The 72,089-nt window shown below is 35.2% G+C and overlaps 1 protein-coding gene across 1 annotated transcript; it reads left to right on the top strand.

The window, feature by feature from the left end:
- The first annotated feature begins 39,488 nt into the window (after nt 1-39,488).
- On the top strand, nt 39,489-40,103 carry LOC149926241 (uncharacterized). The gene has a single exon (XM_090161921.1). The coding sequence runs from the start codon at nt 39,489-39,491 to the stop codon at nt 40,101-40,103; it is 615 nt and encodes a 204-aa protein (XP_090018047.1).
- The last annotated feature ends 31,986 nt before the right edge of the window (nt 40,104-72,089 follow it).

Below are 72,089 nucleotides of genomic sequence, written 5' to 3'. Positions count from 1 at the left end.
GTATCATAGAAAATGTTTTCTTATTGTTGTAGTCGGGCCAGGGCGGTCCAAGGCGCCGCCCCGGTGCTTTTTTAAAAGGTTTTTCCGTTTAGACAGGGCGCACTCTACCTCTTTTTTACAAATCTCCAGGGCGTTCTTTCTTCAATTTCGTACTAGTTCATTTATTAACCATATTAATTTTTAGTACCTTTTATCAATTTACAAATTAATCTTCACGTTTCCTACTTTACTACTACCCATTAGAGAGAAGAAAGTTAGTCTGAAGCCCATGATTCGTCGGTATTCGTACACCTTTTAACAGACACGATCACCCGACATGAAGTTCAGTCGACCAAGGATAGGAGTTTACTGGTTGCTTTACGTTCAACAAACAAGGACCAACCAAGCTCTCCCTTAATGGACACACGCGACAACAAAAAGTTTCCTCCAACGGCTAATTTTCAAAACGAAAACTGGGACTTTTCAAGTCCTAGATTCAATTCCGCCGAAAAGCAAAGTACTTCATTTGCATATCTAAGACCCGGGACAGCTACCGCTTTCCCTAATGTGCGGTAACTTCGTAGCGGTTGTACGAATGCACTACTTGATGTTTAATCGCACCCGTCAATTTGAACGCCTTCTTACGCACTTCATCTTATTGTCGAACGAGATGATCTGAGTTGGAGCTAAACGCTACTCCGAGATATACAACGGTATCAGTTCTAGCGATTTCCTTACTTGAGGGGGGGGGGCGTAAAAGGGGAAGTGGCGTTCGGAATCATGGGGACTTTTCTGGTTTTGCTTAACTAGTCATATATTACCACCCTACCAAAATTGAGCTCCCTCCTAATTTATTCAAGGTTCATGGTTTTTACACACAATCCCTATGTATATAGAGATTGTAGTGTATTAGTTTCACGTACAGTGTAGGCCGCCGCTGCCGCCGCCGTTCGTTCGATTGCTCTTGAATCGTTTGCGATATTGCGATATAAATTCAAACGATACGTCAATCGATTGGGGATAGAAAACCCTCGTCGCCATTGTTAATTATTTTGAAATCGACCGCCAAGAAATTGGTCATTTACCAATTTTAGTGGGAACCCACCCCCCCTCCATTTCTTTGCGCTTTATTACTCTCGGGTCGTTTGCGATACAAAATCAAACGAAACGTCAATCTATCGGGTATATCAAACTCTAGCGTCTATCGTTAAAAAGTTTAAAATCGATGAAGAAGAAGTTGGTCATTTGTACATTTTAATGGGACGCAATTCAAATTTCCCGCATCCCAGAAGCGAAACCAGATAGCTTTAAGAGGTTTCAAATAGATGTTAAAAAAATAAGTCAATTATCATGTTTTCGCTAATTCTTTTACTCACGTGTATTTAAATTTTTGGTTTGATATACACGGTGGTGGTAAAAGTGCTCCCATTAGGCTAACGAAAATTTTATTTAATTGCCTCACATATGTGGCAAAGAAATATTGGATAGGGTCACCGCCGCTACCAGTAGGATCGATTTGGGGCAGGAAGGGAAAGGGGGTACCACAAGGGAGGATCCCCTACCTGATTAAACCAGAAAAGCCCATTTTTAAAAAACCGTCTTCACCGAGATTCGAACTCACGACCATCCGCTTAACAGCTTTAAAAAGTCTCGCCTTTACTATCTACGCCATCGTCTAGCTCGAAAGACCTAATACTATCTTGACCGCGAAAATTTAAAAACATAATATTTTTAGCGATCGCGAAATTTTAAAAACCATATAATATTTTTGGTATTGATATGACCGCGAAAATTTAAATACCATATAATATTATAAACTGACCGCAAAAATTTAATAACCATATAATATTATTAGTATATCTTTACAAGTCACCCGTGGCCACTGGCCAGCCGGTAATGATAAGCCAAATTTCTAATAATAAAATGCATTAACATTGAAGCTCAAGTTAATTTAATGAAGAAAAATACGTAAATAGGTTAAATTAAATAGTGTTAAATAGAAAAATATATACTTAGGTTACATTAAATACAAAAAATATATTAAATAGAAAAATATATACATGCATACAACATTTTTCTTCGCGGCTTGGGCGTGGGGATTACACAGCGTGGGCTTCTGGCATTCAGAAGGTCGCGGTCATTAATTTAAAAACATTCTATAGTAAAAACAAAACGTTGGTACTATATTACAGTGTTGTGAAATTAAATTTAAAAGAAACCAATTGAACACTGTTAAACTTGATATCATAGGTCGGGGGGGGGGGGGGGGCTCTGGGCTTCAAAGATCGCCAATGCCGTAGGTAAGGCTGGGGCTTGCGAGCGCGGTCGCTCTCTTTTGTATATTAGAAAGCTGATCTATGCTTGATTGAGAGCCGGGAAATGAAATAATATTATCACCTTCTTGGCGAACTTGTTTCTTACATTTTGTTACATTACCCAAATGTCCAGGGTGATTCAGCACGGCATTGTAATGAATTTTTTCTTGCAATTGAACGGTCTGATAAGACCATGATTTTTTGCACAGGGTGAATGTTTTATTTGTTTGTGATTATAACTCTGTTGGGGACTCTCTAATGTGATATTTTATACAGGGTGAATGTTTAATGTCAGACTGTATTCTATAATGAGTACTTCCTACCGCAAATTTAGGTACAGGGTGAATGCTTTATTATGTTCGAGACTTTTTGGTACGAATTTTTATACAGGATGAATGTTTAATGTCGCGCTGTGATTTTTTTACACTTTCTGGTGTCAATTTTTATACAGGGTGAATGTTTTATGTTGAACTGTATGGTAAACCGCAAATTTAGGGACTCATGGTAACAAATATTATTAAACAATATATATAAATGTTTCATGAACAAATTAAATATTGTTACATGTGTGTGCCATTTGCTTCTGAAAATTTTTCTCTCAAATTTGGTTGGATTATAATTATTTCCCCGCTAGATGGCGCTGTTTTGCTATAACATTCTATATACCATTCGATTTGAAATTGAAAGGTTTATAACATAAACCAATTAAAAAAAGAGCTTTAACGAGCCATTGTGGAGCAATAGTCGAATAATAGGCGGTTTTATTAATTGCGCAGTAGTTTTAAAATGTTTTTCAATAGATGGCGCTGTTGCACTATAACACGCTATACCATTCGATAGGAAATGGCTTGATGTACAACTCTGATTTTAATCATAAAAATTATATCACCAACCGCTGAAGATAAATTCTGAGAAACACGAAAACAGACAAAATAGCGGCCATTTTTAGACATTATTATCTCATTCTATCGCGGAAAACCTTTTCCCTCAAAATTAGGACTTAATTGGCTACACACTTCCTCTGAAAGTTACTTATCGCAAATTATGTCCGAGACAAATGCTATTTTGACAGTACTAATTTTACATTTTTTTCCAAAATCAAATAGGAATAAAATTATTTATAAAGCCAATTATCTAATCCATAAACCTAAAGATAAAATACCGTAATATTTGTTTATAAATTTAATTTTTCAATCAAACAGTAATTAAATTATTTATAAAAACAATTATCTGCTCGATAAGCGAAGTGGTAAATTTTTGCGATAAAAAAAACACATTATATGCTTAACGATTATTTTTCCAAAATTAATTGTATTGAATTTTTTTTAAAACAATCATTTGTTCTTTAAACAAACGGTAAATATTGGGATAAAAACCGAGTAATATCTTTAACAATTATTTTTCTTCAATTAAATTCTAATGAAATTAGTTTCTAAAACAATTATCTATTCTCCAAACGAAACGGTTAATATTTAGATAAAAAAAACCGAATAATATCTTTAACGATTATCTTTTGTAATCAAATTGTAATGAAATTATTTAAAAAAAAAATAACCATTCCATTAGCATTTCGATAAAAATACGGTTAAAACTAAAATATTTGGCGATTAACTACAAATATCCGCAAATTTAACGGAAAACGGTCGAAAAATGCCGAGCACTAGTTAGGAGCGATCTGGCTAGTATAGTTGGTCCAGTTGATGTTCTTAGCATCATATCCAATATACTTCGATCTACGTTGACAAGATGGCCGATAGAAACCATAGTATATTAAAATGTCATAATAAATTATAATACAAATTAAATTTAAGAAACTGAAAATATCTTACATTTTGACCATCATATCTGTTACCTCATTTGAAGTTTTAGAGTGAGATGGTCTTCCAATTTGTGTTATGTTGCTCTCATCCAAACAATTGGAGCTTCCTAAGGCGGCAACTGATTCAAAATTACTGTTTTGTCTGGGTGAATCAATGAAGGACCTCAATTCTGATAGCAGAGACTTAGACTCTATATTAAAAATTAAATTAATTAAAATATACCAAAATTCAATATAACGTTTCGATAAATTTCCCTAGTTACCTTTGAGATAAGAAAATTCTTCTGAATTCTTAGAATTTTCTATCCGTAAAAGCCTGTATTTGACTCCTTATATTTGTCGCATTTGCACGGGTTAGTTCTGGAATTTGTGGCATCAGATTCTATGATTTCCTGCATCAAATTGGCTTGTTGGCTTTCTCTTAATAGTTTCTTCTACAAAATAATTTGAACCAGCTTAATATTTCCCAATTTTAAAACATTATTTTGAGATGCAAATACCTCATTTTTGTTGCTAGCTGCATCGTAACACTCCTTGTCAGGTATGTCAAGCCTACTTAAATTGTTACTTGAGATTTCAGTTCTCTTAATTTCCATTTCAGACCGTTTTCCTAAAATTAAAAAATTGAAAGTAAATGTATCTGAACTTTACACAGATATGAATCGTAGTTTTATTAAAAGCAGATTCCACGCCGCCAAAAACATATGTTTAATAAAACTAATTAAATCATAAAAATTGATATTCCAATACATCTATAAATATTAATGTGAAGCGGTAAAATGTTACTTTAGCCAAATTAACGTAAGCAAGCAAAGTGCCTGCGGATAATGTTAATTTCCAACGAATTTGTGTAAAATTTTTTTCTCTGATCCGAATTAAGTCTCATACTTTCTTCTAGGCTTAACACATTCCACATATCAGAATCACTCCATTTCAATACAAAGAAATAAAATATAGCCCAGTATATCCCTAAAATATGTAAATAAAATAGAGCATTAAAGTTCTGAGAGCTACATGCCTTCGTTTAATAGAGCATTAAAGTTCTGAGAGCTACCTGCCTTTGTTTAATAGAGCATTAATAGAGCATTAAAGTTCTGAGAGCTGCATGCCTTCGTTTTGTGTTCCCTTTGTGTTCATTTAGTGTTCTGGTGCTTTTTTAAGTTGGCGTTCCGCAGATGTCACGTTCTCTGTAAGTGCCACAGATGCGAAAAAAAGTGGACGGTCTTGTTCCACAGATGTTACAAAAAAGCACCCGAAAAACATGCGTATGAACGGAAAGCGTACACCAAGAGTACATTTGAAGTACACATAAGTACACGTGATAAACACGCAGTAATAATACGTTTTAGCGTTCTACAGGTGGCAGATGAGAAAATATCTCGATGCGTTCTTGCAGTCTTTAGGTGTTCTTTAAACGGATTTCAGGTGTCATGAAGATTTGCAGTGATATACTAGAAAGAGTAACAGTATATGTTACACTTCTTGTTTTAAAAATACACCTAAAAAATATTCAAAACTACTCGGGGAAATTCGGGAAATATCAGGTAAAACGGTTTTTGAAATATTATATGAACCCTGATTAATCAATAATAATGTAAGATTTTAGTCCAAAAACTGAAAAAAAATCTAAAGATCTAGCTTCAATATAAATTATTTTAAAAGGATCCTAAAGAATGGTTGGAAGAAGTGATTCTTTGTTAGTTCTATAACTTGCCCTTAAGAACAATCTATAGGATATAGAACCCCTTTTGCACTCTATCACCCTCTATACGATTTTATAGAGGTTTTATAAGAACCATTTGTAAGGGCATGAAAAAAGCTTTAAGTAATTTTGTTTATTAAAAACTAAAGAGCTTCCGTTTCTTAAATTATTGGTGCTGTTAAATACTTAGCCTTGAGTGGATAGTTCAATTGCTGCAAACTATTTTTAAAAGTTTTTTATCTAGAGGCATCTGGGTGAGAAATCTTAGAGTCTAAAGACATAAATATAGCTTTTGACAATTTTCTCGCTTTTATTTAGACACATTATAATGCGAGTTTCCCTTATTACGACGTACAAAAAAGCGATAGCCATAAATGGATTTCCCCGATCATAATAGCTGAGATAAAACTAAAAAATAGTCTTAGTAACCGCTATAAAAAATTTCCCACTGAAGTCAACAAAAATGCGTATACGAAACAAAGAAATAAATGTAGTAATTTAGTGAGACACGCTATAATTAGCTATTATAAAAATACTCTTGAACTGAATAGTAATAATAGTCGTGAGACATGGAAGTTAATAAACGATATAATGAAAAAAAAGAAAAAGCAACAGTCAACGGTGTCCAAAATAAGTGTCAACTCGTTCAATGATTGTTTTAACCCGGATTTAATTCCAACGAGTAATTATATGGTAAATGAGATTACTTCTAGTCGGGTAAACTTTGCGGGTTCGATGGGTCTATTACCAGCTGACGAAAAGGAAATCCTTGCTCTCTTTAACATTCTCAAATCTAATTCAGCACCGGGCTACGATGACCTCTCTCCAAAAATTATAAAATACATCGCGCACTATGTAGTCACCCCCCTGACCTATCTCATTAATCTCTCATTTGAGTCCGGTATTTACCCGTCTGGCTTAAAAAAAAGCACTGATCACTCCCATTTTTAAAAAGGGCGATAAGAGTAACCCATCGAACTATCGACCCTTATCTATACTATCTATTATCGCGAAGATCTTTGACAAGTGCTTTTACTCACGTATCCTAAGCTACTGCAAAAAATATAATCTAATCTCGAACAAGCAATTTTGCTTTCGGGAGAAATCTAGTGTCGAACCTGCCTTAGCCCGTGTTTACAAATCAATTGTTGACAGTCTTGATATGGGTAACTTCGCTATCGGTGTCTTCCTGGATCTCAGGAAGGCATTCGATACTGTGAATCATGAGCTCCTCTTATCTAAACTATACTCTCTAGGTATCCGTGGACTCCCCTATAGTTGGATTAAATCCTATCTTTCCGAAAGAACAAGCCAAACAAAGCACAATGGCCTGATCTCTGGCAGCCGTCCAATACTTTAAGGGGTCCCGCAGGGTTCAATTCTTTCCCCCATATTTTTCAACCTATTTAGCAATGACATCACTGAAATTGACGATTGCCTCACTCTTTTTGCGGATGGCACCCTGGTATTGGAAGGCGGCCGAGACTTGAACTATCTTATTAATGACATCAACCAAAAACTTAGAAAAGTGCATATCTGGCTGAAAAAGAACTTTCTAGACAGTTTCATGGTTTTTTCAAATATTAATAAAAACCGTACATACAATAATTATGTATTCCTTGGGCAAACCGCTTTAAAAGAAGTCACTACTTATAAATACTTAGGACTATGGTTTAATCCGCACCTTACCTGGTCAACGCACATAAATAACCTTGCTAACAAAATCTCATATAATATCTACCTAATTCGAAGAAATCGGAAAATACTAAATAAAAAAATTATAATCCAACATTATTATTCCCTGATATATTCACATTTATGCTTTGGTATTTAGATCTGGGGGAATACCTCCCAAGTCAATCTAAAGAAATTATTACTTATTCAAAAACGAGTTATTCGAATAATAGATAATCAATCCTATATAGCTCATTCATCGCCGATATTCGCAAAATATGACCTTCTTAAAATAGAAGAAGTCTATGACTATTTCTTACTAATATACATCTACAAATCCCTCAACACGTATTTCTATAACCCCTTAACTCAAAGCAAACTTGTCATTCACTTCCCTCGCAGAAAATACATCCTACATCTCCCATTCGCCAGGACGACCTTAAAAAATAACTCGTTTTTCTGATATGGTACGAATTTGTTTAATAACCTGAACCCTCCCACGGGTATTGGAATTGATCAATTCAAAACAATTACGCGAGCATTTGTCAAGACGTCATAAAACAAAAACAAAGCCAAAAAAGGGAAACTAAAATTTTGTTTCTTTACATCTATATATATATATATATATATATATATATATATATATATATATATATATATATATATATATATATATTTTTTTTTTATTTTTCCCCATCCTTCATCGTAACTTGTTGTATTCTTTTTTCCTCTTTTTATATAAACTTTTGTATTTTTTCTTTTAAACATGTAACATAGGTAGTTATTGTATAATTATTTTAAAAAAACTACAAAGCAAATTAAAACTTACGACTGTGTGTGGCATAAAAGTCGCTATGTCGACTTAGCCCTTACAAACTGTAAATAACCCAATTATTGTTCCAAAAAAAGTATTATTATTAAAAAAAATAAAAAGCCATTTTATAATGCGAGGCAAAAATGGTGTAATTTGATTACATATAACATCATATATTTTAGCAATAGAAATATAACAATTTGCCAAACTTAATAAGTTGCATACTTAAAAATTAGGTTTCACTTAAATAATGCCTTAAGAAAAGGCGTTTTGAAGGACAGATTATTTTACTTTTATATATTTAAGGTTAATTTTTATTGTTAAAAAGGAAGATATTCATGAGTCACGTAGAGGAAGAGGGAGCTACCTTACGTTCAACACGAATTGATTGATCGGTTCTGTAGAACTTTAAATTATGTAAGGTTTAAAATATTTTTGTCCATGGCTCGTTATACGGTTTTATTTACACACAGAGTTGTGTACAAATAATTTAAATTAAAATTCATGAGCTTTTTTTAATTAAATACTTTACCCCATTTTTTATGGCCAATATTTTGTACTTTGTCAAGATTTAAGGTACTCAGTTTTTTATACACATACTTTCTTTACACAGACGTTTGAACCAATCATTTTCTTTACAAATTATTTCGGGGTCATCCTAATTAGTTTCATGCCCCTAGTGTTCCAATTGGGTTTTGCAACACATTCTTTAATACAATTTTCGCGTTATTTTTTTCTTATTTTTAAGGTGCGCTTTGTTTGACCTGCGTAATTTTATCCTCTTGATAAACATAATTTACTTACAAATACAAAGAAAGTTAATAATTTACTACGTGAAAAATTGTTATATCTGGTAATACTCACATAATAGGCCCTTCTGATTTCTCCTATGTAAAATGTTGTCATAAAAACCGTACTTCTTTGTTTAAAAGCAAAGTTTAAGAAGTAGTCCGAAATGACTCCTCAAAAGTGTCCGATATCCAAATCAGCGCGTCGTGATTTAGTGAGGACATTCTTCCAGTGTTTAACAAAAAAGTATTGAGGTTCTATAGTGTGTTCCAAATTGCGATATCCGGGCATTGTTCTCAGAAACTATTACATATAGAGAATTGAAGTTAGCAGAACTTTCTTTGTAAATTTCGGAAAGATTGGAAACAATTTCGATGTTGCGTTTCGAAAAGAAACAAATTTTGTTACGATAAAAATAACAGTTAGTAGGAGTAAAATGCTATTTTCAGAAAATGTAATCCAAATGGTCAGTTCTAAAGAAGTATTAAAACAAATAAATTTATTAAAGGAAAATTACACCCTATTTTAATGTTAGGTTCCTTGAAAAGGCCGTTCAAATAGCAGTATACTAATATATTCGAAAAAAATTATAAATCATTCCTAATTTTAAAATAAATTATTTTCGAATCGGAAATAGGGAACTAGGCTAGCGCCATTTTTTTAAAGCGCTCGTAGCTTCATGCATGCTGACAGACGGAGAGAGAGACTTGTGAGAGAGGAATATTTTTTTAGTAGAAATTGATTTACGTGAGACGTAGATGATGGAAGAGCCGGGGTCGCTTGACCTCCACTAGTAGTGTCAGGTAAAGTTATTTATTATATCGCAGTCGGCTCCCTGAGCAGACGAACCTTCAAATGTATACAGCCAGAGACGTGCATGTCATACTTGTTGGAAATTAACGGCGCTCGAGTAAAGTTCGAACCAGAATACTTCCAGGCCGAATTAAATAATAGGCAAGTTGAACAAAATAATCGTTTAGAAATAAATTTGGATGTTGACGAAATTGGGTAGTTTCCATTATCATTAGCTGTCAGTCGTGTTTTTGACGCTCTGATTTCGTGTATTTTCCGCGTGTATTAAGCCGCCCGGTCTGGTATTTTTGCTATATTCAGGTTCACCAAGTTTCAAGCTATTTAACCTATTAATTGTTTTCGCGTTACTACCGTTATTTTTGGTTTGTTGCCTGTTTTTCGGTTTTCCGGATAGTCGGTTTTTTCGTTTTTAGGGCCGTTTTGGGTTTTGAAACTTTTAACTTTTACTTAGTGCGCGCGCTCTATTATTTTTTCAAATCGCGTGCTATGGCTACGGCTTCCTCGATGGTTGTGCCTAATCTCCGTTCGCGGCAAAGAGCTGTTGTTCTGGATTCATCCTTGCCTCCACTCCTACGTTCTCAATCTGCGATTTCTCAGAAGCAACTTTCTACCTCATCCTCAGAAATTTCTAAGACCTCTACTGGAGCGGCTGATGTTTTGAAGACATCAACTCGCTGTATCTTTATACCTTGTGGTGCTCCCATTGATGTCGACGATCCTGTACTCGTGTGCGAAGAATGTGGTCTATTGTTCCACATTTCGTGTATCGACGTATCTATTGACTTCTACGAATTTCTAGTCTGTGTTGAACGATTCCATTGGTTCTGTTCTACCTGCAATTCTCTGGCGGCGTCTCGTCTTCGCGACTCTTTCGAAATTAAGCTGCTTACTGATAAGATATCTGATGTTGTGAATGATACTCGGAAACAGGAGACCAGATTTGGGGACTTTTGTTTGTCTAATAAAGCAAAAGTGGATGACCTTAATGCTAAATTGGATAAATTGAATTTGGCATATCTTGAGTATCATTCTTGTCTTACTTCTCTTAAGATGAAATGCTCGGAACTGGAGAACAGCTGTCTTTTGTCCCATGAGTCATTATCTCGTGCTCATGATAATCTTCTTAGAGCTGTCACTGGCTACATGGAATCCACTCTCAAATCTATGGATTCTCTCACCATTAAGCTGAGCACTATTCCAGTAATGATAAATTCAAGTGTAAAGAACACGGAGACGTCCTTACTGAATTCTATTGGCACTAAATTGGACGGTACTCGCTCTCAGCTTTTGCCTGATGGCTCTATTTTTGCCACCAAAGAAGATCTTTCCCAAAATAATAGACGTTTCAATGTTATTCTCTTTGGCCTATACGAGGATCTTTCACAGGAGCAGGTATCTGATTTTCTGGCTGAGTTGTTGAGGGCTAGTAATGCTCCAAGGTCCACACGATTGCTCAGAAGAAATGTTTTCTTTCTTTGATCAAGCAGCGCCGTCAAGATCCGGATTTTACTCTATCAGCTCGAATAGATTTAACTCCTAAGCAGCTTGTGGAACATCGCAAAACCAAGGGTGTAAGTAGACGTGCTACAAACTACGATAATTTCTCTACGTTTGCGGATTGTGATTCGACGGTCTCCTTTCGGGCTCGTAACAATAACAATGACTCTCTACCATTGGTTTCACCACGTCCACCTTATCCTTACTCTACAATACTGGAACCTCGTGCTTTTCCTTCCTTTCCTTTTCCTCCTAGTGGAATTTATCGTCCAAAAACTTTTTGCCCCCGCGTCTTGGTTGTCAACCGTTACGCGGTCCAACATTAAATTTTGACCCCGCCAACGATCACCATCCCGCCAACGATCACCATCCCGCCAACGATCACCATCCCGCCAACGATCACCATCCCGCCAACGATCACCATCCCGCCAACGATCACCATCCCGCCAACGATCACCACCCCGCCAACGATCACCACCCCGCCAACGATCACCACCCCGCCAACGATCACGACCCCGCCAACGATCACGACCCCGCCAACGATTACCACCCCGCCTATGATTTACTCTCCGCTATTGACTAATGCTTCTTCTCGTCTGCTACCGCGCGGTGTGGTAATAGCTCACTTAAACATTCGATCTCTTCGTGCTCATCTCCTTTCTCTTCATCAACTATGATATCGATGTTCTTGGAATCACCGAAACTTGGTTGGATGACTCTATCCCCAATTTTGTTGTTAATATTCCTGGCTACTCTCTCTTTCGTCGCGATCGTCAAGGTAGACGAGGCGGTGGAGTTGCTCTCTACTATAAGGAATTTCTACATATGTCATCTGTTAATGAGAATGCCACTAACCTTGAGATACTTACTTGTAATCTATTCCGAAAGCATACTCTTTCGATCACTATCTCTATAGTGTATATACCTCCTGATGCTTCAGCAAATGACTTTGAAGAACTTGGTGTCGCTGTTGATCGAGCTATCTCTAGCCTGGATGGTGACCTTATTTTAATGGGGGACTTTAACTTAGATGTTTTGCAGCCTCTTAAGCTAAAAGGAAGACTCCTTAAGTCTGCCACGTCGGGACTTCAGCAACTTATCAAATCTCCGACCCGCATAACTTTGACCAGTGCCTCATTTATCGATCATATTTACGTCAGCCGCCCAGACAAAATTTTTCACAGCACCGTTGTTCGCCTCGGCTTATCGGATCATGATTTAATTTTATGTATTCGACGGGCTTTAAAACCTGTGAGCATTTCCAAAATAATTCAAATTCGGTCCTATCGCAATTTCGACGCGGATTCATTTTCCCATACTCTTACTCACTCATTATCCACTATATCCGACGGTTCGGTGGATGATTTGTGGATGTCTATTCTAAATTCCTTGACTAATACTTTGAATCATTTTGAGCCACCTATTTCTCGACGGTGTACTCTGAACAACCCTCCGTGCTTCAACTCAGAAATTCGCAAATTCTCGCATCACCGTGATCTTCACAGATCTCGACGCTCTGGCCCGAATGCTGTTTTTCACTAAGCTCAATATCGTTTTTATAGAAATGCGGTTAACACTCAACTACGGTCATCTAAGAGTTCTTATATCAAGCGCGAAGTCGCGCAATCTCAGGGTAATTCTCTTCTTCTGTGGAAAAATATTAAAAAACACCTCACTACTTCTCGGCCTTCTATTTCTCAATTAAAAGTTGCGGATTCCGTTCTTGACGACCCCTTTGAAATTGCGTGTGCGCTAATGAGCATTTTACTTCCATCAAACCCTGGCCGAGTGTTCTACCTTTATTGGATTCCAATCGAGATCTTTCTTTCAACTTTGAACCTGTATCGGTTCAGGAAGTATTTGAATTGTTAAAAAAGATTTCTCCCAATAAAGCGACTGGCTCTGATGGAATCCCATCTAAACTAATTCAAGGGGTGGCGATTATCTTGGTGGATCCTTTAACTAAATTGATCAATCTGAGTTTCTCTACCGGGAGTTTTCCCACTGACTGGAAGATTGCTCGTATCTGCCCCTTGTACAAGGGTAAAGGTGATAAATTCGACCCCAACATGTATCGGCAGCTCGCTATTTTATCGGCCGTCTCGAAAGTTCCAGAACACCTAGCCCAATCTCAAGTCGTGCAATACTTGACGGACAATAATTTACTGTATGCCCTTCAATCGGGGTTCCGTCCAAAACATTCTACAATAACTTGTGTCTTTAATCTTGTCGAAGATATTTTAAATGCTTTATCGAATGGCCTTTTTGTTAGTGTCGTCTTCCTTGATGTTGCTAAGGGCTTCGATTCTGAGGACCATAAAATATTATTATACAAATTGGAGCATCTCGGCTTTTCACCTCTCTCACTTGCGTGGTTCGAATCCTATATAACTGGCAGGAAGCAATTTGTTTCTGTTGATGGGCAGTCTTCGGATCAAGCGGATTCTACTGTGGGGGTTCCGCAGGACAGTGTTCTTGGCCCCTTGCTGTTTTCGCTACATATTAATGATATAGCGCAGGAGCTGGATCATAGTGTAGCGCATCTCTTTGCTGATGACGCCGCTACTCTTTCTATATCAAATACCCCGCATGATTTAATCCGAATAATAGATACTGATGTTTTGAATATGGATGGCGCTTATGGTGACTTGCACTTTTCACTCTAGAAGAACAAGTCGGTCTTTATGTTGTTTGGATTTCCCCATACTCTTTCGCATTTTCGGAATATTCAAGATTTACCTAAAAGTGGTGTTACGCGTGTTTCTTCTGTGAAATATATGGGAGTGTACCTTGATGAGGGGCTCACCTTTACCAACCACGTTGACTATGTCTCGAAAAAGGTTAATCAGCGTCTGTGGTGTATTCGTTCGCTAAAGCCATCCTTAAATGTTAAGTTATTGAACACACTTTTTAAATCGCTGAGGAATTAAGGGGCCTAATTGTTCAAAATGACTTAGAATCTGGTCTTGTTTGTTGTCAAACTATACGAAATTATTTTAATAGTACCATACTTATTTGTTAATACTCTAGTAGGTTGTCCATGTCTCTATAGGTGATAATAACCTATGTAATTAGTTCTCAATACTGCTCTATTAAGAACAACCGATGCGATGTCTTCATGGTTTATATAATACAATTTAAACTTTTACCAGTATCTTCAGACACTTCCGCAGAAGCTCTCCTAGCACTTCGTATAGTTTGACAACATAAAAGACTAGATTCTTAGTCATTTTGAACAATTAGGTCCCTTAATTCTTCTGCTTCAAAGCCGAGGCTAAGACAACGCGGCGCTACACAATTGTTGCAGTTACAGTGCCTTTATATATCGTCAACATCCAAATTTATTTCTAAACGATTATTTTATTCAAATTGCCTATTATTCTGGTTCGAACAAGTACGGTATTACTCGAACGCCGTTCATTTCCAACAAGTATCATGCACGTCTCTGGCTGTTTACATTTGAAGGTTCGTCTTCTCAGAGAGCCGACTGCGATATATAAAACTTTATCTGACACTACTAGCGGAGGTCAAGGTTATCATAAACGACAAGACACGTAGTTACACAGACCAGTGAGATAAAATTTCAAAGAAACAAGATGGTAGTGTATGGGAAAGACAAACAAGAGTAGCTCGATCTGGTAGAGCCCAATATCAGATACCGATATTTTGTATGTTGTATCGAAGTACTAAGCAAATACCCATTCGGTGTATCTACTTAGGATAAAAAGGACCTACGGTGGTGTAGGCATTGAAATCTATTTAAGTAACAGATCGACAGCTGAAGGTTGTACAGAAGGATCACAGTAATGAGTTTCTATGTTAAGAAATTCAAGGGAGTAAAAACGTAAAGGAATCAAGTTTTTCGCAACGTCTTGAAGTAAAATCCAGTATTATAGAATGATTCAGTCAAACATATCTTTATTTTACAGTTATACTTCGTGGTGGAAAGATAATTATTTTAATATATATATATATATATCAACGCCTTGGAAAGGAACGTGCTAACCCTCTAATAGAATGGTATGCATTCAAAGGTAGAGATAATATTGGTTCATTTGATACGAAAGGATTGAAGCAACAATTCAAAGGCTTCATGGAAGCGTACAAAAATATTCTTGAAGCGCTTAAAGCCTACGGAACAACACTCGATATATCACAACCAAAATTTATTAAAATGGAACGATTTGTCTGTTGTTTGCACATCCGTTATCTTTATTTTTATACCCCCGTACCGTAAGTTGTATACATACCGGGGGGTAGGGAAAAACGTAGATTGGCCAAGGAAGATCAACAGGAAAGAGAACCCCGCCAAACCCAACCACACGAAGGGACAGGAGAGGCGAAGCACAGGAGGGAAGTCGCCGGAGAAATTTATTAAGGAGAAAAAGTGATTATACAATGTTTGAATTTTTTACATGAGTTGAAATATTTAAAATACTAGGTTAGTTTAACAAAGTTATTAAATTATGAGATTATTTTATTTTTTGAATTATTATAAAGAATTTATTAAATTGATGAGATGATCTTGAAGAAAGAAGTGAAGAAGAGATAAGATGGCATAAAGTGATGACTGGGATGGTGAGGTGCGATGACGTCGTGAAACTGAAGAGTATTTGTTACCCCTGTGGCGCCATCTGGCGGGAAGTTTTATTTTTTTATATAAATTTTTTTGTTTAAATGCCCTCCGTAGAGGAACAAAATTTGTTTTTGATTATTTTTTTTGTATGCCATTTCATATTTTTTCATATACTGAATAAAAACCGAGCCACCGCATAACGGGTAAAATAACGAAAATCGATTTCTCCTAGTCACAAAAGTAAATAATAATTAGTAAACCTACCATAAGAATTAAATAGTAAAATTTTTAAAACTCAAGCCTATAAATATCTAAATATAAATCTAATAAATAAAATACACGCTTTAAAACCCATAATTAAAATAAATCTATAAGATCATTGTCATAAATATTGATTGTTTCGTTTGTTAAATGTTAAGTTTATGTTTTTCGTTTGGTGTATATCATTTGTGAATGTTACTAGAAATAAGGCTGTTTTTCATTTGTGTATCCCATAATCCTACCTTTAATAATTTCCCATAGTATAACTCAAGTTTAATCAAAAATCCCCAATTAATTAAAAAGCCTTCAATACACTTAATTAACCCCTAAGATACTTGGTATGTCATGCGTGATATGGTTAAAAAGCCCCAGAAAAATCCCAGAAGATGGATATAATTTAAAATTCTAGACATAAAAATTAAATGAAAAATCCCCTAAAAATATGAAAAGTTTATTTAAAAATCATAATTTCGAGAATCCATTCATTAGTGTTACCTTCCCCCCGATAGACAATCCGGCGCCCAGAAAAATGGAAAATCCACCCAGAAGGTCAGATTGCACCATGAGGCGACAATTCCAACAGGAAAGAGCGTCTGAATTTACCCCCCTTTCTCCACGCAAACTATGTGACGGCTGACCTGACCCCTGCAGTGTGGAAGGTCAGACTCAGCTCAGGAAAAATCCCTCAACTTAGTTGCCAAGGACGAAAAATAGAAAGTCATCCAAAAGGGGTAGAAACAGAGACCCCTCCGCTAAAAAATAGTGCCACCTTCCAAACCCCGGAGAAAATATAACCGTAAGTAAAATCCACTAAAAAAGCAAACACTTCTGACACCCCCCCCCCTAGACGGAAGAACAACAAAACCAGAGAACGCAAGAGAAATAGTAGATTTTAACAGAAAGAGTTCGAACATAATCAGAACTAGGAGAGAACCACCAACCCAGTCCGGGATCAGTCCGCGATGTCCCAATAAAAGATGCATAATGCACAAATTTAACGGTCAATCCAAAAGACGCGAAATGCCCATCGCGTTTAATTTTCGAATGAATCCCTAAATCAAGGAACATTTTACCCGTTATGAAAAAACTATCAGCAGATCGAGTCAACTAAAGGCACCCCTCCAAACCCACTTTCGTCGAAGTATCATCCCACTGGCAAAGGACATTCCTGGGTTCCGTTTCCTTCTTTATCGAGAAAAAAAGTCGTACACGTCGCTTTGCAGTAACCAGATATTCGAGACACCAAGAAAATGCGCCCGCGGAAAGTAGACAACATGCCCTGACTGCGAATCCGTAACGTTGAAAATTTCCTTAAAACCCCCCTCACTATTCCCTGAGACAGAAAACTACGTTTAAGCCTACACGCCAATCCCGGACAAGTTAAAATATGGAGTCTAGTGCCCCTAAAACCTTGTTAAATCGATACTCCCCAATGATTCCCTTCATTTCCAAGTTAGAGTGTTTTGTCAATTTCCTGTGCCGAGAACGAGAAAAGTCGAGAGTCCCGAACAATACCCCTTTATTCCGACCAGTAGAAAAACCAAGCCACCAACCCCTAACTGTATTTTAACCGGTTTTTTACCTCCTCCACGCCAGTCTTGATTTTACGTTACTCCCCCGATAAATTCTAAAATCTAAAGTAAATTTAAGCGCTTAACGCAAGTTTTTCTATCTTTCTTTATAATTTTTCTTTACCGCCCCAATTTTGAGTTCTAACCCTCACCATGGCTGCCAGGTATCCCGAGGATACGTCCGATTTACGTAAGAAATCCCATTTTTAGTTTATCTATAATATTGTTCATTTTTATGTTATTTTATATCTATCAATAAAGACGTTTCAATCAGAGTTTCATTGAGAATCCTAATCACTGTCCGATATTATCATCTTTCTTTTACTTATCATCAACGCGCTGCTACGTCGTAATATAACGATACGCGCGGAGCGAAGGGGTAATATATTGCGTTAAATATCGAAACGGTTTGCGAATTTTAGAGTTAGTGAGGTATGTGATGGTTTTTTTATTGTATTTATAAATATATATATCGAATGACGAGGAAGACGCTGACGACTTGAAGACGAATACGAGAGAGACATGGACAACTTGAAGAGAGTGTTGTAAGTAGTTTTTGTTATTTTTATTATTCCAGAACGACTAGGAAGACGAGGACGACTTGGTAATGAGGTTTGGTATGTTTTTATTTTTTATTTTTAATGACGACGTGAAAGACGTGGACTACTTGTGAAAGTCTCTTTTTTAGGATGACGAGGAAGTAGACGTCTTCAAGAGAGCGTATGGTAAGTGTTATTTTAGTATTCCAGGACGACGAGGAAGACGTGGATGTCATGAAGAGAAAATGAGGTAGGTGCTCTTTTTTGGACGACGTGGGAGACGTGGACGACCTGAAGAGGTATTGTTTTTATTTTTTTTTTATGGTGAGGAAGACGTGGACGACTTGAAGATAAATTATATTTTTTTTCGACGAGGAAGACGTAGACGACTTGAAGAGGAATTGGTTCGTTTTTTTTTTCATGATGAAGAAGACTTGGATGAATTAGGGGGGAATTGTTTTTTTTTTGTTTGTACAATAAATCAGGAAGCAAAATAAACTCTCTCGCCGAATTAAGATGGAATCTTTTTGCACGTTCTGGAAAAGAAGGTCGACAACTTCCGCCAACTCAAGGGACACGGATTCCGCATGTCTCCGGGCTTACTATATGCCACTTGTTTGGAAACTGTCCTGCAAGCCGTGTCCCTCAATTCCGAGTACAACTAATTATCATTTTGAAGAGACACTGGATGGGAAGCCGGCAATGTGTTTAAGAATACCAGCTCCACAGGCTTTGCTTGAACTGCGGAAATGTGGATGTGGATCTAGTACAAATCGTTGTTCAAAATTAAACTGTTCGTTTTTGAAAAATGGCTTACAATGTACCGATATGTGTTCCGTCAAATATAAACCATAGAGGAAAGTGTTATAGATCTAGTTTAAAAGTTTTATCATTTAAAAAAAATATGTTTATTGATGTTCAGATAAAATGGATTATTTTCATATTTTTCTGCAGTTATTACACTCACTTCACGTCACACCATAACGCCCCTTAGTTTTCACTAAAGAAAGTTCATATTTAAAAAAAAAAACAATCTAAAAAGGCGACGCACACCGCGCATTCTTTTTTGTAAACGTGTATTAAATAAAAGCATTTCGTGTATTAAATAAAAATATTATGGCCAATAAAATACTACGTCATAAACTTGTGTAATATAATTTTAATACAAAATGCGTAATAATAAATATAGCATCATAAAGTGGCAGAACTCTCAATATTGACTCAAAAATTCAGAAATACGACGCGCAATAATCTTTTGATTTTCGATTTTACACCAGGTGACCAGTGCTTAGTGTAAACTCACGTATTACACAACGTTTTATAGGAAATAGTACAAGTAATATTTTAATTCCAAGGCCCAAATTCGTATCACGACCCGTTGGAGCCGCAGAAGCCAAAATCCGGAAATAAATAAGATGCCAGCCACTTTTTGACTTGTTGCCCTCATTTGACAACTGGTCAACAAGAAAAATCGGATTCTCCGTATCAAGTCAATTTTGGCCAATAGTGCCCTGACTAAAACGATTTCACGCAATTTTTAATCGCGTAAAACTAAAAAATAACTACCAAACCAGAATCAACAATCGAGTTGCTTTTCTTATTCTTAGAATTTTGTCTCGGTTTAAAATTAGAGATTAAGTTAGCTAAATTTAGAAAATGTTATATTAATCGCAACGTTGTGAACTGACAACAACGCATTATTTAAATAATGAGGACTTATTGTGAAACCGCTAGAATTGTTTAAAAATAACATGAATCTTTACTACGACCGGCTCAGTATTTAATTAAACCCAGAAACGGTCATTTTGAAAAGACTTTTAATTATGTGTGCCTTTCTATCTTAAATTTCTCTGACTAAAACATTTGTGACGAATTACTCACAAAATATAAATTTTAACGTTATTGATTTATACGATATTGTCAGACTTTTCTAACTTGAACATTTTTAAGTTGTTATAAATTTGCTCACTTCACCGATAAAACACCACCGATGATTTTCTGCCAACCATTTGATTCGAGAACCACTACAGATCGTCAGATTTAAGAATGTTCATGGTTTTTGTGAACTCATATTTCTCAACCTTACAAATATATGTTGATGCTACATTTCTTACTCAATTAGACCTATAGAATACGCATACGTAACGTCAACACCTTATTGAAAGGTCGTTTTGCATTAGAAAAAACGCTTGTGTTATCTCCAGTTGATAAACACTTGTTTCGTTATTCATATTTTTGGGAGTCGCGTCATCACGCGATTTCACGGATTTGGGAGTCGCGCCATCACGGGATTTGACGGATTTGGCAGTCACGCCTTCACGTGATAAAACGAATCTGGGAGTCGCGCCATCACGCGATAAAACGAATCTGGGAGTCGCGCCATCATGGGATAAAACGAATCTGGGAGTCGCGCCATCACGGGATAAAACGAATCTGGAAGTCACTTCATCAGGCGATTCGACTGATCCGGGATTCACGCCATCACGGGATTTGACGGATTTGGGATAAAAGGAATATGGAAGTCGCGCCATCAAGCGATTCAACTTATACACAGCAGGCTACCCAATCATGCTAGGCGACTAGTTTCCCTGGACCCTCTCTGATAGGCTGAGCCGAAACTCAGTTTCCAAACCCATATCTGACTGAAGTCGGAGGTGGTGATAGAACCATTTGAACAGAGCTTACATCTCCCAGTGAACCACTGTTCTTATGGTTTACAAGACCCAGATCCCAACTCCCCGGCAAAGCCACTAGTTATTGCACCCACCGACCCGTTTTGAGCTCTCAACACGAAAAAGTACGGCCAGGTCGCCTTCTTCATATGCTGTCATCACAGCTCTTTTTCCAACCTGGACATTCGCTGGCGTTTTCAAATTCCGGAACCGAATGTACTTCGTCGCATCGTTGGTGCTATGCTGCGTGACCCCGGAGTCAAAATACCAAGCATTATCCGACGTTAAGTGGATAACCAAGCCGTTTGCCGCAAAGAGATCTCCGTTGCTGATGCTGCGGTCTTACGGTTGCATTAACTACCATCCTCATTCTTTGGGTACGGTCCGGCCTTGACGAAGTGACCCAGCTTAGAGCAATAAAAGATTTTCGGACCGTTGCGTTAGTTTCTATTTCTCCTGTCACCCTCGGTGACCGACGTCTTCGGAACGTGGTTGAAACCCCTTTTGACTCGTCCTTTCTAACTCGGGTTACACGGCGGATCATCAGTCTCTCCAGTTCAGTGACCGTCTGCTTTCCTTCGGGTAGGGTGTCTCACAGCATTCCAATTTCCCGAAACTCATCTTTTGGCAGGGATTCTAAGATACAAGCTATGGTAATTAAATTGCGGCTCGAGAATGTTAGGAACACCCGCGGACACAAGGGCACGTTTTAAAATGTCATTTACCGCACTGTGACGGGATAGCCGGCCCGAGCTCTTTTTGCAGCTTAACCCATTAGAATCAACGTCATACCCGCATACGCACGTGTGTGGGACACATAAATAAACATACAGTATTTTACCGTCATCTTTAACAGTTTTATATTTATCCGCAAATGTGCGTTGACTTAAAAGTATCTTAATTATACACTTTTTAAAAATAGTGTTTCATTTGTATATTAAGCTACTGCAAAGCGGCCTAATTGTGTACAGAAATGCTAGGTCATATTTTATCTAGAAAATATCATACAACGAGAAAATTCGTAAATTAAAGGTAGAATTGGTTAAATGTAATTGATAAAATTCATATAAAATGAACTTACAACACATCTGTTTACTTATAGGCAATTTCTCTATGAAATCCCTACAATAAACCGCAAAACATTGCAGTTGCATTAGGAAGAAACTAAGTTATTCACGTTTGTGGTTATTCAGATTGCAAATTGCGGTTGTGGTGATTTTTTCCTCGAGCTATAGCTTTAAATAAGAGTTGAAGTATAAAATTGATAATCTAGCTTTTGTAATGTTGGAAATCTCAAAGTAATCACAATTTTTAAACTGTGATATCGTGGGAATTTTTTTAATATCATCAAATAAGGTGGGGATTCCGAGTGGTTAGTACTTTCGCTTTGCTGCCAGAGGAGACATTATCGATCTTAGCTTGTGGCACTGGGGGAAAAACTTTGAACCACACCTGCGTTGACTTTGTAAGTTTTTCCGCTCTGCTGAAATGGAAAGCCGTTTTCCTCCGAGTTCTTCGGTTTCTTTGTACTATAATCACACCAATTTGATTTGTTAGAACCCTATTGCATTTTCAGATTGTTAAAAATTAAAAAATTTATTTTGTTTATTGCTTTTGATTATTATTCTAGAACTACGAGAAACAAGTTTATATAAAGGAATTTAGGATGGGTGGTCCATTCTTTAGCCAACAACCAGATCCTTTTCTAAACTATGGATATTCCAGAATATATTGTGGAACGGTGGAAGAAGATGCAATCTTGCCTTCTCCTCAATCACGAATGGATTTCGATTACACATTAATTAAAATTGATGATGCGGTATGTCATAGAAATAAATCATTTTAATTTTGGGAACAACACATTAACCATGTTTTAAAGCGCACTCAAAAAATAAGACGTTTTTACTAAGTATATTTAATGATAACAAATGGTTAAGCATTGACTCTTATGGGATTTTAAAAAAAAATTCATGAATTTCCAAAACAATTTGTGACATAAAAGACCATTGTTTGAATTACTCTGCCAATATTTTCATATTTTGACTACGAATTGACAAGGACAGCCTTTTTTCAACCGGGGAAAGATATACACGAATAACTTATATATCACACTCACATGGGAAGCCAGCAACACATATGTGGTTAAATGTGTAAATTTTCTGCCACACAATACTCTATTAAAGGTTAAATTAAAAAAACGATACTATTTCGTAGAAATAATTTATCCTTTTTCAAGAAAATTCTCTTTTTATTGATCATTGGGCAGGCATGGGTAAAATCGCGAGTAAATAGTTGCCTTTTGCTCTTGCTCAAGAGTAGGAGTAGAAAAAGTTCAAATTCGTACTCTTTCCCCATTTTAATTTCGCTGTTGAATACTCCCCGCGAAGAGTACATTTTTTACTTTATCGTCACTCGCCGAGTGAGACCTTTCGAAAGAGTACATTTCGTCAAGGTCATCGTTTTTACTCTTTTTGTTGGCGGGACATTCGAATTGCATATAGAAAGGTGTACTTTAAGAGGCCATGGTACTTCAGTATTTACTTTCTTCAGCAATATTTTCAATGCCACTTATTTATTTTTCTATTTGGACAATGAATTTTTATATTTGAATTTTCTACTTTACTGTCTGAATTTGCATTGGAAATTAATATTTAATAGATATTTTTTTTAATGAAATATGACTATGGAAGGGAAGGGGTTAAAGGTTGCATCTTGACATTTAGCTCAGGGGTGGTCTTCACATTTTTTACTCAAGCGTCATACAAACCGTATAAAAAGGGCCATGTGTTTTATGTTGTTGACATTTCGTTGTCTGCCTGTGGTTTATTCAGGATTATTTCAAATGTAATATGAATATGTATTCACTTTCTATTTTCGCGTTCTTGGAGAATTCCATTGACATATTTGTTTTTATATAGATTTACCATTTTTATCAGATGATTTAATAGCGTCCTATATATTCGAGTTGCTTTTTTAACCGTGTATCTCTATAATATTGTATGGGTTCACAGAAATTTTAGTAAATTTTAAACATTGTCAATTATTTCTGACTTACAGGTCTAGAATTTGTAGTTACCCCGCGTTCGTTGGACCGCGTTCGAGTGTTTAACTTAGATTCGGGAGAAGTCGACAATCTGACAACTGGTAAATTGGCATTCGATGAAACTTTCTTGGAGAAATTACAAAGGGGAACTTTTGGGAAGCGGCAAGTAGCCCATCATTTCACCTACGTAGGTAGTTAGCCCAAAAGTGACGGGACAGCTTCAAGCGCAATTTACGGGACCTGTAATTACTGCAGTCACACCTTTCAGGGCTCACATGGGAGCGAAATTAATTGGAGACGCCATCTAAAGTTAAGTAAGGTTTTATTATTGGTTTGTGGTTTTTATAACGTTTGGTTTTTGAACCTTTTTTACAATCTTGATATAGTTGATTCATAATATTGATCTGGTGCTTCCAACGGTGAACCAGCCTTTTTTCCAACTTAATTGGAGAAAAGGAAGCCCACAAGGAACCTGCCAGCCAGTCACCTCCAGAAGATTGGATTCCGGAGAGCCCTAGTGAACATGGTTGCCGTGACCGGAATACCATTGAACACAATTGAGAGCGAAAGTTTTCGCACTGCTAACCCTGTGTCGACGGTGTACTCTCAGCGCCAAATAATTAAGGATTTGGACTTCATTATCGAAAAAGAACTCCGACCACAACTTTAAGGATAAAGTTCCGAATCAACGAGTTACATTTTACCTCGGAACTAATTTTAAGAAAAATAATCGATGATATTCCGACGAAAAATATCCATTTGAAGTTTGGAGTAGCGGGAGAAGGGAGTCGGTGATTGGGGTGAGAACCAAATTTATCCACTCGCGCTTTAACTTTTAAAACATGGTTTTAGTTTTCGCCCATTTTCCGGGCAGTCACACCGGGGAAGCAATTTACCAAAAGTTGAAGGAGATTTTGGCTTATTTCGACATTCAGCCATGGCGGGTAAGATATTAATTTTCATATCTTTGGGCTGATAATATTAAACAAAAGATATTCCTTACGCATGTTTTCTTAGATTTCTTGTGTGTGCGCAGATAACGCAGCGAATATTTCCAAATCATTGCGTTTCGCCGGAGAATCTGCTCCGACTTTCGAGACACGAGGTACAGATTTGTCGGATGTGGACCTTAATTGCTCTTTGGTTCCACCGTCCACGTCACAGTCGTCCGAGGAATTAGAGAACGACTACGAAGAAAGTAATGTGGCAATCTATTGAACCAGTGAGGTGACGATGGTTTTTGAATGATTGTCTTTTTAGAACTCAATGGATCAAATGTTCATTCCTGACTGTCACACTTCGCCGGACTCTATCCGATTCCAAAAACTCGGACATCAGTTTTGACGAGGAATTTTTAGGGGCCGACATACCAGCTAACTGAAACGGAAAGAAGTCCGTGGCCCACTCGCTGCAATTCGTAGTGAACGGTGCCATAGACGCTGTAGCCAATGATCGCGCCAGAGCCATCATAAAAAAAATTGTGGATTAACTTTCTACAGTGGTCACCGAAGTGGTCCGAGGTTTTTCGACAAATCTGCGCGAAGGGGCAAGATTCGTAAGCCATTGGAGGTGTGAGATGGAATTAGACTTACATGGCTATAATACGCCTCCTGGACGTATTAGGCAGTTTTCAAAAATTTCCTTTGATCCCATTTTTAGTCAGCTGTTACTTTTAGCCTGACATGGTAAAGGCATTGGCTACCACCATCTTGTCGGCGCGTTTCGAAAAAGTCGCAACCAAAATTGCCTCTGCCGGAAGACAGCGACGTAATCCATATGGAGATTCTAAGGCTACTTAAGCCATTCAAAGAGGCCACGGATGTGTTCTAAACAAAAGGGCTAGTGGCAAACATGGTCATTGGCAAAGACCGAGCGAAAGAGTTAAGTAAAGAATACCGGTCGATGTTGGCTGAAGCCGACGTCTCGCAGCGTACTGGAAAATATATTCTTGGAAATATCCCCTTTTCAGCTAAGCTAAGAGTGTTCAGTAAATGCCAGCTTGCACTGCGTATGATGAACGCATGTTCTCCATTGCCGGTGCTATCCATAGCTACAGGAGGTGCCAGATCACTCTTCCTCGTATCGCCACTTTCTTAATGTATAGGGAGTACAGAGAACTACAGATAAATAGTTAGGATACTATCTTGAGTTATGTAAACTGTTTGCGTAGAAAGTAATCATAATGATAATTGAAATGTTAAGGTTTGGAAGGGCAACTTCCAAATTGTCACCCTACATTTAATGTTTCGCTTAAAATAAATCATTGTTTTAAGCCATTCAGGGGTTCAATAAAACCCCATTTCATTTCAAAATAAAGATTGTACTGATTGCTTATGTGGTTGCAATTTATTTTAGTTAGATAAAGCATTTTCATTAGCAAACCCAGGATTTACCTTATTCTGCCACACAACTCTGTCTAAGTTCTTTTTTAGACAAAGTAGGATATAGAAGGGGGAACAAATAGAAAAATAAACAAGTGGCATTGAAAATTAAGCTGAAAAAAAATTATTCAAGTACCATTGCCCCTTAAAGTACACTTATCTATATGCAATGGTGTGAATTAAAAATTTAGACAGTCAAAAGCCAAAAAACCAGTCATTAAAACTTGCAAATAAGTCGCAAGATGACTTCGGCCCCCAACCGGAGCTGTAATTAATTAATAAAATTTAATTGAATTGAATTGTTTAGGAAGATTTGTGAAAATACCTTATTCGGGTTTTTCTCACAAGAAATGGTACATCAACTTTGTGAGCTCACTAGAATTCTAATTTCGGCAATCGCTCAATTCTACACACCTTTTTTCTTTTGGATATCCAACTGATATATAAAAGAGAAATATATGGCAGCATCTGCACAATGAGTTATAAAGGACTAACTGAGTTCAAATAAACCACTTTCTCAGCATTTGATATCATCTCACAATCAAAGAAAAAAACGAATATACGGCGCTAGTCCAATGACATCTGCTAATCATTGTGTATCCATTCCATTGATGTCGTATGGACTAACTAACTTGAAATAAACTGGTCTCCAGCTACTGGATATCAAAGAAGTACATCACTTCTCCAACCAAGATAATATTTTTACAAGGTCTCTTTTATTCTCCGGTCCCCACAGTCCCATGGGTTACACAAATATACAGCACTAGTCCAATGACAGCTGCTTTACATTGTATAGCAATTCCAGTAATGTAGCAGCACGAAACCTTTGCTTAATTAGTAGATGAATATTTGGCAGTAATTGAACAGTTAATTATCGAGGAATGAATGATTTGAAATAAACTGCTATCTAGCCATTTGATACGAAGAATTATGCCACTACACCCATCAAGAAAATATTTTAACAAGATCTTTCATATTCTTCAGTCCCCACAGTCCCACGGGTAAGCAAAATATACGGCACTGGTCCAATGATATCTGCTTGGCATTGTTAAACCACTAATTTTACAGTACCACGGCCGTCTCGAGATATGCTTCGCGCTCATAGCGGCCCAGGCGATCGTACGAAAATCGCGTATGGGAAATTAGTTCAAAAACTCCTCACATCGTTTTCTGGCGCTAGTCTAGCCCCCCCCCCCATTGAGAAATTACGCAGCCATGTTATCGAATGGGAGGAACTGCGCGGAACTTTGGAATTTCAATTATTATCGCGTAATGTGTAATTTTTTGTAAAATATTTTTTTAGTAATATTTAAGTTAATTAATAATAAAAAAGGTAAACACCTCTTGAGATTTTTTAACGCAAAGTAAAGTTTTGAAAAACGTTATTAAACTTTGGACATTCTGGAGCCAGAAGTCGCCGTCGACGTTTTCTGTATATAAATGTAAACAGAAACACGTGGTTCTCCTTACAGCTGTATTTTTGCTATGTAGTAACTTCCAGAGGCCTTTGTTTTGTATTAATGTTTAAAAATTTATTTTAATTAAAGTAGTGAAATAAATGAATTTTAATTAACTAACTGTCACTTGGAAAATCACTATGAATGAAAATAGTGATGGAAACTTGGAAGGTATTTAAATCTGATAAATATAATAAACCAATGTGAATTTCCCACTGAATGATACACAACTAAAAATTTAGTAAACTAGAATTTACAACTTATGCACAAGTTCATTCACTTTCTCAAATTTTGCGGACAGAGTTTTGGTAATATTTGTGATAATTGGAAGTACAACCTTTCAACAAATTAAATCAGCAATTTCATTCGGTGATTATTATTCAAATCACATTGGATGTAAGGGCATAGAGCAATTTTGGCCACAAGTGGATTTCCATGTTTTTTAAAATGGCGGGTGAATCCCGGAGATAGGGTACAGCTCTCTCTATGAATGTTGTTACTATAGCCATTAACATGATAAAGCTTTGCTGCGGATACCTAAGGTTTCCTCTGTCGGGCAATTTTATCAATCCAACTAATGGTGAGTCAGAATTAGGCTGTGATACATTTTCAAGGCACAATTCGCAAAAATGTTTTTCCTCTAGGATTTGTACTTCATAACCAGCCAAGTATGCGATACTTGCTAGCCGTAAGGTGCATCTCTGTGTATCTGGGTACTCATAACTTCAGATGGTAACGTAACTTCATTGCCGTTAAAAATAGTTGAAAATCCATCGAGTCTAGTATCAATCATGGCTGATAGATCTGTGAAGCTGTCTTGGGGAACGTTAGATGTTTTAGGTTTTGTTAATGATATAGTGCCTCTCTTAAGGTAGGATTCCAAACTGAATATAGTTTCTCTTGCCATTTTCCTGAGAATGCTGAAAAACATTTCAATAGCATCGCTCGTTAAATTTCTTGGCAAGACAAACTGGAAACCAGATTTAAGGAGGTATGACACGCAAGATATTGTAGACAATGAAGTTATTCTAATAGATATTATAGATTCATATGTTTCCTTTGTCAATATTTTCTTTAATTTGCGAATCTTTAGACCTTGATAGTAATAACTTTCCTTAAAATGTCCCACTACAAACAAATCTTGCGTGATGCGTAAGCTTCATTGACCCCAAAATCTTTTCTAGATATGTTCTTAGTCCATAATTTGCATAAACTTTCATCAACTGGAAACTGATGAAATTATACATTGATATTCTTCTTAGATTCACAGAATGGAACACAACAAATTTTTGTGGTGGGCATTTTTGCAAATTAAAAATAGGCAATATTTTAAAACTAAAGTTTGAGAAATGTGAACTTAATTTAAAGAATAATAAAGGTATTTATTAAATAATATGAACAATATTGTGGTTATTTATTTAAAATTCTGATAAAAAAAATGCGAATACTGGTTTGAAAATTTTGAAAAACAAAAGAAACTTTGGTTAGGCTTAGCAATTAACTAATAAAACTCAATATAAGCATATTACTTTAATTAAATAAATGTTTTAAATGAAAACTTATTAGATAAAGATCAAATCATAAGATGTATATCCCAAACTTTCCAGAAGTTTTTGAAAAACAATGCAAAAAGGATTAACTAGTTGAATTTACCGCCATTGAAAACTATTAAATATCCCGCTAATTTTTTACATTTAAGGGGGGGGCTCAGACAGCGCTCCTAGTGTTAAAAGAAGGTATTCGCGGAAATACATAGGAGAGGAAATCTTTGCCTTTGCCGCTATGAGCGCGAAGCAGATCTCGAGACGGCCGTGACAGTACAAAAACGTTTTCTTTCTTGATTGTTACAACAGCATATAGTAAATGAATAATTAGTAGTGTTTGTGAAGTAAAATATTGTTGTCTAGTCAATGCAAGCTAAACAATTAATCAGTAACTCCTAGTCCTATAGATGATTAGTTGTAAACTTTCAACATAACTTCACCCTAAATGCATTATAAGAAACTACAATATACGGGGAAGGGGGCTCTTTCTACATTAAAAAACAAGTTGGCCAGCCAAAATATACCTCTCCTCGGAAGAATTGTCCCTAGTTGTATTAATTTATCGAGATGACCCTTAAAGATATATCTCCGCAATTCAAAGTTATTTACTGAAAACGTAATCCTGGTTCGATCCCACCCGGTATAAAATTTTAATTATAATAAAAATAATAGAGACGAGACAACCGAAATTAATTTATTCAGAATATTATAAACTAAGTAGGTACAACAGTGTATTAGACGTACTAAAACAATGCACAATTGAATTGAACCCACTTAACATTACAAGTTTATCGATTAATACGAAGCCAATTTCAATGAAAGAAATATCTACAGAGGGTATTTGTTATAAGTTTTCTCACTTACGCAATACTTGCCGCATCTTTAACGCTCATTTTATTTCAAAACTCGGCCACGATGAAGATAATCTGGGTAAAACCGATACCCTTTCTTAGTTCTTCTTTAGATAAACCCTCGTCCCCTGCCATCTAATATTCAAAATTTGCTAATTCTTATTTAAAAAACACTACACCAAATTCAATAACAGAAACCTCGTGGCATAAAACAATTCTTTAATAACAACAAAAAAACCGACTTTAAACCATTTCACACAAGGAACAATAATTTAATGCTAACAATACCGCCCAAACGCTCAACACAATTAACGAACTAAAATACAAAAGCCCAATCGACCAAATTTCGGAGCCAAAATTACCAATAGGAAAATATATAATAACAACCCAATCAATCAGGCTTCAGGGCAAAAATAATTTATAGAAAAATAAATAATAATAACCCAATCAGACTTTAGAGCAAAAATAATTCATTGGAAAATTTATAATAATAACCCAATCAATCAGACTTCAGAGCAAAAATAACAAATAGAAAAATATAAAATAACTCAATCGATCAGGCTTCAGAGCAAAAATAACCTATACAAATATTTAATATTAACCCAATCGATCAGCCTTAAAAACAAAAATACTTAATGAGGCGTCTTCAAAAGATCAACATCTTCAGAAGTGACCTTCCCAACCCTCGAGTCTACTCAACATTTCTCCGTAGGCAAAGTCTCCCTTCTCTCTTTTATTAATTGTTAACTCATCAAATTTGAAACACTGACGAAATAAATTGAATCCACCAACTGAGCCAATAAATTTACGAGCTTCTATATGAGTAAGCATAGAAAATACACGATCCCCTTTATCGGGTTGTAATTGCAACAAATCCCCGAAACCCAAAATTGAAATGCCACCGAACGGTTTTTCTTTACCAGTTATCTCACATAATCTTAAAAGGATATAAGCTAGCAAAGCCGAAGATACCATAGAAAACTCATCAATTATTAGAAGCTTCAAAAGGCCCAGTGTGTTCATCATTATCTACAAAGTGTCTGGACCTAATTTGTAATATTTCGCAGTTCTGCCACGTTGGACAGGTAGCATTAGCAAACGGTGCAGAGTAACTCCTCCTATGTTATTAGCAGCCAATCCAGTAGGAGCTACCAATGCCACACAAAGTTTAACTTGAAAGTGAGAGCATACAAATATGCAAAGACTTACATTTAAAATAAATTAATTACATTTATAATAATTTAATTACATTTATAATAATTTAATTACATTTATAATAATTTAATAACATTATAATAATTTAATTACATTATAATAACTTAATTACATTTATAATAATTACATTTATAATAATTAAATTACATTTATAATAATTTAATTACATTTATAATAATTTAATTACATTTATAATAATTTAATAACATTTATAATAGTTTAATTACATTTATAATAATTTAATAACATTTATAATATTTTTAAAAACATTTATAATAATTTAATTACATTATAATAATTTAATTACATTATAATAACTTAATTACATTTATAATAATTTAATTACATTCTAATAATTTAATTACATTATAATAATTTAATTACATTTATAATAATTACATTTATAATAATTACATTTATAATAATTTAATTACATATATACTTATTTAATAACATTTATAATAGTTTAATTACATTTATAATAATTTAATTACATTTATAATAATTTAATAACATTTATAATTTTTTAAAAACATTTATAATAATTTAATTACATTATAATAATTTAATTACATTATAATAACTTAATTACATTTATAATAATTACATTTATAATAATTAAATTACATTTATAATAATTTAATTACAAATAATATTTATTTAAAACATTCGTACTGACACGGATTGGATTCGAACATCCAAATGACGCTCAATTAAGAATTTTCACTCATATTAGATTCGAACCCGCCACATTAGGACGAAATTCAACGCCTATAACCACTACACCACAATTTACGACTATGAGTGCTTATTTTTATATAACATATTTTTTTACTAAAGACCAAGGGTTAAAATTCTCGATCTTATGCATCGCATATGGAGGCCATTTTATTTTATTTTTCATGGACCAAAGTCAGTAAAAGAGGCTAACACAACAAGGTTAAAATTCTGACCAAAACGCTACCGCCATCTGGTGAGACCTATTTATATTTATCTGGAAATATTCAATATTTTTAGAAAATTAATTAAAAATTTTCTATTTAAATTTAATAGAAATTATATACCAAAGGCACTCAATGAAACTATAATCGAAGTTCCTTTAAAAGTTTTACCACTATACAACAACCCCTTTTACCGGTACCCGCGTGGAAAAATTCCTATATTAAAAAAACAAAACGGCATCTCACCACCCAAATCGCCTACTTTTTCCCTTAACTTTCCCATAGCGTGAAGGCAACGTGTTTAATGGTAAAAGTCAAGGTACCTATATATAATTAATTCGTGTTTAATCGTGAAATATTCAAATTACCAAATATCAGATATAATAACTTTTTTTTAAATGACAAAGATCGCCAGTTTGAGCACCCCTGCTGTAGAGTAAATATCGGCGCCCTAAAACCAAAACCACGTAACTTTCTACATGAATTTTAAAAATATTCGTGGTTTGGTTTTAAGGCGACGAAATGGCTCTCCGTGACGGGTCCTCTCGCTTGATTTGTAATTTGTAAATTTTATTTGGTATTTTAAAGGTCTATTACCGACGTCATGCGCTTTTAAAAATTTCATTATGTTATCATAAATTATATTTGCATTGACCTACATTATTTAATATATTTATATTTTAAAAATGACGCGATTTAAAAAATTATATTACTAATCAAAATTTCAATGACGTCATTGTCAGCACTTTAATACTTATACTCTTTGTTACCATTGACACTAATAAATGTTCAAACTTCTACTGGTTGTAACGACCAATATTTGCCTAGCTGCTGTATTAAAATCGAAAACCTAAGGATATATTTGTTTATATTACAACATCTTTACCGCCGTTTTTAATAATCAAAGTATTATTTCAACGCGATGGATAAAGAAGAAACCAACAAACCATTCAAACAAAATTTTCATTTACGTAATGCTGCTAACACCAAAGAAATGATATTCTTCCCAACGAGTCCTATCAACCAACCCTCTGGTAGCGGATCAAGTAGTAAAGTTTTTCTTACCGGAATAAATAGTGAAGCTTCGGGTAGCAGTCAATCCTCGGCCAGCGCGTCCAGATCTCAATCCTCGGGCAGCGTGTCCGGTACTCAATCCTCAGCTACCGTGATGTCCGGAAATCAATCGTCGGCTACCGTGATGTCCGGAAATCAATCGTCGGCTACCGTGATGTCCGGAAATCAATCGTCGACTACCGTGATGTCCGGAAATCAATCGTCGGCTACCGTGATGTCCGGAACTCAATCGTCGGCTAGCGTGATGTCCGGAACTCAATCCTCGGCTACCGTGATGTCCGGAACTCAATCATCGGCTACCGTGATGTCCGGAAATCAATCGTCGGCTACCGTGATGTCCGGAAATCAATCGTCGGCTACCGTGATGTCCGGAAACCAATCGTCGGCTACCATGATATCCGGAACTCAATCCTCGGCTACAGTGCTCTCCGGAAGTCAATCCTCGGCTGCACGATCCTTTAATAACAAATCAAATAGCCAGCTTTCCCGACAGAAAATGCTCGTTTCCGCAGCCGATAAACCAATGTTCTATAACTCTTGAAAAGGAAACCGAATGATAGTTCATTCGCCGTCGATTGCAAACACCCCAAAACTTGTAAATGAAAACGAAATGGAAATTGACGAAAATTTTGAAAACGAGTTACTATCTAATGGAATAAACGAGTTTAGTGCGTATACAAGTCAAGTAAATAACCTTTTTAAAATTTTACTTTTTTTAATAATCAATCTCTTAGTTCATATGATTGTTTCAGCCTCAAGGAATTATCAACGTCGAGCAACCGGGCGTCAACAATAACTTCGTACCGGTTCTAAATCCGTGTCTAAAACCGAGTATAAATTTTATACCAAGTACTCGAAGACATGAAAATCAACTCTATAAAATATAACTGGATTTTGAGATGACATTGGATTTCATTGAATAAGCCTTCGACAAAACTGAAGTAAAAAACAATTACCTAGAAGTATCAACTGAAATACCCTAATTTTTTGTTTATTTTTTTAGTCGAATGAAGTTCGTAACGATCCACAGAGGCAAAGGATCACGCGGTTGCATCAATGATTCGCAGAGAGAGCTACCGCCGAAATAACATAATGGATAATTACGACAACGAGTTGAGATCGGCGGTAAACAGTTACGACTGGGAAATTGAACCTCGTGGGAAATATCTTTTTTCAGACGCTTTTGACTCAATTTTACGAACGTGCACTTCCTCCGAAGATATTTTGGTAATGTCATATTTTAATACATACCTTTTTCCGTAACTTACTCTAAATTTAGCACTCTTGTTCCAAGAACCAAAGAGGAATGAGCCACAGAAAAAAAAAAGACGCGCGACAAAGGATTATTGGCACTGAGACATATTATGTGAAAGAACAAAAAAATTATAGATATATTTTCTATGAAATAAAATTTCAACATTAAAATTTACTTTAATATTCAATTATTAACAATAATACCGACTATCCGACTAGAAACTACCCAAAAAAATTAATACGCTTAACCAAGAACATTATTTCTACCATAAGTAATATAAAAGTACGAAACTTACGAATTCCTGAATTCAGATTTCTCCTTGGGTTTAATTCACTCATAGCTATATAGCCTATGGTTGCCTCACACTGTATCTCAAAGAGGCTGCCCGGGGTTGGCGAAATATAAATATTTTGACGGATGATCTTTAGTAATTGCAAGTTGTACTACCGAAATTAGCAGAGTTATTATTTTACGATTGTTATTATCCCATATTTTGACTGCGGGAACTATTCTGTTCATAATCGGGTTTTAAGTATAGTCCAGTTGACTAAAAACCTTCAATTCGCCACAATAACACTGCTACACCGATTAAAAAACGCTGGTAACCAGAGATTAGACGCCTGAGTGTAGGCATACACTGCAAATATAATATTCACATTGAGATCACTTATGGATCACTGCTAGCGATCCAGTAGTGAGCCAGATGCGTGCCTGAGTGATCTAGAAGCTCAACTAGCATTTTCAAGTTGCGATCTTAAAGTGTGCTCTAGGAGAAATATCGAAATTCATATGATCTACTAGTGAATTTTTTTTCTGAGATCATGGAGCACTTTAAGATCACTTGTTCAGTAAATGGCACGCACAAGTGATACCAATGCGTATTGCTTTTATAGTTTCATAAACAAAGACATAATTAATGATAAAATATTTAATTATGTTGACTAAATTTGGTTTACCTACACAAAACGAAAAATTATGAACAATTAAACAATATTTTATAAAATTGAGTTAAATAACTGTGATTACATACAATTTTATAATTTCCTTAGTTTCAGTTTCATAATTTCAATTAGTCCAAAATAACTTTAATTTTGATGATTAAATTAAATTTAATTATAATAATGATTAAATGGAAATTAGTTATAATTATGATGAAAAACTGAATATGATGAAATTCAATTTGTACTCCCAACTCTCTCTCCACGGCTCTAAACCACTCTTAAACACGACATCGTCCACTGACGCAGGCGCATCTTTTTCCGACACTGTCATCATCGCTGCAAGCAATACTGAAACACTTCCGAAAACGATGGACGATCAACCGCCACCCTATCTTTTACCGCAACATTCACGCAATCTATCCGCCGATCACCCAAGTGATGTCATTACTACTACCCAAGTCGTCTCGGGTTCCGAAGCTGAATTCGAAGACGCCACTATGGACTTTCTAAGCGACCCGAACATCAAGGTAGTTCAACGCAAGCAACGCCCCTCCAAAACTCCACCCGAAGGAGTCCCTAAACGTGAACTATCTATGGACCCCCCGTCCAAAAAACCTAAAAAACGGCAGCAGCCCTCGAACTACTGCTATGACCCAGCTACTAACTCGTGGGCTGAGCTAAAAGGCCCTTTCAAACCTGTCTTCTCTTACGACGAGGTTCACCGTTTTGTCCACCGCGTCCTGAGCCACCCGGCTAAAGTCGCCCGCACCGTGTGTGCCGAGTATGCTACTGATCCCGCTACTATTCATACACTGTCCCGCCAAGTACTCGTTGTAGGATACACCGATCCTGCTGTCGTGGCCATTGGCAATAACGATTTACGCCGAAACGAACGAAACCGTTACTACCGACTATCTTCATCGATTCGAGATATTTTTCCTGATCTCTCGGATATAGATAACTCCCAGGAGATATAACCGGATTATTCACTATCGCACTAATATCTTTTATTCTATATACTTCTGATTATGTCTTATTTTTATTTTTTTTTGTACTCCTATAATTTTTGTAACCCTACAATAGCCTAATAAACTAGATATTTTGAAAACAAAAAAAAACCCGAAAAGATCTTAGGCGCTTTTAAGAAGAAATCGGTTGACCCCCCCTATAGCGATTAAGGTCTAATTTTTACACGGTTCTCGCATTGCTCGTCTAGATTCAGGGGCAGACGCCTCGTTTATGAGTTTAGAGCAATGGCGAGAACTTCAAGAATTATTAGGCAATAAAATAGATTTTCCCACTCAGGATGAGGTCGAATGTATCATATTAGGAGATGGTAAATATACGTTTACTAAGGGTTCGGCAGTAGTGTCATTTTCCATAAAAGGAAGACACTACGAACATGAATTTCTACTCGTACCATCCCTTCTATGTGATTTTATCCTGGGCCGTGATTTTTAACAAACAGTCTCCGCGGTCATAGATTTCGGTCGAGGTACGTGTACCCTCGGAAATCAGGAGGTTGTTTTTGACAAAAATAAAATGTAAACGGGACCGCCGCCTTTAGTTATAGAGGATATTAAAAAAGCGGTCAACCAAAGTCATCTGCCATACTCTCGACGTAAGGATTTAAAAGCCCTATTATTAAGATTCCCCGAAGTATTTTCTCGAAAAGAAGGAAAACGAGTCTGGTCTATCATGAAATACATACAGACGACGCACCACCCGTCGCTAGTTAACCATACAGGGTTAGTGAAGAAAAACGGCGTGAAATTGAAAAGCAAATTCAACAAATGTTGAAAGATCACGTCATAAAGCCCTCGACTAGCCTCTGGGCGTCTCCAGTCGTGTTAGTATATCAGAAAAACGGTAAAATTCGATTTTGTGTCGATTACCGCCAATTGAATAAGGTAACGAGAAAAGACCCGTATCCCCTTTCGCGAATCGAAGAAATGCTTTGTCGAATGAAAAAAGCGAAATTTATAACTGCATTAGATTTACGATCAGGTTATTGGCAAATCGTAATGCATATCGATAGCGCGCCGAAAACAGCTTTTATCACGAAGTCCGGTAAATACCAATTCAATGTAATGACGTTTGGGCTCACAAATGCACCATCGTCATTCCAGCGGTTGGTGGACGAACTATTCCGTGATTGCGCTCAGTTTGATATGTGTCTATCTGGATGACATTCTCGTAGTGTCCGATGATTGGGATCAACATCTTATTAATTTAGAATATGTATTAGCACAATTAAGAAATGCCGGTTTAACTTTAAAAATTGAAAAATGCGATTTTGCAAGAACCGAAGCTAAAATACTGGGACATATAGTTAACGAGACGTGAATCCATATAGACAAATCTAGATTCGAAGCCATCGAAAAATTTCCCGCACCTCGTAACGCGTTTTCTCGGTCTTACAGGCTGGCATTCACGTTTTATCCCAAACTACTCGATTTTGGCTGAGCCCTTGAATAAGCTAAAACGGAAAAATATTCCTTTCTGTTGGGGACCCGAGTAGCAACGCTCGTTTGAATCATTGAAAACGGCGATTTATCGCGCTGGCCCACTCTCGAATTATAGGTCAGGAAGTCCGTGCATATTGACTACGGACGCTTCTGACCTGGGAGGGGCCGCGATGCTAAGTCAGATTCAAGACGGCGTTGAGGTCCCGTTGGCGTACGCAAGCAGGCTTTTAAGCGCTGCCGAATTGCATTATACAACAATGGAAAAGGAATGTTAAGCTATTCATTGGGGCGTTAAAAAATTTCGATGTTTTTTGGAAAGTTTACCGTTTACTGTAGTGACGGATCACAAGTCACTACAGTGGTTATACAACGTAAAAGACCCGAATGCGCGCCTAGTAAGATGGGCTTTGTTTTTGCAGTCATTTCAATTTAAAATTGTTTATGAAAAAGTAGTAGAAAACGTAGTAGCTGACGGGTTGTCTCGCGCGCCGATCGGTCTGGCAGCCATGGAGCTTCGAAATGTCAATCTCAACAATCAGGGGGACAATGTTATATTGCCTCCCCCTCCCCACGCTATGTTCAATGTGTTTGACTTATCCGCCGTAAAAACCATGCAATTGGATAACGCGGAAACTAGGGAAATTATGGATAAGTTAGCAGAGGGATATGAGAAATTGGGAAGGCTTTTCGAAGTAGTAAATGGCATGATATACCGTAGGCCGTGGGGAACGTTACCCCGAAAAATGTATCTACCGCTACGTTTTCGAAAAGAAACTCCGGTTGTTACATGACCACCCAACGTCCGCGCATAGAGGACGAGATAAGACTCTGTCCAAGGTACGCTTTAGGTATTTCTGGCCCAAAATGAGGCAGGACGTGCAACATTATGTACGTGGCTGTCTTGTTTGTCAACAATATAAAAGAAGGAATCGAAAAACTCCAGGTTTAATGATGTCCACTGAAACAACGGGACACTGGGACATGGTAGGGGTCGATATTTTAGGGCCCTTACCGATGACTGTCCGACGTAACAGGTTCCTCATTGTTTTCGTGGACTATTTTACGAAATTGATGGAGTTGGTTCCGGTGAAACGTATCACAGCGGAAATATGCTGCGTTCACAAAGCTTATATTGCGTTGGGGTTGTCCAAGACGTATCTTTGGCGACCAGGGCCGACAGTTTATATGCACTCTATGGGACGGTACTTGTAATCTTTTGAAGGTCAAAAAGAAAACTACTAGCGGGTATCATCCCCAGAGCAATATAGTAGAGCGGTTGAATCGCGTAATTGGCGAAATGATTTCCATGTATGTCGGAAATGAACATCGACGATGGGATCAGTCCTTAGAATTCGCCATCAATTCTGCGCCGCAGGACACGACAGGCCGTTCTCCATTCTATCTGAATATGTGCCGTGAACCGCGCTTGCCCTGGAATTCCCTGGACAACGATGACGATCCCCCAGAAATCATTCACCACGAACGCTTCTTCAAGCAACTACATGATGACCTCGAAAGAACCAAGCTGTACATGAGAAGAGCACAGGAACACCAAAAGAAGTACTACGATCAACGACGTGAGGACATGGAGCTTCCGGTGGGTACCCTAGTGTGGCTGGAGACACATGATCTTTCCCAGGGCGCGACATATCATGCCGCGAAATTAAGTCCGAAATGGGAAGGGCCATATCGTGTCATCCGACAACTCACCCTACTCATGTACGAGTTGGAAGACGCCTTGACCAACGTCAGCCGAGGTTTAAAGCACATCAGTCAATTGAAACTATATTGGACAAATTTCGATGTAATAATTCCTGATGAGGCAGACTTCACCGTTGCAGATCCACAACCTTCTGGTTCCGCTCAATCCACTCATGAACGCAGAATGCAAGCAGGACACATTCGAGGTTGAAGAACCGATGACTGAACAGAATTACACCTGGGAACCGACTTCAACGCTCGAGGTCCCAACGATTCCAGAGGAATCGGACATCAGCGACGTTGCAGAAAGATCTTCAGTTTTTCGGACAGTGATTCTGACTCAGAGTCAGGGTCATCTTTGCCCGGAGACCCTGATGACCAATCACCAGAGGTCGACACTCCGCAGGGCGATGAAAGATGGTTAAAACCCCTGACTCTGGGTTGGATTCGGGAAACTGTGTCACCGAAAAACGGTAACGAAAAAGGGGCCGCTCTTGGATATTTATTATTATCCACCCCTGCATCCGAATTGCCGTCTACGGTCATTACCCGATGTTAAACGATACATAATAGCTAACCAAATAGTAAATGTAATTCCGTCTGATTTTACCTTCACCCGAGAGGCCGTATCACCACCTCCCTGGGAGGGGATACGTCAGGCCGGGATTAAACTATAATCAACATTAACCCCCGAATCTTTATTTCAGGGACTTTCCGTTACCCATGAGGTACTTATATATTGCCACGAGACGCATGACACAATGACTGAACTCGTGCCTGCTCTGATCGACTTAAGTTTTCCATTCAAGATCATAACCCCCACCCTAGCCGAGGAGTTGCATTATACCGAGTACGAAATAATTGCAGAAGAAGATCTCGAGAACTTTGACACACGTGCTACCCACTTCCCCAAGTGGCTAGTAAAAGGGAAGTTAAGGTCCTTGGAAATTTAAATCTTGTACAACAAGATAACGCTAGAAAACGTCCTTGTCGTCAAGGGCCGACGAGCCCTACTCGTCATAGGACCCTGGACTTTGAAGGCTGCGTCACTCCAGTATTGCCCGTGTTCTTTTTGTTTGGAACATAACGGTGGATTGCGTCATTATCCCAGACTGAGAACTCTCGAACCGCATAAAACCCTCCAAGGACGTTGGATCCTCAGCCATGCCGGCGTACTCCACATCGATACAACCACTGTTGACAATCTCAGTGCGGACGACCTCAGCGAAGCTATGGACTTGGGACAATTGACACCACCTCAGTCGAACGACAGAATTTCTGGCGACATAGATGAAAATGTCACTACAAGACTCCACAGAATCATCCAAAGGTAGCCCTAGCCGAATGCCGATCCCTCCGAAACTTCAGAACCCTCCTGAGGATCTGCAAACAAAAACTCACAAAACAGTGGCAAAACAACTCAAACAGTCAGTACGATCCACCACTGCAGGGAATATCACCGAAGGGAACCATTCATCGAACCACATACCTACCAATATTACTACTTCACGACGTGTAGCACCTTTATCAAACATCGCGCACATCTGCGGGGCATGCAATTGCCACCTCCTCGCGCACCCTCCTTGTGAACCTCGTCTTGGTGCCGCCGAATCTTAAAAAAACCGCAGTAATCGGCGACATGTTACAGGTGCAGGCAAAAAGGACATCGTGTTAACCGTTGCCCCCAGGCACCGAACAACCAAAACAAACGCCCCCGACAGTGAACTTTTTGACATACTCCAGTTACTATTATCTCCTGGTGAAACATTGTTTTCTCTTTTAGTCATATAAACATGTTTTTTGTTTTGGAGGGTGGATGAAACGGTCCAGGCGATCTCCACAAGATGTCGCCTGCGCCGTTGCAAAAGTCACCTCTCAAAAGTATATTTTCTTGTTTTGTTTTTTTAGCGCCGCTAATCACGTGACCCCCCTTCCTTTCATTTTTATAAAAGGCCTTGCGCCACGTTTAATTTCGATCTTCCCATAGTTTTTTACTGAGAAGATCAGTTAGTGATCAACGCTGTTATTTTCTTCAATTAAACAGTATTCTTGTGTAACATGACAATGTCATGGGAAACCCTTCAAGTTGAAGGTCTAGACTACATTGTAAGTACTATGTTTTAATATCTTTCAATAAAAATTAATTCAGTTCCATTAAATCCAATTGTCACTGAGTGCGTTATCCTAAGCAGAATTAAGGGTCGAACATAATTAATGTACAGGCATCTCTCCGGGGGGGGGCTTCGCCCCCCGGAAAAAGTCTATTGCCCCCCCCCCGGAGCTTCCCCTTTTTCCGACGCCACTGCCAGGCGTGCATGGAGTGCTACGGTCGCCACTGGATACCGGCACCCCCGGATGTCTGGGAATCCCCCCCGAACAAAATTTTCTGAAAGAAACACTGTTAATGTACACCGTGGTTACCGTTATTCCGATTAATTATTTGTAATTTAGAAAGATAACGGTTACAAAGCCTTGATTAGTAATGGGTTTAATTTTGACAAAATATGTATATTAGTTACCTGCAGATAACGTTGGTTAAGGATAACAACTATATCAATTTGGTTTATATCAAATTTAAAACACTAATATAAAATAAATTCGATATAAAATTGAATCAAAGGAATTTAAATGGAAACTTTGAATGTGAAATGTTTAACTACAGTTGGTTACGTTCATTATCCCTTACCCGTCATATTTTAAATCTTCATATGAACGAGAGTTCCATTTGTGTTTCTTGTAATCTTTGCCCGTATAGAACTAAAAGTTACGGTGCTTTTAAAGTTCACTGTAGTAGGAATCAGAATGTTATGAATGGGGCTGATATTAATGAGCCTAACAATACTTTTCACCATTTAGTGCCTGAGGTTGAGGTTGACGTTAGACCAAGCCCTGAATCAAGTATAGGTACATACATGGGGGAAAGAAAACGCCCCTGTAGCATTTTAGAGTCGGGCCGACGTCGGCTAGTGTCTTAAAACAGAGAGGTCGGCCTACTGTCGGGCCACCCCACTCTGAAAGGTCGAAATGTCCTAGTAGAAAAGTAGTCGGCCGACCGTCGATCGACAAAAAAATTCGACTCAGAAAGGACTATGGGGCGACTCAGAAAGGACTATGGGGCGACTCAGAAAGGACTATGGGGCGACTCAGAAAGGACTATGGGGCGACTCAGAAATGACTATGGGGCGACTCAGAAATGACTATAGGCCGACTCAGAAATGACTATGGGCCGACTCAGAAATGACTATGGGCCGACTCAGAAATGACTATGGGCCGACTCAGAAATGACTATGGGCCGACTCAGAAATGACTATGGGCCGACTCAGAAATGACTATGGGCCGACTCAGAAATGACTATGGGCCGACTCAGAAATGACTATGGGCCGACTCAGAAATGACTATGGGCCGACTCAGAAATGACTATGGGCCGACTCAGAAATGACTATGGGCCGACTCAGAAATGACTATGGGCCGACTCAGAAATGACCATGGGCCGACTCAGAAATGACTATGGGCCGACTCAGAAATGACTATGGGCCGACTCAGAAATGACTATGGGCCGACTTCACAAAGGCATATTTCCGACTCGGAAACGACGTTGTGCCGACGTCAAATTAAATCGCACTTTGGAACTACCACTTAATACCAATTTGATGCCTTAACAGTAATTTAGCTGAGATTGAATCGATAATAATTTTCAATTATTTTGTAAACAAAAATGAGCTATTTATATTAATAGAACTAATCCAAACAATAAACAAGACTGAAAATCTTTTGGTGAAGCACATAGAAATAATATAGTAGTGATATAGAAAAGAAACATTTTAATTAAGCTTATAGATTTTAATACGTAAATACAATTACAATTCAAATACTTTTAACAAATATCATTATCTTTTAATGTTGTAGTCTATGTTATTTATAAAACACATGACCTTATAATTGCCAAGGCCTAACCGCTCATGCAAAACATTGTTCCACAAAGCTATAATTAATTGATATAGATATATTATTGAAAAACTTACTTTGTTAGTTTCGATTTAATGTATTTCTCAAGATTTCAATGATTTTTCCATTAATTTTTAATAGAAATTTAAGCGCACAAGTCAACAATTACACCTCCCATCTCAAGCGAGTTCGCCAATAAACTTCTAACATGCTGCTAGTCCGGAGATGGCGCTACGAAAGTATCAACTGGCGCGTGCTTTTGAATTTTTTAAACTATGAAGCGTTTGAAAAACGTTTGTGCTCGTATCAATAGGCCTATTTATTAATACATTTTACATTTTTTAATCTATTTAGAGTATAATTAATCAATATCAATAAAAATAAGGAATTTATATTTTGAAATAATATCGTAAATCGCAAAATCCTGTAACACATGAAGTCTGTTTAGAGCAAAGACTGTATATACTTCGCTTACTAGACATGCGTCTCCATACAAAAAACCTGTTAACACTTTCGAAACACGGGAGAAGCCTTTGACCAGCCGTTAGAGGCGCCACTAGTAGCACTCTGACGCGGGGAAAATTTTGACCAGCCTCTGCTATCGTATGCAAGTTGAGCCATTGAACACGCCAGTCTATTTATATATAGTCTTTGGTTTAGAGTCGGGGTACCGTCGAAAAGTCGGTTTATAGCATTGAGTTGAAAATAAATAGAGGTACAACTAAATCTGGCTGGCGCGGGATCAATTTCGTTCCATAAAGAGACTTTATCAACTTTATCGTTCTAATTAGTTGTATTAACACAATTTTACCCAATTTTGGTCATTTAACCCAAATTTTATCATTTTACCTAATGTTAGACGATATTAGTTGGTTTAACACAATTTTATTCAATTTTATTTATTTTTTTCTGTTTTACTCAATTTTATCTTTTTATCCCATTTTAGACGCTATTAGTTGGTTTAACACGATTTTATCCAATTTTAAACATTTTATGTCATTTTACCCAATTTTTGTCGATTTCAAAAATAAAATATGACAATACCGTTATTAGGTTAAATTTGGCTAATATGAAATTCATTGCAATTTTATGAAGTTTACCAAAATTTTATGAATTTCACCCAAAATAGTTAAAATGTAGCCTTTTAGTTGATAATTGAATATTTTTTGATTTTTCGAAAAATATTCACAGTAATTACCCTGTGAAACCGAGAAAATGCCGTGCTTTTTTAAAATGTAGATTTTTTTCATTTTAAGTTGTCAAAAACATTTTCGGTTGCTATGGTAAAACGGAAGCGCAGCGTAACTTTTCCCTTGGTGAAAATTCATGTTACCCCAAGGTCTACATACCCCTCGAGTTTCATCAAAATCGGTGATTAACACCTCGGGTACACTCCTCGTTAGTTAATTAGGTAATGAAAATAACAAGTTCGTCATAGCAGGCCTTAGATTTCTTTTACAAACCTTAGTTAATTAATTTTTTTTGAGAATAACATGCTAATTTTAGATAAGTTAACCATTTACTTGGTACACGCAAGTGAGTGAAAGATAAGCTAGTACTCTCTAATCAATCTTAAAAACCAATTTATTGAAGCAATGCAAGGTTTGGGAATTGAAATTCTCCGTGTGCCCGATAAAGCATAATTTGGAGTGACCAGTTGAAAATTATCGATGGTACGCTTACGTTATTATTTCTCGCTCGTAACAGGCGTCACATAGAAAATCTTTCAAAAAACCCCACAGAAAGAAGTCCATGGTGACTGGATTCACATCACTCCACATGTGATTTGCTTAATCAGTTACAAGAGTCAAAACCTTCTAACCAAATCTCCATCATGAAGAGCTTGACGGAGTGTTGCCCGATAAGAGTGGACGTTGTGCTCGTTAAGGATACTCCAAACGCAGATTCTGGACCATACGAACTCTAGCTTCTTCTTCGATGTTTCGACGACCAGCTCTTCGGTATGTTGGATTACCATCTACATGGATTTGGAAATCTATAACCGCTCCGAGAACGGTGATGTGATGGAAAATCTGTCAGGATACCGCATACTGAAAAGTTGACATACGGTACGAGCGTTTCGATAGGCTTCGCCAAAAATAATTTGACCATTAAAGTTCGCTGCTCAGCGGAATACACAGGCGTTGTTGAACTTTGCAAACTTGCAAGACTAAGGGCCCGTTCCAGAGACATGTTCAAGTCTCGTAAGCTTAAAAGTTACGAAAGCAAATCTACGAGACCCGAACTCTCGTATCTTAAACGCGTTCCAGAGACCACTTTTCAAGAATTCTTAAACTCCCGCTCTCGTATCTTTAACCTTTTTTTTTAAATAACTCCTCCCCCTGCCATAGCCAATAGAAACGCCGGAAAATATTGGTGGAAAGCGAGTTACTTCGATCGCTCAGTTAAGCCTTAGCTTTGATTTGTTTATTCTTTCTTGCATACATCGTAAATTTTCCACTTTCGACTTCGTAATCTCGGCTAGTTATCAACTATTTTATTAAATATAATAAATTTTATTTCTATATTTTCGAATTTTGTTGTTATTTCATTTTTTTATATATTATTTACATCTATTATTCATAAACACGAAATAGATTTAAAAATGGGAAAAGCAAAGAAGTTTAACCAAGGTTGAACGAAAGGGAAGCAATTTTGGCTGGGCTTGAAGCTAGAATGGGTTTGGTCAACAGAGTTATGAGAATAGTGAAAGCCTAAGATGTCATAAGGATCAGAAAAGCAACTGGGGGTGGTCCACCACTAGCCTTCACAATCTCGCTCGAGGTTTTATTTTTAATTGGCAGAATAAAAACGAATTTCCTTAAGATATCCTGAACTAATAACGTCTAACGGTAATTTTTATTTAAAGTTTGTAAAATAGGGAGGTCTAATAAATCGGCCATAAATGTCTCATCAATCGTTGTTACATACAATTTGGTACGTTTAAAATTTAACCTCCTAGCTCTGTGTTGTGTGTAGGTTTATTGTTTGCTGAGAAAATTTTTAATTTCTTTTTCCGAAATTTTGGGAAATTTTTTTCTTAAAGTAACACTGTCAGAATAACTGTATGGGCTTTCAACATCGTAATAAACTTTACTTAATTGTTTGTCAGTTTTTGACAACAACATCTTTAAATGTATGAATAGAAATAATAAAAACAAACTATAGTAAAAGTTTTTATTTTAATAAATTAAATCACATTTTAAGTTTGACACATTTTGAACAATATCAAAATATAATTGACTTTCTACTATTAAGGGGTCAAGACCAAATTCCTTTTGGAATCTAACAACAATATGATCGTAGTTTAATTGGGGGATAGCTATTAATATCATATTTTCCACTCGGTCTTCAAAATTTGTGCTAAATCCTAGTTTACAAGAGAGATCGTGAGTAATCGAAGATTTACAATGCGGATTCTCACAATTTTCGGTAATTTCAAACATTTTATCCGTGAGCTCATGTACAATTATGTCACGCATAATATTTTTTGCCGACAAAATTAAATTAATCTCCTGATCGATTGTATGTTTACAATGCTTCAATCTTTTCCACCCTGCTTGGTTGAGAGTAAAACCATAATTTGTTGAATAAAAAAGATGATATAGATGATTTTTTCCTCTGGCACAAGCGCGTACATCCACGAGTTTTTCCTTTTGTCCCTTGAAACAGTCGATTTTTATCTTTGAGCCTTCAAGAGGCAGCCAGGTGTGAAAACTAGCAACTTGGTCTTCAAAAAAATCAGTTATTTCCTTTTCGAATGTGAATAGAGATTGCCAGGCTTCCAAATTCAGTTCAAATTCGGCGCAAGTGTCTAGTCGGTAAATTTTGATGGATGTATTAACATAACCTATCACCGATACTTCTTGTTTAGGTGAAAGACTGTGAGTTCGAGACATCTTTACAACTACGATTTCACGAAGCAACTAAACAATCTTTGCCCTCGTTGATTGATTTTATTCCGTAATATACGTAACTTGACGCTCTTGGTTAATGACAAATCGGTTTTCGTATTCTCCAATAATAATTATGTTTTGAATATTAGTTAAGGGGGAAGAAAACTTCATTTCCATCCGTAAACTACCATTTCGTTGAATTGAGAGATTGTTAGAGTTTGCTGGGGAATCGTAAGTTAAATCAAACGCGAATAATGTATTACCGTTTTTATAATTTTCGTAATCAATACAATTACCAGAGTTATTTCCAATTAAATCCATTGCCGAGAATAGTGAATAATATGACCTAGTGTAGAGATTTTTATTAAAATCTGGAGTTAGAGCAGTTTCTGGTATATTCTGGTCGTCTAATGAAAGTTGTAAGAACGAGAGATTATTATGGTTAAATTGAAAGGGATTTTCTCGACTAGAACCATTGTAAGCTGAATTGTTTACCATTCCGATTATTACCCGATTTGGAATTTTACCTAAAAAAATATTTGACTTCACGAAATCGCTCGCGCCTGCTGAAATTGTCAGAGTTTTAACAACAGTTTGTGTTAGATCCTACAAAGCTCTCTGTTTGTGCAATATCGCATTATGTGCCAGCTGTAGATCTGGATTTACGAGAATATGTTTAGCCGTAAGAACCGCATCTTCGATACATAATCTATATTTGATATTAACATCTTCTTGTGAAATAATTATAAATTCATCGGAATTTTTCAAGAGTCGAATTCTTAAATTCACTTTGTTTAAAAGAAATTTGTCTATTTTACAAGAATCTACATGAAGTCTTCCCATATATTCACAAAGTTTTGATCCAGCAATATTACTTCTTTTTAAAATTCCATTGTTTTTTTTATCCTTATGAACATCGTTAAACGCTAGCGTTGGGTCGCAAAACCAGTCTTCGTAATAACCCTCGGCGGTTTTGTAAGATTGTTTGGCTCCCTTATCAAAATTTAAAACTGTTGCTAAATATGCTAAATATGGGTAGCAGTTGTTGCTAGATTGTACTAAAGTCTAATTCATAAACACGTCTATTTGGCTAAAAATAGAATGCAATGGAAGATTACATAGTGATACTTTTTTTTCGGCTGCTGGAATATCTATTAAAACACCGTTTTGTCCTTTTTTAACCCGAATTCGAATTTTAAGCATCAAGTTTGACATGTCAATATAATAATCTCCCCCGGGGATAGAAAAATCAATCTGTGTAGCATTAGACAAGGGAGCTATAGGGAAATAATCTACAAATTTATTCCCCTCAATATTGCCATTAATCAGGGGTTCGTTAAAAAGCTCTAACTCTGAACACATAGATTCAAATTGAGGCATAATGCTTTAGTCAAGAAAATCGGTTTTTGTTCTCTTGCGTTTTCTTTGATTATTGCGTAATTTTGATTTGCGCTTCTTTACTCTCCGAGCTCCAGAGCCTTTCTGTGTATTTAATGTGGTATCACCGAGACTATTTAAAAGATTTGTTCCAGCAATTTTACTATTTTTTTAACGACTCCTTAAAATTTTGACCCGCAACAACATCGTCCATAATTCTCTTCCCCATAACCAACCCTTGATTACCGAGTGATTTAGCTACGGGTCGAAAAAGAGGTGTTACGAATCTTGCTAAACTTTTAAAAATTGACCCAAATCCACGACCAGTCTGATATTGGCTTCCTCGAAAAACGTTATATCCGCGTCCTGTTTGTACATAATGATGATAATATCTTTCCATGATGAGCTTGTTTTAAGTGTACTTTAGACTAAGCATCCAGTCTTTTAAATATTAATTTAATAATAGTCTTGCCTGTTTTATATGGCAGGAGTTCACCGTAATCCGACCTTAAAGAAATTTCTATAGTTTGTATTTGATCGTAGAGAACTGGAAAATAGTCTAAAAAATGAAATCTTTCAACTTGCGCTTGATTTTTATTTTCGTTTAATTTGATAATTCTCAGCAGGGGTGTATTAGTGTGGCCTGTAATTATAGGTTGTATAATATTTGTATAGACATAAATTCGAGATATTCCGTGGTTGAGATCTGCGGGGTACATACCTATTTCGTTAAAAAGAGGTCTTTCAATTTGATTGTTTGAAAAACCTAACATTTGCCCGAGTTTGGGGTTATCTATTGGAAAGGTTAAAAAATTGTTTCCACCCAAACCTTTAACTGAAACTGTCGAATCTGAATTTAAATTAAACTCGAATTTAGCCCAACTCTGATGTGGTAATGAATGTTTCATTGCAATTAAAACATCATCAATAGTGTGGTAAACACCAGTTGGAATTCGACAATGGAATTTGTCTACAATATTTAGTTTATTATTTTTACCATGTTCGTAATTGTTGAAATCAATATCACGTTTTTGTCGTCGACTATTCTCAACTCTGTTTAAATCGTTTCGAAAAATTATAAAATTAACCGTATTATCTAATTCTAATCTAATTTGAAGTGGGTCTAATGCTTTGCTTTTATAAACTGAGGAGATATAATCTACTTTGTACTCAATTTGTAAGAGGTCTGCTAGAGGACCGAATATTTTAATTTCCAAGCCACTCATTAATTCAATTTCAAAATAATAATTTCCATTTTCTTTGAAAATAAAAAATCCAGCCTTAAGTGAGATATGCAAATCAAAATATTTTTGAAGTTCATTTAAAATTTTGAAATGAAGAGATAACGGTATAAAATTCCCACTTAAATCCTTATCAGACTCGTAATAATTACGTTCAAACGTATAACTGTCATTTTCCCAGTTAGGGGGTTCAATTCGGAAATTTTTATTATACCTAAAATCTATAACCGATTCCTCATCTGACATAAATTTTTCCTCATACACTTTTAAAGGATTTTGACAACTAATTACACCATTTTGAAATTCTGGCGCGTTTATATTAAAAATATTTGCTAATCTTCCGGTGAAGGCAATCTGTAGATCTTTAGGGAATGAAATTCTTAAGTAATGACCTCAATTTATTTCTTCTATTGCGTAACTAATTTCGTACCGATTCAAAGGGGGGTAGTTTGTAGCTTGTTGAATCTCGTTTTTTAATTGCCTATGCAAAGATAATGGGATAATATTTCCAAAATCATCTCTCTGACCTTCAAATAAAAAAGGCTGGATAATTGATATGGAGTAAAAAGCCCAATCTTCCTGCTCAAATTGCGGTATTTTTGTAGTCTCAATACGTATGTCGATAAAATTGTTACGCGAATTAAAAGTAATATTATTTAAATTATTTAACGGGCCAAATTTTTGAATACCCGTAAAATAAGTGTCTGTTGGAATTTTAAAAAGGTCTGCTAATGGATTTTGAAATTTAATTTCCATCCCTACCGGTATTTCTAAATTAAAATATAAATTATCTTCAACATCGGACGATATCGCGGTTTTTAATCCATCAAACTGTCTTGGTTTACATCGTTCTAATAAATCACGTATAATTAAGTGTAATGTGAACGGTTGAATTTCATTATTTTATTGTTTTTCTCCCTCATATCTGCCCGCCTCAAACACAATTGCGTAATTATTCCATTGTATTTGTTTAATAACAGGCTGAGATGGTAGATTAACTGGTATTGGAAGAGAACTTGGTAAATTATTTTCTTCGGAAGGATTTAAAACTTTTAGTTGGTTGACGTCTTCATTAATATTTGGAATTAAAGGTTCTGTTGGTAAAATGTTGTTTAGATTTTCTTCTGGTTTCAAATTTGACTTTTCTTCTAAATTTGTTTTTGGTTCAAGTTTTGGTTTTTCTTCTTCTTTCACTTTTAGTTTTAGTTTCGGTTTCTTGTTAGTAGAGAAGGACTAAAACTTAGCGCTTTTATTTCCAAGATGGCCGCCAAGATGGCCAACAAAACAACCCCCCCCCACCCCCCAAAATATTTTTCAAAAACAAAAATTTTTGTCCTTGGAAAAATTAAAAAAAATATTTTAATTTAAATCTCAAATTTCACCTTGAAGATGATCTTTGACCTCGACGCCTGACACCTGTCCACAACCACTAAGCCTCGGTCTATCACCCCAACAAGTTTGGTCACGATCGGACAAGGTCGAACCGAGATATCGGCGGTAATATGTGACCCCACCAAATACTTACGCTTATTCACTTTTGGTGTCATTTTTTTCGTTTTTTCGTTTTTTGGCCATTTAAAATGCTAATTAGTTATTTGCGAGATGGGGAAACGAATTCGCGACCTTCGCTTTATACCCTTGGCGTTTTTGGCCCCACCCAAAATACTTTAAATAATTAAACTAATATAAATAAGTTTTTCATTTTTCGCAAATATTTTATTATTTTAAAACAATGCTATTTTAAGTAATCAAAAAAACACAATTAGTTATTATAATAATTAATAACTAATATTTTCAATATATTTTTTTAAACATTTAACAAAATATGAAACACTACCAATAAAACTAAAAGCTACCAAAATTAAATAATAAAGAATTAAAGAAGGTTGTATAAATAATTTGAAGGCTGAAAAATATAAAAACACAAATGTTAAAAATATTTTAAGTGTATAATTAAAAATAATTATAATTACATCAATTCGTAGAAGATATTTTTGCTCTTCGGTACAAAACAAGATGTCGGGTTGGAAATTCAGGCTAGAATTTATAAATATAAATAAATTAACCTATTAAAAACGAATATATCTAAAAAATATTTACCACAAGAATTCTTTTTGTTGCTCTAACATCGCACGAATAAAAACACTGGTTTTGGTCTTAATCGCTTCGGAAGTATACAGTTCGAGAATGTCTGAATTAAAACAGATCGAATGTTGTACAGTGCCAACATGTTGAATTTGATCTAACATATGAAGTTCAGACTTTAAATTCTTGTGATTCCATCGCGAAATTTGACGAGTATTACAAAGAATAAACATTCTTACTACTCGAAGAGAAAATTTTTTAAAGATCGCGGCAAAGAAAGTACAGGTTTTAGATGTAATTCACCAGACATCTTGAGTCTAGATTTCTCCTGGTAAAATCCTTTACATTGAGATTTTATAGTTTAAGCCCGACTTTTATTTAAAAATTTAAAAATATTGTCTTTGGGAATAATTATTAATTTTTAATACAACGAAGGTTAACTAATTATCACTATCCTTCTTAAACATGTTTTTATAAATTAATAAAAACAATTATATTCAATTTTTAAAAAAACAACCTAGTACAAAATGTACTTATACATTTTTCAGTTAATATACTAATCAATTACAAAAACAAACATAAAACATTAAAGTTTAACATATATTAGTATAAAAAAGTACATAGAATACATGAAAAAGAACCGAAAAAAAACCAGAAAGAATAATAAATAATCAATGGGTCGTTTGTTATGAACGGTAGGATCAAGTGTATATAGCGAAAGAGATGAAGAAACAAAAAAGATAGCGCAAGAGATGAAGAAACAAAAAAGATAATAATAATAATAATAGAAAAACATTAAATCTAGTACAAAGCGTACTAATAAAATTGCTTGAAAATGCGTTGGATAAAAAGACGAAAGCAAAATTTAATATAGAGAAAAAAAGAACTTTACACCAATCCCAACATTAAATTAATAAAGCTAGTTAAAAAAGAAAAAGTAGATTATGAAATATTAAAAACAACCTCCACCGCCTGAATTAAATTAATAAAGCTAGTTGATTTGGAAAACATATTTAAACGCTTAAACTTTCTAAAATAAAAACATTTAAAATAAAAAATATAAAACATTTTAAAAATTAAAACCTTTCACCAAAATAAACAAATTAAAAAATAAAAACACAAAAAAGTCTTTAAATAAAAAAATTAAAATTTTATAAGGTTTGTGTCCTATTTCAAAAAATAAATAGTTTTAGTTTTTTAAAAAAATGAATAAATTATTTTAAATACCTTGAGTCGCAGTTGGAAAAGTTGCCGACGATCGTTTAAATTCGAATTTGGTCGAGATAATTTGCAACTAAATAAAAATATTTATTTTAATTATTGTAATTATTTTTTTAAAATTAGTATTCCTTACTCTAAAGTTGTAACTATTTTAACTTCTTGTCGATCCAAATCATTAATAAAAAATAGAACGATCATGCCTAATTCTAAACGGATGTTATATCTCGTTAGGCGAAAGTCAGTTGTAATAGATAAATGTTTTTTTCGAAAAAAGGAAACTTGTTGTAATTGAAAGAGTATCAAAAGATCACGTTGAAGGCTCCTACGATTTTTATGTTGATGGAACCATGGGATCTTATTTAAATTTTTATATAGGCGCATATGTTTTCCAATTAGGCGTAAAATTTCGTAAGAAAACCAGCCTTCAAGAGAGGATTGAGTGTGGAACAATAAGCCGTCAAACTCAAAAGCCTCGTGGGGACAGACAAAATTAACAGAATGAACGTCAAATAGACAAGAATTGTTATTGATTCTTCTAGAAAAAACCGAAGCGAAAACAGCTGGCGATAATTTAAAAGAATTTTTATAAAGGGACAGGCAAAAACAATTTTTTTAAAGGGCTCTATTAATGCTTTACACTCAAGAAAGACAGTTCTCATACAGTAATTTTCAACTCTAATTGAAATATCGTTAATTTTAAAAAGGTTATAATTCCTAACTTTACGTAAAGCTAAATATTTTAGTGAAAAAGGGTTAATAGCGAGAGGATGAGTAATCTTACCAGAAACAGTCAAAACTTCGCGAGAGCCCATGGTTTATAAAAGGAATACGTTGAAAATCACGCTTTTATAAGAAAGATTTCAGAATATTTAATTTTTACATCCTGATTTTAACCTGTTTTAAAATCAAGTCAAAAGACAATTTTTTATCAAATACACCCTGCAGAAATATAATTTTATCCATTCGTTTAAATTTTATACCTCGCAGAAATATATTTCTTCCCATAGAATTTTAAAACATCTAACCCTGTAATTACCAAAATTCTTACATCCATAATCGATTTTTAAAGCAAAATAATATTAAAACTCTTAGGGCGTTGTCTTTTTTGCCACGAAAATTAAATATAAAGTCCTTCAAAAAAATAATTAATAATTTTATATTTTTATACATGTCTACATATTTAAATTGTTATTCACAAACAATTTTAAATACCGTTGAAATACTGATAAATTATAACTAGGTTCTATCCTTGTAGTATTAATCACTTAAAAATTCAAGGTTTTATATTTTGAAAAAAATTAATGAAAAATACATTTGGTATAAAAGGGCAAAATTTTCTATTGAATCATAACAGGCTAAAATGGCTTCCACAAGTAATAGTCAAATCTCCGAGAGGCAGGTAGTTTCAGTTTTCGATAGTCCTGAACAGGAGATGTTAATAGAGTCGGACGAATCGGATGGGGACTATATTCAAGAGGTTCGTCGCATGTCAAACATCGAACAAGTTGGAATCGAACAATCAGTGAAAGTCAAGAAAGGGGGAGTGTCTTACGAAACTAAAACTCCGAGAAAAAAAGCGAGCGACAAGGGATTATATCTAGATATCCAGATATATTCATATAAAAACATCAAACATCTTCCCCAAGATGAACTCTGGAAGGGTGATTATAAGAGGGTGAAATTCTTAGCTAACACCCTATCCATGGATGTTATTCGAATAATAAACTCAACAAACAGGCTGAAAAAATTAATTGAGCAGACGGAAGGAAAAATTGTTGTTCCACCCACGAAGGCAAGTTAAACTCATTAATTAATTATTCGTAATAGTAATTAGAATAATATTTTAGACCTGGAAACGAAATTAGAACATGGAAGACTCGAGTGATTACGATTCGGACTCTCAATTAGACTTTTCATCGTTAAACAGTTTTAATTATAAAAAGTTTTATAAAATTAAAAAATTAAGCCCTAGAAATTCAAAAAAGTAGAAATGTAAACAACTGGACATTGACCTAGAACTAATATACTTAAACGAAATCCCCACACATTTATTTTTTACAGTATTTGAAAAGATTCTGTCCAAAATTATCAAATACGTAAGACAAGAAGCACCCGGTTTCGATTTCCTCAGATTTGCAATTCAATCGGAAAATTTACAACACCCAATTAACATTAAATTTATTAAAATTGATCAGTTAACTGTTTCTCGAATATTTAACCATATAGCTCGCGTTGCTCAATCAAAAAAAGATTTCTTACTAGATGGAGAAATTAAATTTAGTATAATTCTTTTGAAATCCCCACAGAAAATGGGAAAAAAATTTTTAGCTTTAAAAAACAGAGATATTATTGATCTTGATGCTTTCTTGAAATCTAAAGCCAATTTCTACTATATCAACAATATCGATAATTTATGCGTAGCAAGAGCCCTTACAGTAGGAATAAAGCTTTGTGAAATTGCCGAGTACAAAAAGAAAAAACTTTCGTTAACAACCGTTCTTAAAGAATATAGAGCCTTAACATACTTTCGTAGTAAATTGCAAACTAAAGCCGCTAAGAAATTACACGACGATGTAGGAATTGCTCGAGGCGCTGTAGAAATTGGCGATATAGCTAAATTTCAATCATATTTAGCCCCAAAGTATCAGATAATAATATTTAACGCCACGGAAAATTTTCAAATTTATTTCAAGGGTTTTCCCCCTGCCGAACACAAAATTCTACTTGTAAAAATTGGCACGCACGTTCATTTAGCTAAAAATCTACATTCCATTTGGGGCGGTGTAGCTTCATGTTTAGATTGCGAAAATTTTTTTTATTCTACCGCTCGTAGAAACAAACACCACTGTTTTGACACTAGAAATATTAAATGTAAAAGGTGTTTAGGTCGAGAATTTCACGAAATTTTAGAAATTCCTTTAATTCGTTGTAAACTTTGCAATAGATATTTAAAACAAGGGGAATGTTATAGTTTTCACCTAAAAAATGAAACTTGCAAGCTTTTCCACAGATGCGAAAAATGCTGTGTTCAATTTGAAACTTCAAAAACTCACAAATGTGAAACAGCTTGCGAATCTTGTAAAATCGATCATCCTCCAAACCAACATTATGTTAAACAGTCGACCTTTAAAAAGAATCCAAGATCCTATGTATATTTCGATATTGAAACCATAATCGAGAATAATGTGCATAAACCCATGCTCTTAGTGGCCCAAAGTGAAATTTTAAATCAGCCTGTGGAAACTACGGTTTTTGAAGGACAATATTGTGTAAATAACTTTCTCAATTTTTTGTTTCAACATGAAACTATTTTATTTACGGATGGGAAACGAAAGAGAAAAACTATTAGACCAAAATTTACCAACCTCATCGTAATGGCCCATAATCTAAGATCTTTCGACGGAATGTTTATTATTTCTAAATTAATTAATCATGTCATTCCCGAGGTTATTTACGATGGAGCCAAGATACTCACTATTTATATTAAAGGGGTAGACATTCGTTTTGTAGATTCTTTGAACTATGTTAGTGCTCCTTTAAGACATTTTCCTAAAATGTTTTCTTTGCCTCAATCTAAAGGATATTTTCCCTATATTTTTTGGACGAAAGACACTTTGAACTATTCAGGTAAAATTCCGGACGAAAAATACTTTGAACCCCATAAAATGAAAAAATTTGAATACCGAGAATTTAAAAATTGGTATTCACACAAACAGCTCGAACCGGTCTATTGTATTAAATCAGAATCCAGAGCGTATTGTCTTTTAGATTGTAATTTATTACGCTTAGCTATGCAGAAATTTCGCATCTTATATAAAGAACTAATTGAAATTGATATCAGTAATTATGGGGGTATTTCTCTTTCTGGGGCACTTAATAATGTATTTATCGACAAGTTTTTAGAACCATATACACTATGTACTATACCGGCTATCGGTTTGGCAAGTAGACAGAATCAAAGCGAGATTGCATTAAAATATTTATCTTGGTATGAAAAGGAAAATAATTTAATTTTGCAAACTGTCAGATCCGCGGCTGGGGAACAGGCTGTAGGTCCGTATTTTGTAGATGGCTACTGTGAAAATCCACCCATAGTAATTGATGTAATGGGTGATTACTGGCACGGTTGTCCAAAACATTTTTCTGGCTCGAGCTTTAATTCAATTGTCGGAAAAACATTCAAAGAAATTAGAGAAAGAGAATTAGACCGAAAAGAATTTATTGAACAAAATTTACCAAACCATACATATATTCAAATTTTTGAATGTGAAATATTAGAACTGTTGAGAAAAAATGCCGAGGCGAAAGTATTTTTTAATACAATTAAAATTATTCCTAAAATTAACCCTAGAGATTCGCTAGTAGGTGGCCGTGTAGAAACAATCAAGCTGTATCATGAAGTAGAGCCCTTACTTGGAGAACAAATCCGATATTTTGACTTTTGTAGTCTGTATGCCTATTGTTTACAAAAAATGGAATATGGTTGTAAAAATGTTAAAGTTATCACACACAATTTTGATTATGCCCCAGACGCGTATTTTGGAATAATTAGTTGTCGAATCCTCCCCCCCAGAGACCTCTACTTACCCGTTCTTCCATACCGATTTAATAAAAAACTTTATTATCCTTTATGCGGAAGTTGTGTAATAAACAATGACGACAAATGTACCCACAGTATTGACGAACGCGCTATAACGGTAGTCTTACCCTCGGTGGAAATCTACTATTCAATAAAAGAATGTAACTACAAACTGTTAGAAATTTTCGAAGTATACCACTATAGTATTACAACAAATTTTTTCAAATCATATATTGATATTTTTTTTAAAGCAAAAGTTAAAAATTCAGGATTTCCACCCAATATTAAAACATATCAAGAGCAAAAAGAGTATTTAGACGCGATATACGAAGCTGATGGAGTACGGTTAGAGCCTGAGGAAATTGTTGATAACCCATCCTTAAGAACTTCCGCGAAATTGGCGCAAAATTCGTTATATGGCAGAATGGCGTTAAGAATGGACAAATCATCAACTAAAATTATACATAGATACTCCCAATTAACAGAGATTATAGCAGACACATCGAATAAATTAACAGACTTTCATTTAATCAACAACGATGTTGCCATGGTAAGCTATAAAAAAAAAGTGAGCTTGCACCAACTTTTCGCAAAGGTAACGTTATTGTGGCTTCCTTTGTCACCAGTTACGGTCGTATTCATCTGCATAAGCTAATTAATAGGCTGGGGAAGCGTGTTATTTATTATGACACGGACGGAATAAAATTTACACATAAACCACACGAGTGGCTACCCCCCCTCGGTGGTAATTTAGGTGAACTTACGTGCGAGACTCCGAATTCATATATCACAAAATTCGTATCAACTGGACCAAAAAGCTACAGCTATAAACTTGAAAATAATCGGACAATTATAAAACTTAAAGGAATAACTCTTACCAGGGAAAACTCAGACATCATACATTTCGACGCCTTCAAACAAATGATTTTTGTGCCAAATACCGAGTTTAAGGTGAAAATTCCCTTTAACGTAATAAAAGATAAGTACAAAATGCTTTTACGTGTTGGCAACTTAAGTAAAACTTTCAAAAAGACTTTTTGTAAACGTGTGCTACAAGATAATATTTCCAGTGTCCCCTATGGTTATTTAGAATGTGAAAATGGCGAATTGTAAAATAAAGTTGTCTTTTAATTATAAATCTAAAAAACATGTAACAAAAAAACTTGCAAAACAGGTGTCATTTAACCACATAGTTATAGTAAATGAAATCTCTTCCGAAAATCGAGTAAATACTTTATTTTTAAATAACCTAAGATTTAAACTTTTAACTTCCAAAATTGAATTTTTACTAAAAAACGGGAATTAATTATTTTTTGGTGAAGGAGATATTATGATTTTATTTTTTTATTCAAAATGTTATTTTTGTATGTTATTTTGAAACTTTATATAACTGGTGAAGGGATGGTTTTGATAAGAAACATTAAACTTTAATAAAATAATTTTTTAAATTTAAAAATGTGTTTGTTTATTTTTACATATATTTTATAAAACAGGCAATGTACTAACAAAATACGTAGTATGTTGTTTTTGTTTAAACAGTAATGTCTTATATAAAATTTCTTTCACCGTTTCGAATGATGGTGTCAGGCCCTACTATGTCGGGCAAGTCAGCATGGACGAACTCACTAATTAGATGGAGGAATGAATTAATTGATAAACCTCCTATTAAAATTATTTATTGTTATTCGGTTTGGCAATCAGGTTACCACGATTTATCTCAGTTTTTAACCGATATAGAGTTTATTCAAGGACTTCCGCCAATGGACAGCGAGTTCTGGGAATCAAATAGAAATTCTTTACTTATTATTGACGATTTAGCAGACGAACTTTACAAAAATGATCAAATTGCGAAATTAGTTACCGTAGACAGTCATCATTATGAAATTTCAGTTGTATTAATCTCACAAACCCTATTTCCTCGAGGCAAACAATCTCGTTTAATCTCTCTTAATATGTCATATCTAAATCTGTTTAAATCTCCTCGAGATCTAAGTCAAATCCAATATCTGGCCAATCAAATATCTCCAAATAACACAAAAATAATTAAAATGGCCTACGATATGGCTACTGGAGAACCTTACAATTCACTATTTATAGACACATCTGTAACCACTCCAGATAGCTTACGATTAAGATCGTACACATTTAATCAAAACGGACCACAAATGGTAGTTTTTTCCAATAATAAATAATTTACTATATTATTATCAAGTTCATTAAAGAAAATGACACCAAAAAAGACAGTACGTAAAAAAACTACTCCTATTGCAAATCCCTCTGACAGGTTTAAAACACACTATCCATATTTAAATTTATTGTATAAATCTAAAGGAGGGATACGTAAAAATTTATTAGCTAACAGTTCTCCAAAGCAATTAAAAGCCTTACAAAGCGTTTGCAAAAACTTGAAAGGTGGTGGAATTATATTATCTAAAGCCAAAAAAAAACAACTTTCTAAATATAAAAAAACAATACGCTTCTTAGCCAGTCCGAAAATTTCGCAAAAAAAGAAGCGTGCTCTAATAATTCAGAAAGGTACGGGATTCTTCATACCGGCTTTATTAGGCTCTATTGTTCCTTTAATTGCCAATTTATTCAATAAAAGATAAAATGAAAAAAATGATTTTAGTTCCCGCCTCGAGTGTCGGACAAATATCTCAAGAAAATAAACAGCTTGTTTCTCCCCAGGAAACGTATTATAACTTGTTAGATAATGAGTTGCAAAATATATTAACTTCTAATTTAAACAGCCGCTCTAAATTGCGAGAATTTCTAAAAATACTGAGCGAGGCCCGGGAAATGAGAAAAGCGATTCCGGTACCTAAAGTTGAAATTACAAACTTTCAAGCCCCCGGACCTGTTGCTCCATTAAATTCCCCGTTCACCTCGCAAATTTATTCACCTTTCAAAACGCCCGAGGGAGTTAACGCTGGCGACGCTGCAGAGGTGCGTTTAAATACTATGACACGCAAAATGAAAGAATATCTCAGCGAGAGAGAAAACGAGCAGAGTAGAAAATTCCCGAGTCTCTTAAAAAATGTAGAATCTTGGAAGAGGAAAGCATCTACGCCGATTGTTAAGCAACAAAAGACAATTACCGATGATAGAATGCGTAAACGATTAAGTCGAGAAAATGAAATATTTGAAGAATACTTAGAAAATACCGATATTGGAAGTCAATTAAGCCAGGAAGATGATTGGGATCGAGAGCTGTCTTTGGAGGAGGGTGCTGTCGGTGGTGTTTCAATATCGCCGCAAAAAAAATTAAAATTACCATCCCCCCCAAAAAAATCGCCGAGGCCTAAAAGACAGACCCGCCCTCCTTCTCGTTGGCAAGAATAATAAAAATGTGTAAAAAATAATTATGTGTGAAATAAATAAACATTTTTTTATTTTAAACAAATCGATTTATTTTGTTTCCACTCTTTCATCAAATGAATACATATATTCAACAACGCTAAACTATCATTTCTTTTTAAAACGAAATTATACAATTCGTTAATTATTTTACTGTAAGAAATCCCCATACATCTCGAGGTTAGAAAATAAATCACATGTGGTCCGCAGTTTTGGCTTTTATTTGATTGAAATTTATGAGTATTGTGTCGAATACGCTTGCTATATCGCTCTAGCAAAAATCCATAATCACGATGTGATCTTCCTAGAGAACAAAAAAAGTCCAGAGTGTCGCCCGATTTGTAAACAGCCGTCCAATGAGACCCTGGAAGCGTATCAGGATCGGTGTTGATTACGAAACAATATGATTTTTTTTTAATTGGAACTTTTGGTAATCTATTAGCGGGAAACACTCCGATAAATTTATCTCTCGAGCGGGGGTCACACTTAAGTATAGCTTGGATTTGATTAGTATTCATCTTTCACGTCACTGTCAAAATGCATAATTTCTCATATTGATCTTTTGTTAAGTTGATTCCTCTGATAGATGGTTTTAAACTACCGTCTTCTTTTTTAAAATGTCGCACGTCAAAAGTTTCGTTACATTTTACAAGGTACGTGTCTCTTCCTAAATCGAAGGCTTTGTCGCAAATTCCAATATCTAAGCTGTATTCGGGACTTCTTTTTTTAAATTTCATCGCGGATGAAACTATTGTTGCGCTCACGCCAAATATTACAATCGCGAGACCCAGGAGAATGTGTACTTTACCCATGGATAACAAAATGTTGAATAAAGACTGTAGCGCTCTACACTTGAATTTTAACTATTTCTTGAGCGTAAAAAGCTCCTTTAATTATATTGCCGGTCAAATCTTTCACAATATACATACAGGGATCTCTCGTAATTACTCTATGAATTTCAAATATTTCGGCTGTAAACGTTCCCTTGTATGCTTTATCAAATGTTGCTTTTGCAACGGCTAATCGAACTTTATCCCCAATTTTTAAACTTGCCTTTCCAATCATACTAAGATTGCCATAGTTTTTTTCCCAAATTGCCGATTCATTGTTTTTATTGACATCTTTAGGGGCGATTCCCGTTGTTGAATGTTTTCGAGCGTTATAAGCTTTTGCAATTAATGGTAGTTTATTAAGATAGTGTAAATCGCCGGTCTTGGTAATTATTTTAAAAATTTTAGATTTTACCGTGCGAACGAGTCTCTCGACCATAGAAGCTTTTTTCTCGGAGTACGTGAGGTAATGGTGGATGTTATAACGCTTTAAGAGAGCGCGAAATGGGGCGTTTCGAAATTCTGTCCCTGCGTCGGTACATAAATTAAGGGGTACCCGTTTTTTGAAAATCTCTCTAAAAGCCTTCACAATCTCGTTCGAGGTTTTATTTTTAATTGGTAGAATAAAAGCGAATTTGCTTAATATATCCTGAACTAATAACGTATAGCGGTACTTTTTATTAAAAGTTTGTAAAATAGGGAGGTCTAATAAATCGGCCATAAATGTCTCATCAATCGTCGTTACATATAATTTGTTACGTTTAAAATTTAACCTCCTAGCTTTGTGTTGTGTGTAGGTTGGTTGTTTACTGAGAAAATTTTTAATTTCTTTTTCCGAAATTTTGGGAAATTTTTTTCTTAAAGTAACACTGTCAGAATAACTGTATGGGTTTTCAACATCGTAATAAACTTTACTTAATTGTTTGTCTGTTTTTGACAACACCATCTTTAAATGTGTGAATAGAAATAATAAAAACAGATTATAGTAAAAGTTTTTATTTTAATAAATTAAATCGCATTTTAAGTTTGAAACATTTTGTACAATATCAAAATATAATTGACTTTCTACTATTAAGGGGTCAAGACCAAATTCCTTTTGGAATCTTACAACAATATGATCGTAGTTTAATTGGGGGATAGCTATTAATATCATATTTTCCACTCGGTCTTCAAAATTTGTGCTAAATCCTAGTTTACAAGAGACATCGTGAGCAATCGAAGATTTACAATGCGGATTCTCACAATTTTCGGTAATTTCAAACATTTTATCCGTGAGCTCATGTACAATTATGTCACGCATAATATTTTTTGCCGACAAAATTAAATTAATTTCCTGATCGATTGTATGTTTACAATGTTTTAATCTTTTCCACCCTGCTTGGTTGAGATTAAAACCATAATTTGTTGAATAAAAAAGATGATACAAATGGTTTTTTCCTCTGGCACAAGCGCGTACATCCACGAGTTTTTCCTTTTGTCCCTTGAAATAGTCGATTTTTATCTTTGAACCTTCAAGCGGAAGCCAGGTGTGAAAACTAGCAACTTGGTCTTCAAAAAAATCAGTTATTTCCTTTTCAAATGTGAATAGAGATTGCCAGGCTTCCAAATTCAGTTCAAATTCGGCGCAAGTGTCTAGTCGGTAAATTTTGATGGATGGATTTACATAACCTAGCACCGTTACTTCTTGTTTAGGTGAGAGACTGTGAGTTCGAGACATCTTTACCACTACGATTTCGCGAAACAACTAACCAATCTTTGCCCTCGTTGATTGATTTTATTCCGTAATATACGTAACTTGCGCTCTTGGTAAATGACAAATCGGTTTTCGTATTCTCCAATAATAATTATGTTTTGAATATTAGTTAAGGGGGAAGAAAACTTCATTACCATACGTAAACTACCATTTCGTTGAATTGAGAGGTTGTTAGAGTTTGCCGAGGAATCGTAAGTTAAATCAAACGCGAATAATGTATTACCGTTTTTATAATTTTCGTAATCAATACAATTACCAGAGTTATTTCCGATTAAATCCATTGCCGAGAATAGTGAATAATACGACCTAGTGTAAAGGTTTTTATTAAAATCTGGAGTTAGAGCAGTTTCTGGTATATTCTGGTCGTCTAATGAAAGTTGTAAGAACGAGAGATTATTATGGTTAAATTGAAAGGGATTTTCTCTACTAGATCCATTGTAAGCTGAATTGTTTACCATTCCGATTATTACACGATTTGGAATTTTACCTAAAAAAATATTTGACTTCACGAAATCGCTCGCGCCTGCTGAAATTGTCAGAGTTTTAACAACAGTTTGTGTTAGATCGTACAAAGCCCTCTGTTTGTGCAATATAGCATTATGTGCCAGCTGGAGATCTGGATTTACGAGAATATGTTTAGCAGTAAGAACCGCTTCTTCGATAATCAATCTATATTTGATATTAACATCTTCTTGTGAAATAATTATAAATTCATCGGAATTTTTCAAGAGTCGAATTCTTAAATTCACTTTGTTTAAAAGAAATTTGTCTATTTTACAAGAATCTACATGAAGTCTTCCCATATATTCACAAAGTTTCGATCCAGCAATATCTTTACTTCTTTTTAAAATTCCATTATTTTTCATATCTTTATTAGCATCGTTAAACGCTAGCGTTGGGTCGCAAAACCCGTCTTCGTAATAGCCCTCGGCGGTTTTGTAAGATTGTTTGGCGCCTTTATCAAAATTTAAAACTGTTGCTAAATATGCTAAATATGGGTAGCAGTTGTTCCTAGATTGTACTAAAGTCTCATTCATAAACACGTCTATTTGGCTAAAAATAGAATGCAATGGAAGATTGCATAATGATACTTTTTTTTCGGCTGCAGGTATATCTATTAAAACACCGTTTTGTTCTTTTTTAACCCGAATTCGAATTTTAAGCATCAAGTTTGACATGTCAATATAATAATCTCCCCCGGGGATAGAAAAATCAATCTGTGTAGCATTAGATAAGGGAGCTATAGGGAAATAGTCTACAAATTTATTCCCCTCAATATTACCATTAATCAGGGGTTCGTTAAAAAGCTCCAACTCCGAACACATAGATTCAAATTGAGGCATAATGCTTTAGTCAAGAAAATCGGTTTTTGTTCTCTTGCGTTTTCTTTGCTTATTGCGTAATTTTGATTTGCGCTTTTTTACTCTTCGAGCTCCAGAGCCTTTCTGTGTATTTAATATGGTATCACCGAGACTATTTAAAAGATTTGTTCCAGCAATTTTACTATTTTTTTAACGACTCCTTAAAATTTTGACCAGCAACAACATCGTCCATTATCCTTTTCCCCATAACCAACCCTTGAATACCGAGTGATTTAGCTACGGGTCGAAAAAGAGGTGTTACGAATCTTGCTAAACTTTTAAAAATTGACCCAAATCCACGTCCAGTCTGATATTGGCTTCCTCGAAAGATGTTATATCCGCGTCCTGTTTGAACATAATGATGATAATATCTTTCCATGATGAGCTTGTTTTAAGTGTACTTTAGACTAAGCATCCAGTCTTTTAAATATTAATTTAATAATAGTCTTGCCTGTTTTATATGGCAGGAGTTCACCGTAATCCGACCTTAAAGAAATTTCTATAGTCTGTATTTGATCGTAGAGAACTGGAAAATGGTCTAAAAAATGAAATCTTTCAACCTGTGCTCGATTTTTATTTTCGTTTAATTTGATAATTCTCAGCAGGGGGTATTAGTGTGTCCTGTTATTATAGGTTGTATAATATTTGTATAGACATAAATTCCGGATATTCCGTGGTTGAGATCTGCGGGGTACATACCTATTTCGTTAAAAAGAGGCCTTTCAATTTGATTGTTTGAAAAACCTAACATTCGCCCGAGTTTGGGGTTATCTATTGGAAAGGTTAAAAAACTGTTTCCACCCAAACCTTTAACTGAAACTGTCGAATCTGAATTAAAATTAAACTCGAATTTAGCCCAACTCTGATGTGGCAATGATTGTTTCATTGCTAATAAAATATCATCAATAGTGTGGTACACACCAGTTGGAATTCGACAATGGAATTTGTCTACAATATTTAGTTTATTATTTTTACCATGTTCGTAATTGTGGAAATCAATATCACGTTTTTGTCGTCGACTATTCTCAACTCTGTTTAAATCGTTTCGAAAAATTATAAAATTAGTCGTATTATCTAATTCTAATCTAATTTGAAGAGGGTCTAATGGTTTGCTTTTATAAACTGAGGATATATAATCTACTTTGTACTCAATTTGTAAGAGGTCTGCTAGAGGACCGAATATTTTAATTTCCAGCCCACTCATTAACTCAATTTGAAAATAATAATTTCCATTTTCTTTGAAAATAAAAAATCCAGCCTTAAGTGAGATATGCGAATCAAAATATTTTTGAAGTTCATTCAAAATTTTGAAATGAACAGATAACGGTTTAAAATTCCCGCTTAAATCTTTATCAGCCTCGTAATAGTTTCGTTCAAACGAATAACTGTCATTTTCCCAGTTAGGGTGTTCGATTGGAATATTTTTATTGTACCTAAAATCTATAACAGATTCCTCATCTGACATAAATTTTTCCTCATAAACTTGTAAAGGATTTTGACTGCTAATTACACCATTTTGAAATTCTGGCGCGTTTATATTAAAAATATTTGCTAATCTCCCAGTGAAGGCAATTTGTAGATCTTTAGGGAATGAAATTCTTAAGTAATGACCTCGATTTATTTTTTCTATTGCGTAACTAATTTCGTACCGATTTAAAGGGGGGAAGTTAGTCGCCTGTTGAATCTCGTTTTTTAATTGCCTATGCAAAGATAATGGGATAATATTTCCAAAATCATCTCTCTGACCTTCAAATAAAAAAGGTTGTATGATTGATACGGAATAGAAAGCCCAATCTTCCTGCTCTAATTGCGGTATTTTTGTAGTCTCAATACGTATGTCGATAAAATTAGTACGAGAATTAAAAGTAATATTATTTAAATTATTTAACGGTCCAAATTTTTGAATACCCGTAAAATAAGTGTCTGGTGGAATTTTAAAAAGATCTGCTAATGGATTTTGAAATTTAATTTCCATTCCTACCGGTATTTCTAAATTAAAATATAAATTATCTTCATCATCGGAAGATATTGCGGTTTTTAATCCATCAAACTGTCTTGGTTTACATCGTTCTAATAAATCACGTATAATTAAGTGTAATGTGAACGATTGAATTTCATTATTATATTGTCTTTCTCCCTCATATCTGCCCGCTTCAAAAACAATCGCGTAATTATTCCATTGTATTTGTTTAATAACAGGCTGAGATGGTGGATTAATGGGTATTGGGAGAGAACTTGGTAGATTATTTTCTTCGGAAGGATTTAAAACTTTTGGTTGGTTGACGTCTTCATTAATATTTAGAATTAAAGGTTCTGTTGGTAAAATGTTGTTTATATTTTCTTCTGGTTTCAAATTTGGCTTTTCTTCTAAATTTGTTTTTGGTTCAAGTTTTGGTTTTTCCTCTTGTTTCACTTCTGGTTTTAGTTTCGGTTTCTTGTTAATTTTCTGTTTTTTCTCCTGGGTTGTGATTGTATTTCTTCCACGGGAATTTGTCGTGGTAAATATTTTTGTTGATATTTATTCACAACTAACGCTTTTTTAATTCGTACTTCGATAAAATTTGTTGCGAAAGTTAAAGAAATAGTTTTAGCGTAATTCGAGAGAGGATAATTAGAAAGATAATCACTGTCGACAAAATCATTTTCTCGAAATTCCAGAACAGATGCTAGGGGCGATGCTTGAGGTATTCTTACTTGCACATCTTTTTGTAACTGTATTTTTAATTTTGAACTGTCTTCGTTTTCATCAACTTTTACCGTATTCATATGTATTTTTCCTTTAAGTGCTTGATTGGTCTCAATAGATTTAGCAAACTCGTTGAGTATATTATTTTGAAGAGATGTTGGAATATTATTCTTATTTCGATCTAGATCACCCTCGTAACGTTTTGGTGGAATTTCAATTTTAATATAATCCCATTGATTTTCTTCGGGTGAAATAACATCTGACACGTGCCCTACTTGGAAATGCGAATACTCATTTGTTATATTCGAATAAGTTTCAGGAAGAATTATTTCTGCTAATGCGCAAGACCATTTTTCATTGTTAAAATTTAAAGGTTTTGCTAATTGAACATTAAAGCTAGAAGGTGTATTTTCCGGGTAAATATCGGGTGATGCGTTCGAAGGTAGAAATACTACGAAACTTGACATCTTTATAATGACAGTTTCAGTTGGGCGACATCTCGTTTTATACTAATAAACGATTTAGCGTGATAGATCGAAAGGATTGTGATTTGAACTTGAGACTGTTTGAATAACGTCCTGCAACGCTACCGATCTACCACGCTAAACCTTAACATGAAAGAGTTAAAATATCTATTTTTACGTAGGAAAAATAATCACAATATATTAGAAAATCAGCTTTATTTACATATTTTCAATCATTTGACAAGTTTGTTCAAGATTTTCCAAAACCTCAATGGGTGTTTCAACTTGATTAAAAATTAAAATTAAAATTTGATTATTTTTACAATATTCTTGAAAAAAAATAATAGCTTCCATCTGCTCATCAGATGGCATGACAAAGTCCGGTGGAAATACAATATTTGATTTCATTGTTGAATTTAAAGTTTCTTCGGACTTAATAACAGTTGTCTTTTTTTTACGATGAATTTTCTTTGGAGTTCCAGTACCATTAACAAACTCGTTTAACCATTCTTGATGTTTTACGTTAAACTCGTTCAAATAATCAATAATTTGATCGTCTAATATTTCTTCTTTGGTTGTATATTCTGGTTTCTTTGAATGAAGACAATCGCAAACATCAATACGAATTTGATTTTTATAACTACTCGATAAGTGATCCATTAAGTGTTGTTTAAAAATTGTCTTGTCAAGACATTGTTCTTGACAAATCCAGCATTTAACACTAAAGTTTAAATTATCAAAGAAATTAAAAGCGTGTTTGCGACATGGCTCATTATAATAACAAGGATTATCGTTAGGCGATTTGCATTTAATTTCTGGTTTCCCCATAAATAACTTCATTTTTTTAACCTTTAAAGAGCTCGATTTTTGAGACGTCTTACGCTTACACATATCCTTTGACTTTTAAATGTAAAAACAATTATTATTTATAGAAATAGTTATTATTGCAAGTTTAGACACGTTTATTAGTTGTTTAAAGTATTTTAGGTGGGGCCAAAACCGCCAAGGATATAAAGCGAAGGTCGCGAATTCATTTCCCCATCTCGCAAATAACTAATTAGTATTTTAAACCGCTAAAAAACGAAAAAAATAAAAAAGTGACACCAAAAGTGAATAAGCGTAAGTATTTGGTAGGGTCACATATTACCGCCCATATCTCGGGCCGACCTTGTCCGATCGTGTCCCAACTTGTTAGGGTGATAGACCGAGGCTTAGAGGTTGTGAACATTGCTGGAACATCGAGGTCAAAGATCATCTTCAAGGTGAAATTTGAAAACAAAAATATGTTTTTCGATTTTAGCAAGGACAAAATTTTTGTTTTTGGAAAATATTTTGGGGGTGTTTTGGGGGGTGTAATGGCGGCCATCTTGGATTTACATGTTCATATTTAGTTACTCTCTACTCTCAGTGCCACGCATTTTTTAATTTAACAAATTTTAGAATTAATGAAGAGTTTGCCCACTTTTTTGCTTTTACAAAAGCTTTGAGAACGTTACAGTTAAACTCTTAATTTATAAAATCATTCATCATTGATGGTAAGATATAAGTTTTTTTTTAAACATTGATGGGGAGATATAATTTTTAAAAATCATTGATCAAAGATGGTGAGGTATAAGATTTTTAAAGTCATACAGGTTGTATAGTCGTTGAAGTGTACGTACTGTGTTCAATTACAAAGTAATTATGAAGTAGAAATTGATATCATGTTACTTTTAGTTTTATATTATTTTAAAGAATCTATAATTTTAACAGGTATTTCAGAATAACAGTTCATACTGGATATTTTTAAATAACACGGTACTTAATAAAGAAAGCGGAATGCTCTTCTTCATTTTACTTTAGAAATATCCTCAGCAAAACGTCTTTGTGAACGCGGCTTTATACCTTTTCACTTTAAAAATCGTTTATTCGGCTGAATAAAACTACCCGAGGAAATAATAAAAAATGGTAAAAAGTTTCGGCAGCAAGAATTGGAATGGACAGAAGAGTTCCAAAAATCCAAATGTGGAATACTGCCGTGAGATTGGTAAGCCGAAACGAAGATGCATTCATTGTCGTGCGTTCCTTCTTAAATCTTTCCAGCTCTCTCGCAACTTTCCTTTCCAGTGGTAATCCTTGAGAGGTTTCGAAATATCTTATTATCCTGGAACGTCATAAACAATTGGAAACTTTATGGTTTTTGTGCTCTACTAAAATTTTGTCAGTACATAAATAAAACCAATAAGAACCCAAACACACTATTATGAATAATTGGAGAAGACCCTCGTGCAGCATGTTCTACATTGTTTCCTTTCACAGGAGAGGAAAAGAAAACTAGAGGCGGTAATATGTTAAAATCATCTTCAAAATACGTAAGATTTATGCAATCAAAGATTAACTCTTTTAATTTAAACAATACGCAGTAGTTACAATGTAAGAGTACATTTTGATTATTGTTTCTTTAAATTGCTTTCGTATCCCCTCATTTTCTTTTAACAGTTAATTGAACGAACTCCTTAATTATTTATTGTTTGGTTTATTTTCAGCGCGGTTACAAATTTAGAAATTAGTTTACCATGTTATATTATTTCGTGATGTTCGTTATAATGATTAAACAAAATAATAAGATGGGATAATACCAAAAGCCCGATTCAGTTAACGACTTTCAATGCCTTTAATTCAGGTGGCCGAGTTAAAATGCTCAGGAGTATGGTAGCACGCCCTCCATGCAACGCGAGCCAACTGACCCCTCCGCTCAATATTATAACCGTTAAATTCAACTGGTTTTCATAGAAAGGAAAATCCGAAGAAATACATTTACTTGTTGCGAAAATAGCATTCAATCTTAACGCGGAATTTTATAACCATACACAAACAAAAACGCATTGCTCAAGTCACTGATAATCTGTAAAGCCACTGTAAATTAAAAGATTGGGTAAACATCGGGAAATGGCGTTATAAAAGGTTAATCTACAAAAAATTAGTATTAAAAGTTTAATATTTTACAAATTAAGAAACTGATGAGTATATTTTAACGAATTCAAAAATTAATGAGAAAATGCACATGAATTCCGAATTATAAAGAATAAAAATAAGGACTTGCCATTTTCCTTCTTTAGAGCAAAAAAAAACAATTTATGAAAATGGCAATCAAGCAACGATAAAATAATAAGACTTATATCATAAACCAATCCGTATTTCAATTTTCCACGATGCTCTTTCATATTGAATATCGCGGTCCACGTTTTGTTACTTAATTCAAAGAAACTTACAGTTCAAATATGATAGAGTGGAACCATATTCTTGGTACCGAAATAAAATTTGGTCTTCGTTTTGTGGCGAAAATTGCTTTGGTGTTACATTGCACTCGCAATAGTTGGTATTATCTTTTGTTAACAACTTACAATTGATCAACATTTTCCA

This window comes from Leiobunum rupestre, chromosome 10 (genome assembly GCF_980474605.1).
Source record: "Leiobunum rupestre chromosome 10, qqLeiRupe1.1.hap1, whole genome shotgun sequence".
Lineage (NCBI taxonomy): Eukaryota > Metazoa > Arthropoda > Arachnida > Opiliones > Sclerosomatidae > Leiobunum > Leiobunum rupestre.
Note: the sequence above shows the minus strand (reverse complement) of the source record. Positions and strands in the feature narration are given on the sequence as shown.

Excerpts from the sequence above, each read along its gene's own strand:
- LOC149926241 (XM_090161921.1), top strand. The coding sequence starts at position 39,489 with ATGATTTCCATGTATGTCGGAAATGAACATCGACGATGGGATCAGTCC.